Here is a 71,850-nt window from a genome sequence, read left to right on the forward strand (position 1 = left end):
CTAGAAATAGGTTTATTTATGTGTAATAGTTTCAGAGTAATTTATAAGTGCGTTGGTTTCAAAATGGTTTATAAGCGTAGTGGTTTCAAAATAGGTATAGATCTTTAAATATTTATACACAGACCCAGTCATAAATACTAATTTTCCAAACAGTTGCAACTTAGGCTAAAAATATCCCCAAAAGAGAAGAATACAGAATTCTCTGAGTTCCCAGAAGTTCACTTGCCACATGTGCTGGTTTCATCTACAAAGAAAACACCCAGACTTCTCTCAGCACTTTGCTGACAGAATAACTCACACCCACACAGACACGGACTCCCACCCAGACTGACTGAACCTATGTTCCCTCAGCTCTCTAACTAAAACTGCCGTTCACTCAGCCCCTGGGGGTATGGCTACCATCCAATCATGGCACGTTTTGCTCACCCATCCAGCCCCCATCCTTACATCAGAGGCCTGCATTTTAAACCATAGCAACACATATTCAAAATCCCACATTACTTAGCAGAAATAAAATACACAAACTATATAGCAAAACATTCCAAGGCTCCTTTCCAGGTTCAGGAAAATGCCGCTTCTTTCTGCTAAATGTGTAGCTCTGGTGTGTGCTTGTGTATGTGCTTACGCCCATTTCTTTGTATGGCCCAAGCGTGGAAAATTTCAGTGGCCTACTTTGTTCAGTGCAGATTCAAAGGCTTCCCCTCCCTATACTACCACTAACCTTTCCCCTGTTCCTATGGCCCACATACTGTTGAGAAATAGCTGTAGGCTTTCACCTTCAGAGAGGCATTGGGCTTTGAGGAGTGAGAGAGAGAGAGATACTCCTGCCTGCAGCTGGATGGAATTTCCTTAGAAGGGAATTCCAGTGGTGCAGCTGGAATTTAGGGGCCTTTTATGCACATCCCACGTCCAATCTTTAACAAATCATCTTCGTTGTGCTTGTTTTGAGTGTTTCATTGACAGACTCCTAGTGGCTGATCGTTTTTAGTAAGATCATTTTCTTCAGTTCACTTGCAAAAAAAAGTTCCTTTGATATCGAGCAAGGGGCTCTGATCTAATGAGGGCCATATATATGCACGCAGAAACAGGCTTTTCCTGCTGGAGGAATGCGGTGGTAAGACTCCTAAGAGAAAAAAATGGACTGTACCCACTTAAGTATGTGCTTGGAAAGGCTTCCCTATGTTTTTTTCTGTGATTGCTGTCGGCCATGTGTTATGCCCATATGTTATGGCCCATATGCGGACTCCCGATTGTCTATCTAAGTAGCCTATATATAAGGTGCCTGGACTATTTTAATGACTGTTTTAAGATTGCTACTGATTTTATAGTTGTTATAATTTATTGTATTGTATAGATGTTGTGAGCTGCCCTGAGCCCATCTGTGGGGAGGGCAGGGTATAAATCAAATCAAATCAATACGACTTCCTCCAAATGCAAAATGAGCACAGCACAGATAAGACTCGCCTAGGACTTTTCCAGTTGACTGTTCTAATAGTTTGTTTTTAACATGGACTAAGATTTGAAAATGGCATCCCGAGCTGTATTGCAAAGGGGTATCCATGTTAGTCTGTTGTAGCAAAAAAACCCTCCAAATGTCCAGCAGTATCAAAGATGAACGTTTATTTCAGTAGAGCTTTTGTGAGTCACAGCTCACTTCTTCAGGTAGGGGAAAGGGAGCCTCTTCTGGGAATTTGTATTATGGGAAAATACTCCGAAGTGGTACAGTCCATTCTACCATCTTTGGTGTTACCATCTCATTCTTTTGCATGTGTCAGTCAGGCCCTGCTCTTCAGAGTGGATCTTGTGCATTTAAAAGGGAGATGTATGTGGTTGTCCTTATCAAAACTGCCTGCATTGTTTGACCTACTGTATAGGGAAAGCCTGCTTCTGCTTGCATAGATCTTGTGAATTGGATTTGGTGTTCAGGATCTCTGCTTTGGGCCGACATTTCACTTCAAACTTATCAAACAGAGGCACTTTATTCCTGAATTGTTCACAATACAATGTTTTGAAGTGTCCTGTACCCAGACCCACAATAATGGTATATTAAACTTGTGCCAGCATTGTGGCATAAGAAGACAGTGAAATGATAGTGACTGTGTGATAAAGGAGTCCTTCCTCACTGATGTTCCAGCCAAGGGCAGCACATGGCTGCTTGTTTCAAGATGTTCTGCAAAGAAGCGTGGTGAACCTTGGTCAGCTCTCTTGCCTCTGTACATGTCTTAACAGTAGGGCAATTCTATGCTAAATATGACGAATGCAGCCACTGGTGCACTCTGATTGTGATCTTTAACTAAAGAAGGGCTCTGGCTGGATGTGGGAAGGTATTTTTTTTTTAAAGTTTTGTTACAGGTTTGTCATAAGAATTGTCATTAAAGATTGTGCTGCCTACTGTGAAGACAACTTTGTGTTTCAATTAATCCTGCAAAACATATTTGGTTCTTGCATATGGTTGGCACCAGACTGAGAGTGTATTGGGTTGACTTCTGTGTGCCTAGGAGGCATGCAGTGCAAGCATTGGCATGACACAGAGCTATTGAGCAGTCACAGGTTCATGTTATTTTTACAGTTTGGGTGCTAGAGCCAAAGGTTGGGAGTTAGAGCCAAGGATCCTGTGGAACGGAATTTTCCTACCTTCACCTGCCTCACTGCAGCCCACAGAATTTCCCCCAAATACTGCTCCTTGGGTATAGGGGACCCTCACAAACAGCAATAAATTGGGGATCTGTAGTGAGAAGGATGAACGGGCAAAATTCATTCCTCATGTTTGGTGATGGAAAAAGACCTTCGGATCCAAAGCAGGGCCTTGGACCTCTCCCCTACAGTAAAATGAATTAGAAATGCATCTTAGAACTTCCATGTTTATTTTTTTTCCAATTCAGTCTGCATAAAGTCCCTCCCCAATGACATCGGAGGGCAATGCAGACCCTGCATTCCTTTCTCCTTTAGATATGCAAGCAGATTTTGGGATTTCCCCTTTTCATATCATAGTAGTCCAGGGTGCCTCTATGTGCTGTTCAAATAGTTTATTCTTAAGAATCATTCACTAGTTTGGGAGTATAGCTTTGCCAATAGATTGGTGGAAGATCAAAGAATATAGGTTTTTTGTACTGTCACGGGAATATAAGGAGCTTTTTTCCTCCTGGAGCGTGTTCTCTAATTATTAATATGCCCAACTACCCCACTGTGCATGCTGCATTACAGCAACACAGCCACCGAAAGGCCTCCAACCACTGAGAACTGCTGAATTAGAGGAAAACTATTTCCAGGTTAGCGAGTTTCTGCTGGAAAATCTATTGCAGTTTTACTTCACCTCTTCTCCTAAGTAGTACCAGCTGGCATACAGCACTCTTCCTTCTTCCATTTTGTTCTCTCAAGTACCTTGTGACGTAGACTAGGCTGTGGCTCTCAAGGTCAGCATCTACCAAGTTTCACAGCTGAGTGGGAATGTCAACCTGGTCTCCCCCGCTGAGCCCAATGGCCTAAACCCCTATCTGCGTCGGCTCATCTTACTATTATAAAACCCTAAGTCCTGTAATGTATTAAGAACAACCCACATAATGCAGAAGTGGGTGTGAGCTTTTGACTTCCATTGCTACAATGATGTAGTTGATAGCAAGTAAGTGCTCCTGTCCCATAGATGACAGGGTACGTGATGCTTCTGCTGTACAAACTTTGGAAATTGAGCCCCCAGAACTGCTTCAAGGAGTGATGGCACGGGAACCTCTGCAAATCCTCCTGAACACTTGAGGGAGAAGACGACAAAGGTCTATTTCTATCAACCATTCCTCATGAAAATGAATAGCACCTGTGTGGTTTATGGGTCAGAGTAGGGTGTAGCGGAGGAGAGGTTCAAATCCCTGCTCTGCCAGGGAGCTCTCTGGTTGACCTTGGACCAGTCGTTCCATCCCTCAGCCTAACCTCCCTCGCAGGGTTACTGTGAAGATAAAATGGAGGAGGGGAAAATGACGTAAATCGTTTTGGGTCCCCCATTGGGGAGAAGAGCGGAAGATGCGATTCTGTGATATTCAGATATCTGCCAACTAGAGAAAGCCTCATTAGGTTTACCCATCCTCCTCTCACCCATACATTATTCATGTTTCCATTGCAGTCTCCAAACTTGTGTAGTCTCCGGGCACTTTGGGAATTTTGAGAAAGTGTAGTGATTTACCACCTGAAGTGATTGCCAGGAGTAGGCAGGAGTAATCACAAAATGAGTAGGGCATTCCTTGCCCAAAGACTGTCGTATAAATGGAGGCAGTTGTAATCTAATGGGTTTTCCCTGGACCCAAATGCAATGCCTCCTGCCGTCATCCAAAGTACTTCCTCCTCCACTGAGCAGGATTGGCCTTTTCGAGAAGAAGCAAGTAGGCACCAGGAAACACATCAACAGGCACCACAGTGGGGGAATCGCACTTCTAAATATCTTCATAGAAAGGCGTATTCAGGTACAACAAACGTTTCCAAACAGGTCAACCGACAACAAGAACGGCGCTGTTTAAATTCTTTTAATAGGGCTTACCATTTTATACAAGTTAGCCCACTTCCACACCTTCATGAAGTACAAAAAAATTTCCCTATCTTAAAATACTAACAATAAAAGATTTAAATACTCGCTACAAATTCTTTGCGATCGGTCATTAAAAGTCCATAGTCAAAAAAAGGAGCACATGGCTAATAAAATAAATATTTTTAAATATAACCTCTTGGAAGTCCGCTTTTTTCTTAAAAGGTCCCTTTTAATGAATTTAACAAAAATAAGGACTAAAAGGGCTTCCCAAAAGCAAAACAAACCCTCATACTGTCCGTCTTTTATTGCTTTTCCTTTCAGCGAATAAAAGAGTAGATGTTTAGAGCATTGTGCTGCTTGGGGTTGGCTGGGGGTTTTTCCTAAGTGATTTCAACTTTAAGGGGGTGTGTGTGACAAAAAGCAAAAACTCAAGGGCCAGATCATCTAGAGAGGCAATTTAACACTGAACGATTAAGAGATCTCAAGCTTGTTGTATTAAACGAAACACAACTCACCATGGACTTGAGAAAGTGACTTGGCCTGGACCCTGTAAACATAATGCCATTGGAGATGGCATTACTCCATCAATAGTTTCTGTCTCAGTTAGGACATGATTAGCCACTGAAGTCAGCAGGAGCAGGGGAAAGCAAGGCCCCGTTGTGACTTTTACAAGGGCCCTGTTTAGTTAAGCACGAGTTTATCAAAACCATTTATTCAACAGAGAACAAAGAAAAAGCCCCCTAAACAGGAGGGGTGGTGGTGGAGTTTGCAGCATTATGGAAAAGCAAAAGCAGCTTAGGTCTTCGGTACTGTAGCAAAGGCAGAAGGAAACAACAGTATGCTTAAAAGGGGCTATGTTAACATTCTCGTTGTGTTTTAACATCTTCCCTTCTGTTACAGCATTGTCTCAGTCCCAGCCAAACACTGAGTTTACATCAGAGTCTATATTCAGGCATCAAGGATAGCCAGTTGAAAGCCCCAACAAACTCTTAGGAGCAATACTTACATGGTGTGTGTATATCATAAGGAAGGGATTGCTCTTAATTATACTAGCAAACTGAAGTCCGGTTGGAATAAATGGGAAAGTCAGACCTCAGCATGCTTTTGATTTGGCACTTCCAACTTTTTCTGAATTTAAAAATAAAAAGGCACAGTATAGTTATATTTATAGCAAATACAAAATAATCCTTCGCTCCCATAATGCTTCCAATGAGGGGAAAAAAAACGTTCATGAGAGATTGTGGAATTTGCATGGTTAACCTTAACTTGCATGGTTGCCTTGATTGTATTACATGGCCTCATTTCCTTGAAAAACTTTTGGAGATTTTAACGGGAGACGTCAATCGCTGTATCTTCTGGATAGCCGTTATCTGGACTGTCAGTCATGGCTGTGATGTGAATTCCCCAAGAGATTATGTAGCCTTTGGTAGAAATGTTAGCAAAGATAAAACAAGAGAATCTAGAAAATTTCAGGAAGCTGCCAGAAATCTGAATTGAGAATATCTGTGTTAATTTTATAAAACAGTATTAATTCAGTTTAGCTTGGAACTGCAAACACTTATTTCAAGATGCATTGGTCTCTCAACTGAGTTTGATAGTTTTTGCCAAACTCTACAGCTAGACCGTCAACAAAATCATGCAGAATGGTCCATCTCGTGGCCGTGTGCCTGACCTCTAGACGTGGAGGAACTGAGGAGAGAAGAGTTTCAAAACTATATTTATAGAACAAAGAACAGTTCAGAAGCAAACTGGGTTGGATCCAGATTAGATTGGTAGTTTCCATCGGTCCCCCACCTCCACAACAGCATTTTGTGGCGATCAGTGGGATGTAGTGGAGAGGGAAAGCAGAAAAATTCTATTCCACTGATTGAAAATTTAGTACGGATCCAGCCCATTGCCTGTGAATGTCCTCTTTTGTTCACCAGCACAGGTGACAACTTAGGACAGTGGCAGGAAAGACACGATTGCTAAGAGCTCACAATTCTGCCAGAAGAATGGTGGTGACAAGGAAAAGACTGCAGAGGGCAGGAGCAATGTGCGTAGTGAGCCAAGTACTTTAGAGGAACGCTCAGATATACAGTCAAATGCTTGTAAAATTACCCTACCCGTTCTGAACAGAATTAAACAACATGACTCAGAAATCCTCGTAAAATTACTGAAATAATCAACCCTGGCAGCAAAGCATCCAAACGAACTTCACTGGGGCAATGCAGCTTTGTCTCCTGGGCACCGCCCCCCCTTCTTCCGCAAGTTTTCCAAAAGTAACCAGCTGTCTTTCGAAGAACAACTTTAGAAATTCATACCACCGATTTAATGAAGTGGGTTGTTTCTTGCTTAATACAAAAGTGATACTCAAATCACATGGAATTTTGGGTCCCCAGAGAAAGACTGTGCTATAATATTTCACATTTTATTTGCATACAAATGCAAAACCAATGTTAATCAACAATTATTCTCCTTTCAAAGGGGATCGCTGGAACAAACCCTCTTTCTATCCATAGCCAAGAAACCACTGTGCCAAGGATAAGGAATATGAATTAGAACAATGGATAACCCTTTTATTTTTCTCCCAGCTTTGTGTGGAATCTGAGACCTACTTTAAAATATATCGACAAGACAGACAGAATAATTGTCTTCTGAAGAATTAGTAGATACAACTCTTCAGCTAAGAGACAATTCCAGAATCTTGGTTTGGTTCCAGAGTGTTTAGAACATCCATTGTAAGCCTTAATTTGCAGACCATGGGTGGTAGCAGAGTCTACAAGATGAGATGTATCCTTGGCTGGGATTTTCTGCTGAGAAGATGCTATTCCATATTCACTAAAGTGTGAAGAGGTGGCTGAAGAGAGTCTGTCTGGGTGTGCAGGACTGTGAGATCATGCAAAGTAGTACCCAGTGGGGCTTCCTGGGGCCCTGCCGATTTGCAGTCTGTTACTGTGGAAGATCCGTTTTCGTGCAGAGCAGTTACGTTCCCTTGGATGGCAGTCAGGCTCTGATAGTGGCCATTTTCAGGGAAAGACAGCAGCTTCTCTGGTATTTTAGAACGAGCCGCATCGTATTCTTCATCAGGAAGCTCCGTCTTATGATCCTCGTCGTTCTTGGAGGCTCCAACAACAACAAGGAAAGACTTCCAAGGTGTGTTTTTATCGTGAATCTGAACAACAACAAAACAGACCTAAAGAATCCACCACTGGCACTCATCATTTTCAATAACACCTTCAAACTGCCTTGAAACTTCGTATTCTTAACTGTTGTCTACAGAACTGGATCCAATTAGCTGAATGCTGCCCACTCAGGTATAAGGTAGAGATTCCTGGTCAGGTAGGCGACTAACTCATCAGTGTTCTGTGCATCCCCCAACAACAACAACAACAACAACAGCGTGCTTATATACCACCCTTCTGGACAGATTAGTGCCACGCTCAGAGCGGTGGACAAAGTCAATGTTGTTATTATCCCCACAATACAGTTGGGGTGCTGGGTATGCGAGGAGTAGCTTATCCAAGGCCACCTGCAGAGTTCATGGCAGTGGAAGGACTCGAACTAGCAGAGCGCTGATTCAGGTGGGATGGGAAGGGAACGTATCCTAGAGTGGTAGTAAAGGAGCTGAGAGGATAACTGATGAAATCAGGAACTTCCCAAGATCGAACCTATCTGCTACAGAAGTTTTACGCTAAACCTCGGCTCCTTCCTCAGTGAAGGTAATAATATTGAGCTGCCTTAGTAGGTCGTTCTAAGGATAGTAACAAGCAACATGAAACGCACTGAAGCTTTTGTGCTATATCAGTGCTAAATATTAGGGCCAGAAGACCATGTAAGGCACGTCTGCTTTGTTACAAGCTTGATAGCAGCCCTTTCCAAGTTTTTTATTCAGCCATGCAGAAAAACTAGCTCCAACAAATGAAGCTCTCAAGTAGAGTTTCCCACAACTGTAGCCTGCCTCTCCCGTAATGTGTGACCAAATAGCCCCCATGGAATTGGCTGCAAAAACGGCCACAGCAAAAAAGCTGCTAGTGGTGGGAGGATCCCTCCCAAATTACAGGGAAAAAGGAACACCTACGAACTCAAAAATATAAGAAAGCCAAGAGGATAACTCTGAATAACTACCTGATTTGTGTTCAACAACAACATTTGATTTATATACCGCCCTTCAGGACAACTTAACGCCCACTGAGGGTGGTTTACAAAGTATGTTGTTGTTATCCCCGCAACAAAACACCCTGTGAGGTGGGTGGGGCTGAGAAAACTCCGGGAAGCTGTGACTGACCCAAGGTCCCCCAGATGGCTTAAAGCGGAGGAGTGGAGAATCAAACCTGGTTCTCCAGATTAAAGTCCCACCACTCTTAACCACCACACCAAACTGGCTGCCTTTGGGCTTTCTGGTAAGCAAGAAAAAAGGTATATAGCTAAAGCAGTTTATTGTGTCCTCATGGAAAGATACTCACGGAAAACTGACTGCATATGAGAAGGCACTTAACCAAGGTAACTTAAAAATCATCCAAAAAAAGACAAGGAATAAATTGTCTTGGTGTGAGAAACTAGTTTGTGCAGCCTACCACACTGCTTCCAAAATGGCCCATCACCTAAGGAGATGTAAAATGCTACATCATTTATGAAATCCCTGAAGCAGTGACAGGTTTCCCCATTTGCACTTCTTAAGTAATGAAAACCGGAAAGATGATTCCTGCCCTTTCCATAGGAAGAGGTCAGCTAGCCCTATACAATGCCTTTCTTCTGAAAGCGGCCATGCTACGTGAGGGTTATGCTCTGTTGCCCACCCCTTCTGCTTAAGAGTATGTGGGTGTCACTGCATTGTTAGGCTGTATAAAATGGGGTGGTTGTTTTCGGGACAAGTCTACCTCCTTCCTTACCGAAGTATGTCGCCGGAGAGTGGATTTGTCCGTAAATGTCCGACCGCAAGCGTTGCACATGAACGGCTTCTCCCCCGTGTGAATCCGATGATGGCGTTGCAGGGCATTGAGCTGTGTGAACTGTTTGCCACACTGATCACAGCAGTAAGGACGCTCACCTGCAACCCAGAAAGCATCGTTACTTTTGGCTGCAGAAGCTCCTGATGACAACTTTAGTGGCAATCAAGTCTTATACTGAATTAAACCATCGGTCTATCACGGCCAGTGTGGTCTACTCAGACAAGCAGTGGCTCTCCAGGGTTTCACGTGCAGGTCTTTCAAATTACCTACAACTTGATGCTTAACTAGAGATACTGGAGATTGAAGCTGGGATCTCGTGCATGCCAAGCAGGTACTCTACCACAGAGCCACAGCCTTCCTCAAGATCTTCGCCCCCTGCAATTGCACTGAACTCATCTTACGATCAAGTGATACAACAGTACTATTTATCACTGGATGCGTTTTTAACATGCTTTTCTGCCGAACTGCGCATGCGTCGATCTGGTTAAGACACTCCCAAAACTGCCTCTCGGAGAAATTTGTTATTAAGCTGCCAAGAAGAGAGAGAAACTTTGAAAAACAGTCTGAAACATCTGTGGAAAAGTGCCAGAGAACCAGAGAGGTTGTATTCTCTGTGAGCCTTTGGAGGTGAGAGATATAACAGGGTTAACATACCTGTAACTTATGTTCATCGAGTTCTTCTGTGCTGACACACATGGGGACTGCGCAGGCGCAGGCCAGCCGCCGGAGAATTTTCTAGAGCTTCCATGGCTCCGAAGGGGCCGTTTGTCGCGCGCCTCAGCGACCGTTTTCCCGCCCAAACGGTCACGTGATCCTCCAGCGACCAACGGCCCCTTCCCTCAGTTCTCCCTTGCCGCCGCTTGACCAACACACTTCAGCCATAACACCTTAAAAACACCAATTTCCGTTACAGCCATCACAATATCGTGCATTGGAGTTCACAGCGGGGTAGGAGGGAGGGTTGTGTGTCAGCACAGAAGAACTCGATGAACATAAGTTACAGGTATGTTAACCCTGTTTTCATCTTCGTTCTTCTGTGCCTCCACACATGGGACTGTACCAAGCTTCACACAATAAGGAAGGCGGGGGTGAAGTCCAACACAATTTTATTAAGCAAACAAGATCAACAATAAATAGATATGCATATATACATCTATGTAAAAATACTGTGTAAGGACACATAAATACTCAATATTTACATATATACACACCCCCAGGTACATATATACACACTTTCACTCAAGGGTACCCAACAGGTACGCCAAGAAAGTCATTCCAAAACTCCCTCAGGAAAAAAGGGAGTGTAAGACAGCCTTGGCCACAGATACATCCTGCTCCGCATTGACATCAACGGCATAATGCCTGACAAAGGTGTCTGCAGAGGACCATGTGGCTGCTTTACAAATGTTAACCAGGGGCACCCCCCTGAGGAGTGCCGAAGAGGATGCTTGGGACCGCGTGGAGTGGGCTCTGACATGAAGCGGGCAAGCCACCCCTGCCAGGGAATAGGCCTTGCTAATGGCCGTCACAATCCACCTAGACAGGGTCTGTGAGGAAGCCCTGCTACCTTTGTCCTTGGCCCCAAAACATACAAACAGGTGAGGACTGGAACGGAATCCCTTCGTCCTATCCAGGTAATAGGCTAGGGCCCTCTTCAAGTCTAGGGAATGGAGGGCCTTTTCCCCCTTAGAGGAAGGTTGAGGAAAGAATGCAGGCAGTGAGATATCCTGCGAGAGGTGGAAGGCGGACACCACCTTGGGCAGGAACCCGAGGCAGGGACGCAGGACCACCTTGTTGGGATGAAACACAAGAAAGGGAGGGTCAGACCGCAGTGCAGACAGCTCACTGACCCTTCTGGCCGATGTGACGGCCACCAAGAATGCTACCTTGTAGGATAGCATATCCAAGGGGCATGTAGCCATAGGTTCAAAAGGAGGCAACATGAGACGTGAGAGCACCAAGGACAGCGACCACTGAGGCACTGGCGCCGACACAGGTGGGTAAAGATTGTACATGCCCTTAAGGAACTGGCGGGATTGTGGGTGAGAAAACACCGTAGCACCCTCAACTCGGGCGTGAGCAGCTGATATCACTGCCAAGTGTACCTTGAGGGAGGACACCTTCAAGCCCAGGCCATGCAAGTGGCACAAATACTCGAACACAACCCCCAAGGGACTGCTTTCGGGCACCACTCCTCTGGCAAGTGCCCAGAGCTCAAACCTGCGCCACTTGGCCGCATAAGCGCGCCTAGTGGATGGCCGACGAGCATTCAGGAGGACCCTCTGTACCTCGTCAGTAAAGCCTATCGGGGAGGAACGATCCGCCAAGCCGTCAGGTGCAGCTTCCTGGGATCGTGGTGGACTAGGCTCCCGTTTAGGAGAAGGTCTTGCCGAGGGGGCAGACTCACATACGTCCGTTGGGACATCCGCAGGAGCTTCGGGAACCAAACCTGCCGTGGCCAGAAGGGGGCCACTAGGATGCAGTCCGTCCCGTCCTCCTCTATCTTGCACAGGACCCTGGGAATCAAGGGGAACGGAGGAAACATGTAGTGCAAGCCCTGCGTCCACGTAAACTGGAAGGCATCCCCAATAGAGAGGGGGTCGCTCCCTGCCCTGGAACAGAACGTGTGGGCCTTGGTGGTCGCCGCAGTGGCGAACACGTCTATCACTGGATGACCCCACATCTGGAAGATCGGCCCAATGCACTCTCCGTTCAGTTCCCACTCGTGGTCTAGTAAAGGGACCCTGCTGAGGGCATCTGCCCGGGCATTGTCTGACCCAGCCACGTGTATAGCACGGAGCGACACGCCGTTCTTGATAGCCCACTGCCAAGTGAGTGTGGCTTCCCGGCACAGGGCCATGGACACTGTGCCCCCCTGCTGATTCACGTAGTACATGGCAGTCGTGTTGTCCGTCTGCACCAAGACCTGACGATTTCTCAGCAGTGCTGTAAGAGACACAAGTGCGAAACGAATGGCCCTTAGTTCAAGCACATTGATATGGAGGGTCTTTTCCCTGTCAGACCAGACATCTTGCACAGACACATCACCACAGTAAGCCCCCCATCCCAACAGAGAGGCATCAGTGGTAACCGTGATGTCATGGTGTTGATACCCAAAAGGGGTCCCTCTAAACAAGTTGTCATCAGACAGCCACCAGTCCAAGGAGGAGAGGATGACCCTCGGGATAGAGAATTTGAGGGACGGAGGGTGCAGCAGAGCATCGTACCTCCGCACAAACCAGTTCTGGAGAGGGCGCATACGCAGCCTAGCGAAAGGCACCACAGAGGTGGCCGCTGCCATATGCCCTAGTAAGCACTGGATAGTGCGCACAGACTGGAATCGGTTCCTTTTAAACATGGACACTAGACCCCTTAGGGACCGAGCCCTCTCCAAGGGGAGCAGGGCCTTACCCTCCACAGAGTCTAAAAGTGCACCAATGTAAGACACCTTGCAGTTGGGCACCAGCTTGGATTTCTCCAAGTTCACCAGGAGCCCCAGGCGTTGGCAAGTGCTAAGTACCAAGGCAATGTCCCGCACCAGCCTAGACTCCGATTCAGCCATGATGAGCCAGTCATCGAGGTACGGAAAGATGGTACAGCCTTCTTCCCGCAGGAAGGAAACCACAGGGGCCACACATTTAGTGAACACTCGTGGGGCAGTGGACAGGCCAAAGGGGAGCACCTTGTACCGGAAAACCCTTTGCCGGTAAACAAAGCTCAGGTATCTCCTGTGCTCCTTCCGTATGCCCACGTGAAAGTATGCGTCTTTTAAGTCAAGAACCGCAAACCAATCTCCCTGTTTCAGCAAGGCGATCACAGCCGCCAACGTAACCATTTTGAATTTGGTCACCTTGAGGAAGGCATTAAGGCCCCTCAGATCTAAAATGGGACGTAAGCCCCCATCCTTCTTAGGGACCAGGAAGAACCTAGAGAAGAAACCCTTTACAGAGTCCTCATAGGGCAATTCTTCCACAGCACCCTTGGCCAGGAGCGACACGATCTCCGCATCCAGCTCGGCCATAGTGTTATTGACAGCTGTCAGGGGTGAACTGCATCTAGGCAGCTCAACAAACTCCAGCCCGTATCCCAGTTCAACAATAGTTAAGACCCATGAGTCAGATGTTATTGACTCCCACTCAGAGAGGAGTGGACTCAGTCTGTCCGAAAAGTTCGGGGATACGGCTGGCGTGACCCATCAGTACTGCCTCCCGGCGCCCTGCTGATCTTTCTGCTGGGCCGGTTGTTGTGCCGGACGAGGCTTGAAAGGCCGACGCCTCCTCTGCTGTTGTGCGGGAGGGTAAGGCCGCTGCTGGTAGGCACGATACTGTTGGTAGCCCGGCCGCTGTTGTTGGTATCTGCCCTGGTAATGGTAAGGGCCGGACCGGGGAGCGTACCGTGACCTGGAGGAGGGCTTGTCCGCTGGAGCCAGACCCAAAGACCGCGCCGTCTGCCTGTCCTCCTTTTTCTTCTTCAGGGTCTCGTCGGTGGACTTGGAGAACAGCGAGTCCCCTTCAAAGGGCATGCTCTCCACCCTGGAACGCACCTCTTGGGACAGGGCCGTCGACCGCAACCAAGAGTGGCGCCTGAGGACCACCGCCGAAGCCATCCCTCTAGCAGCAGTGTCAGCCGCGTGGCTCCCAGCATTCATTTGCTGTTTAGACAGCCGGACAGCCTCTGTTTGCAGCAGGGACACCACAGCCTTCTGCTCAGGTGGGAGGTCTCGGGTATAGGACGCCAACTTCTCCCAGAGGTACAGTTGGTACCCTGCCATGATGGTCTGGTAGTTGGCAATCCTCAGACCCAGCGAAGCTACAATGTACTGGCGCCTGCCCATGGCATCAAGCTTCTTGCCCTCTTTATCGGCAGGCACCGAGGAGTGACCCGATCGTCGGGGGTTGAACTCCTCTGTGACCAAGGAGGAAGGTGGAGGGTGCTTCACCAACGCCGGCCAGGTGCCCTGCTTGATCTTGTAAAGCTGCTCGATGCGCTTGGATGTTGGAGGCTGATCACAGGGCACCTGCCACACCTTCTCCACAATCTCCTCAATACCCTCGAGCATGGGGAAGCCAACGTACGCCGGATTATCCCCATAGATACGCTTGAGGAGCTTGTCCTTGGTCTGGGGGACTGCTGAAGAGATATCCATCTCGAGAGCCTTGGCCATCCTTGCCATCTGGTCGGCGTAGATGCGGAGGTCCTCGAATGGCGAGTCCGCAGATGGCACTAGCTCCTCAGCTGGCGACGGTTCGGACCAGGACTCCGACTGGTAGCCGCCAAAGCTCTCCACTTCCTCCTCATCGGAACCGAGCTCGGATTCCTGAGCCCGGAGTGGAGGGGGAGCCCACGCCGACCTCGATGTCGAAGGCCTCGGTTCCGACACGGAGAAGCCCGCAGGTGCCCCCTCCCATTGGCAACGGTATGGCGAGGGGAGGTAGGAAGCCTGTCGATGCCGGGACGCAGTGGACCGGACTGATCGGACACTGTCCCCGGAACCATGCCGCTCACGACCGACCGGAGGTGGAGACGGACGGACAGGCGACGGACGGCTCCGACGAGGAGACGGGCTCGGTTCCAGCCTCGGCGACCGAAGGGCAAGCGATGGTCGGCTCCGACGGTGCGGGCTCGGCTCCGGCCCCGACGAGAATTCTGCGGGCACCGTCTCGAAGGCCATCGGATCCGGCACCGGCACGGAGATGTCTTCTGGCTCAGGGGAGCCCAGATGAGGGGAAGGCGTGTGAGGAAGCACGATGACCTCCTCCTGAGGAGCGGGACGCGGCGACCGATGATGCTTGGTCTTCTTCTTCTTCTTCGCCGGTTCCGAAGAAGACCTCGGAACCGACGCGCTCCTCGCCTTCGAAGGGGACCTCGGCTTCGACCTCTTAGGCTTCATCGGAACCGATCCGGACGTCGGTTCCGACCGGGGACTCGGTACCAGGATCCTCGGTTCCGACGTAGGTCTCGGATCCGACCTGGTAGATGACGCGCTACGGGGCGGCCGCACCGGTCCCTGCGCTGGAGAGGCCGCTCTCGACGCCGAGGTACTCGGGGGACGCGGTTTCGACCCCGACCTCGCGGAGGCCACTGAGCCAGCTCTTGAATGCCGTTCGGCAGAGGGGCTAGGGCCGGCCTTGGGGGAGGGCAACGGAGCGCCTCCGGACATGACCTTCTGCCACAGGGAGGAGTTCAGTCGGGCCTTGCGCTCCTGCCGGGCCTTGCTGGTGAAGCCCTGGCATATCTTACAGGCCGACACATTATGGGTCTCCCCCAAACAAAACAGGCACAGTTCATGGCCATCGGTCTTGGCCATTTTCGTGTGGCATTGGAGGCAATGCTTGAAGAGAGCCTTTGAGGCCATCTTCAGGGGCACGCGAAAAGGAAGGTCAAAAACAGTCCGAGTCAAATTACCGAGTCCACAACAAAGTCCAAAACGAGATCCGAAGAATAGTCGAGGTCACGAAGTCCGAAGTCAAAAGCCAAGCAATCAGTCAGAATAAAGCACGAAGCACAAAAGCACAGAGCAACGAAGCTCACGTTCTCTCCAAGCGGCGGCAAGAAGAGAACTGAGGGAAGGGGCCGTTGGTCGCTGGAGGATCACGTGACTGTTTGGGCGGGAAAACGGTCGCTGAGGCGCGCGACAAACGGCCCCTTCGGAGCCATGGAAGCTCTAGAAAATTCTCCGGCGGCTGGCCTGCGCCTGCGCAGTCCCCATGTGTGGAGGCACAGAAGAACGAAGATGAACTTTTGCTTCTATACTCCCTAGACGTGGGCTGGGAGAGAAGGAAAGAAGTGTAAAATGGCGACTAAAAAAGAGCTGAAAGATTTAACGCAGCTTATCACCACCTCAGAACAGAATGTTAGGGGTGATATTAAGGCACTCAAGAAAGACTTGAAACAGATGGCCTTAGAAATTAAGAGCATAAAAAATACTGCTGACAAGGCAGCCAAGAAAGCTGAAGCTAATGAGGCCAAAATTAAGGAACTGACTAGCAGATTAGCTTCTGTAAATGACCGTCAAAGGAGGAGAAACATTTGTTTGTCTGGCATTCCTGAAGATATCTTAAAGACTGATTTGGAAGCAAGGCTAACTGAATGGTTTGAACAACATGAAATAAAAATTGGCCCGGAGGAAATAGAAAGAGCACACAGATCTCTCCGTCCCAAACCTGGTCTGGGAGCAAAGCCAAGAGACATTGTTATGGCATTTGCAAGAGAGAAAACAAGAGACATTGTTTATAAAAGGCTAAAAAGCCAGAAGGACCTACAGTTTAATGGCTCTAAAGTGATAATAAGACAGGACCTTTCTCCAGAGACGCTGCAGCAAAGAGCATTGCTAAAACCTTATACTCAAAGACTCTTTGACAGTGGAATATTGTTTACATGGGGATACCCAGCGGTAATTTTGGTATTTAGAGAAGGTAAACTCTTACGTGCAAAAAACCCAGAAGATGCAAGGAGAATGATGGAGAGACTGGGAATTAGTACGGCGTCATTAGAATCAGAAAACACGGAGGATCAAGAATCTGAGCAACAAGAAGCTTTTGACATTACTACAACTAGCACCGAAGAAGAAGAAGGGGGGTCAAGCCAGTCATTACAAAGCAAGCCAAAGCGCTTGAGAAAAGACACTAGTCGCTCTTAGGTTACATCTGGTACTTCATAATAAGGCTCTGTTTGAAGATATAGCACTGATGTTAATTTATTTTTGATTTTTTCCTTGTGAATGGATAAAATATGAAATAAGTAAGGTGGCTTCTATTGAAACATGCTTAAACTAAATAATAAGGGAGGAGGGGATGGGAACGCGACCCTCAATTAAGCAACGAAGAGGTCAGGAGGCGTATGTCACTTGTATACCCCTTAGGGGAGGCTCTTCGGGAAGGGGGAAGGGGAATGGGGGTGACCATCAAAGTAAGAAAGGACAGAAATGAGCACACATATATCAAATTTACAAAAGAGAATGGTTGAGATAATTAAATTACTTTCTTTGAATATAAATGGATTGGCTTCAGATCTAAAGAGGTACAGATTAAAAAATTTGATCAAAAAACAGGGAATAAATATAGTATGCCTACAGGAAACCCATAAAGGCAAAACAGATAAGAAACCTTTGCTGAATTCCCCATTATGGGAAACAAAGGTGGAGGCAAGAGGAACTAAAAAGGCAAGAGGGGTAGCTATCCTTGTACACTCAGGTTTAAAGATACAAGTATTAGATCAAATATTTGATTCAGAAGGGAGATACGTTTTTTGGAAATTCAAGCTGAACAACAGGAAGTTTACAATAGCTTCTATATACGCACCAAATACAGGTCAAGTAAGTTTTTTAAACAAGGTATTTCAGAAATTACAGAATTTCTACGAAGGGGAATTGGTTGTAGCAGGAGATGTTAATTATGACTTTAAGAAAAGTAAAACTTTGAAACTTAAGAAATGGAAATTGAAGGACGCATTTACTTATGGAGGGAAAACACCACAACCTACATATTTTTCTAATAGATCTAAGACTTTTTCATATATAGACTATATTTTGATAAAGGAAACAAATGAGACGGAGGTGGTGAAAACAATAACTGAACCTATATGGATTTCGGATCATGCCCCTTTGATAGCGCAACTCAAATTAAGCGAAGACCAGAAAGAAAATATTTGGAAATATAAGGCTAATATGCCGTTAACAGAGAAGGATCGGATGGACTTAAGAAGAGATATAGAGCTCTATTTTAGAGAAAATAGGAACTCAGTTACGGAAGAAGTGCTCTGGGATGCTGCTAAAGCAGTCATAAGGGGAGTTTATATTGCTAAAGAAATTAGAATTAGAAGGGAAAACAATAAGGAAAGAAGCAGGAAAGTAAGCGAAATTATACAAAAACAAAAAGAATTGCAGGAAAATTACAGTAGACAGACTCAAGAACTCCTAAAAAAACTTTAAAAAGAACTAGAGAATTTAGACTCTTTATCTATGTGGAAGAAAGAAATATTAGTGAAAAATGAATATCACAGAATCAATATAAATACAATGAAAAGAATGGCCAATTACTTAAAGACAAGGAAGGAAAAGCAAAAAATTGGATGCATCAAGGGGGATGGGGATAAACAGCTTTTTAAAAATACTCAGATAAGAGAGGAATTTGCTAAATTTTATCAACAGTTATTTAAATCTGGAGAAAATCAAAAATTTGATGAACAGTTAGAAAACAATTTAACGACAGAACAGAGGGAGAGCCTGAATAAAGATATCACACGACAGGAAATAGCAGAAGTATTAAAGGGTCTAAAAAATAGAAAATCCCCTGGTTTGGACGGATTCACTGCAGAATATTATAAAGAAATGGCGGAGTTACTGATACCAGAAATGCAAAGATTATTTAACTATATATTAAAAGAAGGTAAAATGCCAGATTCATGGAAGAAAGCTGAGATCCTTCCAATTCTAAAACCCCAGAGAGACCCTTTAGATACAAATTCTTATAGGCCAATTAGTTTATTGAATCAAGATTACAAAATATTCGCAAAAGTTCTAGCTAATAGATTGGAAAAACACTTACCAAAACTAGTTAAGGAAGATCAATATGGTTTTGTCAAGAATAGATTTATAGCCCATCCATTGAGAACTATATTAAATGTTTTGTTTGGTAAAGAAAAGAAAACCCTAGCTCTGCTAAAATTAGATGTTTATAAGGTGTTTGACACCTTAAATCATAATTATTTAATGCAGGTATTGGAGAAATTTGGTTTTACTGGACCGTTCCTAAATACTATAAGGGAAATTTATAGGGGTGGTAAAGCAGTTATTAGAATAAACGATAGACATACTAGAGAAATTTCAATCCAGAGAGGAGTAAAGCAAGGTTGCCCATTATCCCCGATGCTATTTGCATTAGCAATGGAACCCCTAGCAGATAGGATTCAAAATAGTGGTAGAATTCAGGGATTTCAAATAGGTAAGGAAGAACTTAAGTTAAATCTTTTTGCGGATGATATTCTGCTGACAATAAGTAATCCGCTACAGGCAATAAGAGAACTGCTAGTTATTTTAGAAGATTTCAAGTCAAGCTCGGGGCTTGGTGTCAATATTAAGAAATCTGAAATAATGTTTCTTAACGTAGATAGGGAAACTAAAAGAGAGATATTAGTTCTAACGGGGATGAATTCAGGAGTAAGTAAAATTAAATATTTAGGAGTATATCTTACTAGAAACATAGAGAAGCTACAAAAAATCAATTATAATAAGGTTTGGACAAAGATAACAAAGAAATTGAAGGATTGGAAGAATAAACATTTGAGTATTTTAGGGAAAATTAGAGCAGTTAAAATGATTATATTACCAAAGATGTTATATCTACTTCAGGTACTCCCAATAGAACTTGACCAGAAAGATATAAGGAAATGGGATGAAAATATTAAAAATTGGGTGTTCGGCCGGAAAAAAGCAAGAATCTCAAAAAAATTGGTATATATGCCCCAAGATGATTTAGGATGGGGACTCCCACATTTGCAAGCTTATTATGATGCATTTCAGTTGAAAGCATTGATGGAGCTAGAATGGAGGAAAGGGGATAAGTGGGTAAGATTTGAATCTGCAATCAATAAGGGAGCAGGTAGTTATGGAATTTATACTAGAGATCTGCAAAAGGAGATAAGACAAGCAAAGGGCCCAAGAAAAATAGCCTTGATTGCTTGGAAGAGGTGGAAAACGGCTATGATGCCACAGAACTCAAAATGGACTCCACTTAAGTATATCTGGGAGAAGGAGATGAACCCGAAATTTTGGGAAGATCTTAAGGCGGAAGGTATAACTAGAGTAAAGGACATGTATAATGGTCAAGGGGATTTGTTACCACTTCAGGAATTGAATCAAAAATTGGGGGAAAGATATTGGTTAAATTTAATGGGGTTACACCATTTAATTAAACAAGATAAATATAAAGAAGCTATTAAAAGGGAAGACAATAATATAGAACATGCATTATATGTGGATGAAATAAAGAAAGGGCTGGCAGGGAAAATTTACCTTGAATTGGTGAGGGATAAGGAGTTTATGTTTAGAACTCTAAAAAATAAATGGAATAAAGAAAAACAAATAACTTCTGAGGAGGTTAATAAGTTAATGGTGAATTTGAAGGCAATTAAGCTAGAAAAGTATAGAGAACTTGAAAGAAAGATTATCATGAAGTGGTATAGAACTCCTGCCCAATTGGCATACATGCTTAAAGGGATGAAACCTAACTGCTGGCATTGCAATGCAAAAGAAGGGTGGTACTCCCACTTATGGTGGGAGTGTCCAAAGGTCATAGATTTTTGGGACAAGGTACGGGGAAAAATAGCATTGGTATGTAAGGTCAACCTCAATATAGATGTAGATCTATTATTCATGGGTGTATTGGGAAACACTAGAATTGAGAAACAAAACCAGGATATTTTCAAAGCAATGATACTAGCTGCACATGCAGTGATTGCATACGGTTGGAAGGAGAAGTTAAAATGGACCTTAGAAAGATGGAATGACTACTTGTATGAATATATTCAATCGGATATGTTGGAATGTTTAAAAAAAGATAAGGCATGGGATGGAAAAATGGAGGAGATAAAAGAGAAATGGTCTGTATATTTTCAATGGGTATATAATGGAGAAGCCAATACAACTATATTTGGAAAATTGGAAAAAATGTGCTCATGGCTAAAAATTTAATTTGTAGTTATAGGATGGCCACCTTGCGGGGGGAGGGTTACTAAAGGGGTAAAAGATGTATCATAGGAGAACTGTGACTGTATTGAAATGTAATAATGTGTGAAGCATTAATAAAAAAAAAACATGCTTTTCTGCCACTGCGTTCAAGACTTACAATTCAAAACATCACCTACAAAAAGATACATGCAATAGGAAAAGGGGACAGAAAGAGGAGAAGAAAGCCAGCAACTCCAGGTACCAGCTCACTGATAATGTATGTAACTGTTCCAGAATGACCAGATGAAACGGCTGTTGCAAGAGAGGGAAGAAGCCAAATTCTCTGGGAGGGAAGAAGCCAAATTGGAGCTGATCCCAGGCAGGCTGATGGAAAGGGTCTTGCTTTCTAGCTTGACAATCAGAATCTTAGCCAGTCAGAGGGCTGCCTTCGATTGCAATGGAACCGTGTCTACTGAGCACAAGACTGAAGGGCCAACAACGACCTAAAATGCTGTTACGCTTATGTATACATCCGTATCTCTGTGACCTCTCACACCCTTTTCTTCAAAGCCATCTACACCAATAGATTTCACACTGTTATTTTGCAGAGCTAGACACAGCAACCTTGCTATTTATCATATCAAGGTGGCACTAAAGAGATTAAACAGTTTATTAACAATAAATAAAAATAAGATTAAGGCGCCTTAAAAAAAGGTAGGTCCTGTACAAGACAAGTAAAACTGGCTTGGCCCAATGAGATTACCATCTATCTGAAACATAATATGACGACACTGAAAAACTGGAGGAGGAGAAAGCCAAGACTTTTCAGCTGTATTCAGATGTCATGTGAAGCCGCCGTTATGCCTGAATACACAATTGTGCCTTGTTGTTATGCTTGAGTATCTTTCTTCTCCTTCTTTGTAAAAGAATCCTGCATTATAACTAATTCCAGCTACCCATAATGTACGAATGCAGGCGCTCAAGTTAACCTGAGTTCCATTTCTCCCCACTCCCCACTTGGATTCCAAGTCTGGATTAAATGTTGCTTTAGGATTACAACACACACATGTGTGTGTAGTCTGGCTAAGCTGCACTCCTGCATTTGTGTATTATAGTAAGATGGACTTGGTTTTAAACCAGGATTCCTTTGTCAAGCTCTATGCCAGAAGGGAGGGAGTAAGGCACCCAAGGTATGCACAAACCTGGTGGCAAACTGTCTTCATGTACATTCTGGCTGAACGGTGGCTTGAAATGATGCTTGAATGCAAGCGGATGCGCTGAAATAAATATCTTAGGGGTCTTAAGAGACTGACGGTCAACTGAATGACAAAGAGTTCCATAGATAAGGAGTGAAAAGAGGGGGAGAAAGACCAAGGCACAGAATAGAAGCTGATTTACAGCCTTCGGGGAGCAGGCCGTAAGAAGAATGCAAAGAGGAAAACACAGAGAAATATAAAAAGGAGCTAAAGGATACATGAATTTGCATAAAGGTTACAAAAAAAGCACTTTATTTTATGATTTTACACTGTGCAGACTGCAAGAGGATACAGTGCAAACAAAACAAAACAAAAGCAAGCAGAATCAGAAAGACTCCTCAGCCAAGGGACCTAGCCAGAATACTGAAGAGCACTATACATTAAGTACAGATAAGGCACCAATTACCTCGGAATAAGCCATGCTAAATGAAGTGAGACACCAGTCTCTCTCAAAAAGTGTTCAACTAATCCCTCCCTGACAATGGAGGATCAGGTCACTGTGACTGCCAGGTCTTCTTTTCGTTATCTTCAACAGACCAGGCAGCTTGCCCCTTACCTTTCGTCCAGCAACTTGACTACAGTGGTCCAAGCAATGGTCACTTCTAGGCTGGACTACTGTAACGCACTCTTCATTGGGCTTCCCCTGAACCTGATCTGGCGGTTACAGCTGGTACAGAATGCAGCGGCGCGGGTCACCACCGGAACGCCGATGCGTGTGCATATAATGCCGGTATTGCGTCAGCTGCACTGGTTGCCGGTGGAGTACCGAATCAGGTTCAAGGTTTTGGTACTAACCTATAAAGCCCTATACGGACTGGGACCGGCGTATCTGCGGGACCGCCTCACCATATGAACCCCAGAGGTCTCTTCGCTCTAGCGATAAGCATCTATTAAAGATTCCTGGCCCTGTGGAGGCCTGCCTGGCATCGACCATGGCCAGGGCTTTTTCAGTCCTCGCCCCAGCCTGGTGGAACGCTCTGTCTAATGAGACCAGAGCCCGGCGAGATTAGCTTTTCGCTGGGCCTGTAAGTCAGAGCTGTTCCGCCAGGCATATGGTTGATGCAGGGAGGTGACCCCTAGCCGGGGGAGTACCGATATGCCCTCCCTACTAGTGACACCTCCATCTCTCATATTTCCCTGCCAAAATACTTTGGAGATGGCTAAAAACGTGGTCGTCTAGATTGCGTGCCACTGTGTTTACAAATGTACATATATATATATATTTATATGTATTTAAGATGTTTTATGGTTTTAAATTGTATATACTATGAAATATGATTTTAAACTTGGTTGTAATCTGCCCTGAGCCTGCTGATGTGGGGAGGGTGGAATATAAATTGAATATAAATAAATAAATAAAAACTTTAGAATGTTTTTACTCACCCCAAACAAAAAAGCAAGCTCACAACAGCATTAAGAGGCTTAATGAGTAAGGAAAATCGGAGAGATGTGAAAAGTTGACCGTATCTCCTATGAAAATGAGGCACATTAACTGAGCCCCCCAGATTTCCTTGAGATTATCTTCGCAACAGCCATTGCCTCTGCCAACCACAGGAGTCTTCAATTTTTTTTAAAACTAGAATTAGAATATCAGTTGCAGTGACTGAGAACCCCTATTACAGAGAGCTTGAAAACCATCATTTCCTTCACTCCTCAAGCACTTGCCTTCCTCTTACCTGTATGAACTTTAATGTGCTGATACAGTGAATTCCTCTGTGCAAATGTTCGGAAACAAACTTCACATTTAAAAGGCTTGGACCCCGTATGGATCCGATTGTGGTGCTTCAAATACTCCTTTGAGGCAAAACTCTTCCCGCACGTTTCACACATGAAAGGCCGTTCCCCTACAAGCATGTAGCAATGGGAGAAGAGAAAAGCAAGAGTATGGATTTAGTCCCTCATCAAGTACATTTCTGGTTTTTATCGTTTCACTATGAGCTACTGCTAAATGTCCAATGATGGAGTTTGCAGCTACTGCTGCCTTGGCATTTCCACCAAGGGCCATTCAGAAGGCTACCCCAGCAGACAAGCAATGCTAATTCACAGGCTGATAACCAAACCAACCACGGCAAAACGGAGTTTCAAAAAACTTTAACGCAGCACAGAATGAGAGCCAAGCTACAAGTGACTTTTTTCACGCGTAGAACACTTGATCGTTTTTGCAAGTTTTCCTGGGAACTGAAGTCCCAGTGTCCTTACCCTCTCTGTTAGAATGTGTCCTTCCCTTGCTCCTGAGTTCCTGGAGAAAAACTGAAATGAGGGCATCTTAGAGCAGCAGCAGATTCTTCTGCTGTCGCAGCGGCTGGAGCTTCACCGACACGGTGGCTTTCTCCAGAGCAGCTCCCCAGAAGCAGGACGCCCAGGGAGAAAGTAGCAGCTGCCTGCCCCCAAACGATAGTTGAGAGCAGGCTTGTGACTGGAGGAACGATTTGCAAAAGCTGCTGCTGCAGCAGGCTTTCTCTGGCTCTTCGGGCAGCGATTCTAACAGAGAGGGGAAGGACACTGGGACTTCAGTTCCCAGGAAAACTTGAGAAAATGATCAAGTGTTCTCCACGTGAAAAAAGTCACTTGTAGCTTGGCTCTGAGACAACAGGCCATATAGCTGGCAACAACTCAGCAATTCAGCACTCCAAAAACACTGGCTACCACGGAGGCAACTGCTAATTTGCTAATCTTTCATAACAATATTTATAAGAATGCTATAAAGAAGCAACTTAACAGAAGAGACGGAAGGGCCTTCGTTGTTGCACATGGGAAACCACAGCAACAGTCACAGTTCAAGTTTCTCTTCTCTGTGCGTATTTCTAGACTGGAAAGGGAGGAACTTGCCTTGTACTTAGATGGCAGCAGCTAATTTGCAATAATACAATGTCTACATACTCTGCATCTCTCTGGAATTAGCCATCTGGATGGGTGGGTTTCAATAACCCTGGTGTTCCTAGAGATGAGACACTGTAAGTGTTATACCTCTAAAACTGTTACTTTATTTATTTCATTTATACCTCACCTTTCTCTGCTAAGGATTGGACTCTATGTTATGACACGAAGCTACCGTTGACTGAATACGACCATCTGTCCATCAAGGTCAGTACTGTCTACGCAGACTGGCAACAGCTCCCCAGGGTCTCAGTTTGAGGGTCTTTCTCCTTGCTTACTGCCTGATCCTTTTAACTGGAGATAATGAGGATCGAACCTGGGACTTTCTGCGTGCCAAGCAGATGTTCTATCACTGAGCCACGGCTCTTCCACAAATTATGACTTGCAACATTTTAACACAAAAATGGGGCATCCCCAAAAACTCACTGTAGAGGATCGAAACTAGAGAAACTCAAACCCTGAATTCAGCAAGCCGAAATATTTTTTTTTAAAATGAGCTGATGCTCTCACCTACCTGTATGGCATCTTTTATGATATATAAGCATGTGATTCTGTGTGAACCTTGCTCCGCAATCACTACAAACAAAAGGCTTTTCACCAGTGTGGATTCTGAAATGAGAAGACAGTACTATCAAAACAATCTAACATCTGCTCTTCCTCTTCCCAGAGCAATAAAAAGCAGCTGGCCTGGTCAAGCGCCACATTGACTGAGATGGTTGTCGTCCCTTAATCAGCCCCAAACAATATGCACAGCACCTACTTGACCCCAGGGCTCCCCATTCAGCTGGGGAGGATGGGGCCTGGGCATGTATATGACTGAATTCAGATCAAGAGGACATGCAAGTGATGACAGCTTCCAGGCACTAGGATGAAAAAACAAAATACTCCCAGCTTTTAACCTCCTAAACTGTTAAGGAGTAGGTGGTCTAATACAAGTCCTCACCTCAACTGTTTTCACTCACAGACCTCTGGTTTTAATTATCTCTGGTCAAAGCCGCAATAGAGGGCTAGGCTTGAAAACGGAACTGACAAAGTGGGTAAATAAAAATGAGCTGTTTTGTAACGGGATCCACACAAAAGAATGCCTTCCTTTTCAGAAACCGGGTTGTTGTCGTTTTTTCTCGGTAAAACACTTAGCCGCTTTAGATTAACAAAAGCAGAAATGTGATTTCAGTGAAATGTGGATTTTTTTCCAGGGGAAGAAAAAAATCCAATAGGGTTTTATAGGTAAGCAGCATTTTCCCTCTCCAAAATGAAAAAGGGGAGAGCGGGAAATAATGTTTCACATTTGTAAGCCATGAAACGGTTCCTTTTTCCTTTCTTCTTTCCTCGTATTAAAAATATCAAAGCCAAAAAATTAGTCACAAACGGGGTCCTCACCTGCAAATTCCATTTCTTCTGCTGGGATCAAACAAGCTCTTCAACAGCAGATGCCTCTGGCTCAGCAAGCACTTCAAACACTACATAGCTGGATTAGGGACCATCCTTTGTCTAGGAGTCCAGCTAGATTCTTCCAGGATACACCACTGGCATAATGTCTGTCGCCACCTGACGGTAAGCGCCAAGGAGCCGCTTCTCCCCACCCCTGCTCCATCACGTGTGTGTTATGTGCCGACAATTAAGGACCTCCAAAGCAGTCCTATCATTGATAGCCTTGCTCTGGTTCACTCAGACTGAAGGTCGTAGTTTCCTTTATTGAGTCAAAATAATTAAATGCCCTCGCATCACAACTGACACATCATGGCCCCTCAAGGGGTTTTCAAGCCAAGAGCGGAGCAGAGGTGGTGTGCTACTGCCTTTCATTGCACAGCAACCTTATCTCCCTTGGTGGCCCCCCATCCAACTCATAAACACGGCCAACCCTGCTTCGCTTCAAAGCTCTGCTGAGCTTGGGCTAGTCTGGGCAATTCAGGATGCTGTAACCATCAAGAGCCCTCAAATCTTCATTTCCTTTCCTTTTTTAAAAAAGCTACAGATTCGTCCATCGAGCTCCTTGGCAGGTTTCAATAAAGATCTGATCCCAGCCGAAGAAAGGAAAGGACATTTGCCCTGCTGGTCTTGTACACTGTCTGCAGTGGGTAGTGCTGCTGGAAGCCGCTGAGTGGGAACGCAGATTCCCCTAAAATAACATTTGCATACGAACAGGCAACATATGAAAAAACCAAAACAGATCCCCCTTAATCAAACATTCTCAGTAAGCCCGGATCTGGATCTGAAAGCACTGCCCAATGAGCAGGGGGGAAGGGGTACAAACCCTACTGTAGAATGAGGGCATCAGGGCTGGTCTGAGCCGGCTGCCAGCCAAATATGGCTTGCCTAAGGCCAGGAGAGTTGCACCTTCAATATATATATATTATTTACTTTGTTATTTATAGACTTTATTATTATAGCCCACCTGCTCCCCCTGTGGGGACCCCAAGGTGCCTTACATCATTCTCCTCTCATCCTTACAATAACCCTGTGAAGTAGGTTAGGCTGAGAGGATGCGACTGGCCCAAGGTCACCTGGCAAGTTTCCACAGCAGACTGGGGATTCAAACCGAGGTTCCCATCAGACACTAGCCACTACAGCTCCAAGGCGGGCCCTATCATTGGACACAACAGCTGCTAAATCAAAACTTGTATTTCAGCTATGATCTGGACTATAGCAACACTCCCCCCCACACCCCTAGTGAGAATAATAATAAATAATAATAATAACATTCAATTTATATACTGCCCTTCAGGACGACTTAACACCCACTCTGAGCTGTTTACAAAGTATGTCATTATCCTCATAATAATCACCCTGTGAGGCGGGTGGAGCTGAAAAAGCTCCGAGAAGCTGTGAACTAAGAGAATCTAAGAGAAATGTATGAAAATTTCATAAGCAATGCCCAGCCCTTCTCGGCTGATTTGAAGGTCACCAAGCTGCCTTGGGAGATTTTACCTTTCCTGTGATTATTATTTTTTTTTTGCCCAGAGATTTTAACTAACAAGGCCCCAGTCAAGTCCGTCCGTACCTCATGTGTGTTTTAAGTGCCGAAGGCTGAGAAAACTTAGCCTCACACTCTGTGCACCCATAAGGCTTGTCGCCCGTGTGTGTCCTTTCATGAAGCCTCAGGGCCGTTTTGGAGCTCAACCCCTTTCCACACTGGAGGCAGTGATGACGCTCCCCACCACCCTCATGAACCTGCAGAATGTGCCGCTTGACGTCCTTCTTCCTCTTGAACTTCTTACCACAGAGCTCGCAAGGGAAGTGGCGCTCGCTGCTGTGGACGTGGCGCTGGTGGCTTTTGAGGTTGCACCGGTTGGCAAAAGTCTGGCCGCAGGTTTCGCAGCGGTAAACGATCTCGGCTGCGATGCCGTGGCTGTGCCTTATGTGCTTCAGGAAACTCTTCTCATACAGGAACTCCCGCTCACAGGTGCTGCACGTAAAGTTGCCACCGCGGTTCTTTTTATCCTCCTCAGATCTGTTCGAGTTTGCCTCCAATTCATCAGGGCTGTTGCACCCTTTGTTTTCGGGCTTCACGCTGCCTGCCACTCTCTCGCCCTCCTCCTCCTCCTCCTCTTCCCCCACTTCCTCCTGCATGGTGTGGTCTTTGGACAGCTGGCTTGCCTCGGCAGCAGCCTCAGCATACTTTTGCTGTTCTCGTAGGCGCCTGGTGTATTTTTTCTTGGGTATTTCCACAAACACTTTTCTGCCGGCCAGCCTTCCACTGGCCCTCCTGATTTTGGCACAGGGAGTCTTTGGGGCTTCTTTTTTCTGATCTAATTTCTCCTTTAGCTTTGCAGTGGGTGCCTCGAGGCCTTCTCTATCCCTAGGCCGTCCAAGGGGTGAGTTCACAATATAGTCCGTGCTGTCACTCGGCGCTTCGAGAATCACTTTGGGCTCAAGTAAACTGCTCGGTTGGGCTCCGCTGTCCTCTTCAGTATCTTGTGACTCGGAAAAGTTCTGCAGTTCCAACAACACTGATTCGAGCATCTGCTTCTTCAGCTGAAAGCAGGTTTCGGACAAATCCAAGCACTTGAGCTTCTCGGCCATTTCCAGCATACGCTGCACCCGATCTTCTTCGACTTCCACCCTAGCAGTATAGACAAACTCAAGAAAAGACGCAAAGTCAGCTACCTGGACCTCATTCAAGAAAACGTTCGTCCTTGGTCCTTCCACGCCCTTTTCGTTCAGAAACACCTCTTTGAAAAACTTGCTTGTTGCTGCCAGCACAGCCTTGTGAGCGACAAACTCGGCCCTGACACCTTGATACTCCACACTCACAGTCACATCGCAAAGGTGGCCCAGGAGACGCAGCTGGTGCATTTCGTTCAGAAGGTTGATGGGTGAGGATTTCGATTCTAAAAGAACAGCATTACTTTCCATCTTCCTCCTTTCTAGAAACAACTTTAAACAACAGCGCACGTTAGTTCTGCAGCTCATAAAAGATCAACATTCAAACAATTATTGTTCCTTTTGAATAATGAAACAATCCTGTTCTGGAGAGTGTACGGCACTCAGAACTCCACCCCTGAATGGGAGCTAGACTTTGCAGTCCCGGGGTTCGCAGTAACGGCAGGAGTCAACAAATTTAGCCTTGGCTTAGCAGAGCCACCAGTGATGTTCAGAGAACTTGGAGGAGGGATGAAGAGAGGAATTTGGATCCAACAATCCATCGGTGGAAGGCAGGATAGTAACAGATCTTTCCTGCGTTCCCCAGGGTTGGGGGATCCACATGGACTGACAGCCTCACAAATCAGAAGGTTGCGGCACGGAGTGCAAAATTGTCCTTTCCTCCTCTTCCATCAGCACAGCTCTGCTGACAGAAGAGAGAACAATTTCACCCCCTCCCTGCTGCATTCTCCCAGCTGACATAGCTAATAGTCCATGCGGGTCTTGTGATTTTGGGAATAAGCTTCTTCAGGGTAGCAAGGAACATGGAGGGAACATAGGAAAGATCTGCAAATCTTCATGCCCTGCAGATTGCTGGATCCAAACCTGTTATGTCTTTCTTACGCTGCTTTTGGAAGCACCGAGAGGGATGCATGCAGCTACAGCCTTCTCCAAAACTTATCATGAAATGCTAGTCAAATCCCTTCTCTGGAGAATGCTTGGATGGTCTTACCTTGCATGCTTTCCATAGCAAGATACCTCTCTCCTGTTCTATGCAACTCACAGAGGATTCAGAGCGAGAGAGAGAGAGAGAGAGAGAGAAAGAAAGAAATCTTTGTGCTTGGGCATCCGTAGCAGTGCTAATCGCCAGTTGCCATTTGTGGTGGGATTTATTAACCCTGCATAGAAGCATTTTGTAAGCTTAGCATGATAAAGATAAACTTGCCCTCATTTTTTTTTTAAATGGAGTAGCACTGAAGAATAAACCAAGCCCACTTCCACAGCACAAACAAAAGTGGTCTCAAGAATATGATTACCATACCCAAAGCACCTATTTCTAGGGGAAGACCCACGTAGCTGCCAAGCCGTGAGGTCTGCAGGTATCTCCATTCTACCTCTCTGCTGGTGGCATACTGCAGCCGGAATCAGGCAGGTTTATTACGGTGACGGTGGATGTAGATGCAGCAGCTTGGGGCACTGGCCTTCGTGGACCTCCAAAACGCAGGCTTTGACCCTTTCAGACTGGCCCACTTTAACCTCAACCTGATACACAAAGGCCCACTTTCAATTTTTTAGTACGTCTGTCTGTCTCATTGCTTCATTCCCACCTCTGTTGTCGTCTCTCTCCCCTCCATCCTCATCTTTCTAACCTTCTAATTAACCTTCTATTTTGGAAGCAAGCATCTGTGTCACTGGTACAACCCGCTTTAGCCTGGCCAATACCCTAGCCTAGATCCAAACCCATCCACTGACGATCACCACTAACTCTAATTGTGACTCTGATCTATTCTTCTGCTAAAAATAAATAAAAATTGTCGATGGAGCAAAGCAGCTTCTCAGTGACAGAAGCAGGAATCAAAGCCACTCCCAGCCCATGTTTAAATAAACAGGACAGGGACTTTTGGTCTCTTCACACTTTACGGTTGTTGATATGGGTGGTCATACCTCAAGCAGCCAGCTTCTTTTCTCAGGTCCTATGACTCCTTTATTTCCCTTCCTCGTTTTCAGATCTTTTACAAACGAGTTGCTTATAAAGGTTCTCAGCACATTCAGTGATGCACAGTGGCTCACAAAACAGCAGTTTATGAAGCATTTCGAGTGACTGTTGTAAAACTGAGTTCAAAAACACCTTTGAAACGGAATGCTGCGACTACTGGGAGTTCTGGCTTTTGCTGAAATTCCACTATGCAGCCCACGGAAAGTGGAATCCCCTCTTCACTGAGGTGCATGGGGCAGCTTTGCATTCACATCCCTTTGTATCCACTGAGCTGACTGTCCACCACTACGATTTAAGAAAGCTCTTTTGGGCAGGAGAGTCTGATACACACCCTATAAGTACTGAAATGGAATATGGGAGAATGCTCACAAGATCCAGATATTCAGCTTTCTCAACCTGAAGTTTTTGAGCAGGCCTATCCCACCCCTTAAGGATGTCAATAGTTCAGCTGTACCTCTTTAACTTCCTACTCTATCTGCTAATCGGCCACTAGATTCTGTGTTCATTCTATTTTGCCTATCCAGAAACAGACGGCAGAGACGGTCACCCACTCTGAGCGAACCGTCAACATTTTTTAAGGACTCTTGTAAAGCGCCTTCTTTTTATAACATGGCTTTCCCCTCTTTAGATTAGGAATAAAGAAGTGTCGACCTAAAGGATGTACATGATATAATGCATGTGAAGGAGTGGGCTCTAGGTCATTAAAGCTTATGCTGGAATACACTTTAAAATGCCACTGGACGCTTGTTTTATTTTGCTGCTACAGAACCGCATTATCTACACAGCTGGATCCATGTTAAAGGTTCAGAGCAAGTGTATATACTCTGAATCAGTTTAAGGAACAACTAGACAGTGCTGGTACTATTTCATTAGAGTGTCTTGCTGGATTCAACCAATGGCCAGTGGTTAGTGGGCCAGTGCAAGATGGTTAGTGGGCCACAGACTGCTTTTATACACCCATGCTCAGCACTAAGGGTGAAACAAAGGTATTGACACTCTGAAAGGGAGAAAGACACACCAACTGGACTAAATGATGCACTGTTTAGGACATGCAGAAATGACTATACACTTTTTTAAAGTAGAAGAAACAGTAGGGAGGAGGAAGAGGAAATTGATAACTGTTTACAGTTGTGGGCACAACTTTTGGAAGATGCTTTTTAAAATATGTACATTAAATGAATTAAAACTGGCCGAGATCCATATGACTTCAAAATCTTGAGCTTCAGAAAAGCAGGATATAATTATTTTAGGTAATATTTTCAATTCCAAATTGAACAGAGAGCATCTTTTCTGCTGATCAGTTATTTCTTGCCATCATCTTCCTGCACCCTCATGTACCAAATCTGATACTGCAAGGCCAGGGACTGCCTTCTTAACCAGCTGTTCTGTTAAGTGCTGACAGCCAAAAAAAAAAAAGCATAAAAGAGCTTGTGGGCACAAAGTGATGCCATGTTGCATTGCCAGCCAACCTCCAGGTGAGCCCTGGAGATCTACCGGGATTACACTTGATCTCCAGACTACAGATATCAGATCCCCAGGAGAAAATGGCTGCTCTGGAGGGAAGACTCTATAGCATTATACCCTGCTGAGATCTCTCAGCAAAACCCGCCCTCCCTGAGCCCCACTCCCAAATCTCCAGGAATTCCAAAACCTGGAGTTGGCATCGGCCTTCCAAAACCTGAACCTGGAAGGGATCAGCATCACCTGCCCCAATGGCATGCATCCCACCCACCCCTTGCCCGGGGAACCCGATCCTTCCCAAATAAAGGGAGGGGGCGATAGGAGTAATAGCAGTGGGCCTAGGATTACCAGCTCCAGGTCGTGAAATTCCTGGACATTTAAAGGGGTGGAGCCTGGAGAGGGCAGGGGTTGAGGAAAGGAGGGCTCTCAGCAGGGTATAGTGCTATAGAGTCAACTCTCTAAAGTGGGCATTTGCTTCAGGACAACTGATCTCTGTGGCCTGGAGATCAGTTATAATTCCGGGAGATCTCCAGCCACCACTTGGAGGCTGGCAACCCTAGTTCCACCTCCATCCCAGAGGGCAGGGAATCAACCCCCCCTCACAAATACCCGCTTTCTCCCCTCACCGCCCGGCCCTTACTAGCCTCTTGCACCCCTTCTCCATTTTTACCCACCGGGCAACCCCACGTCCGGCCAGCCTCGCAGCCTCAGGGCGGAAGACCCTCCTGACACTGTCACATCCGGCAACGGCCGCGCCGGCCCTCTCGCCTACAGACGTTTACGTCGGAGTATGACGTCATGACGCGTATGTGTGCGTCAAGAGGCGGGGACATTTAAAGAAAGAGACGCTCTTCACTGGCCCATCCGCCTGGCAGTCTCCTGACGCAGCGTATGGAAGCGCGTTTGGTTTGTTTTTATCTAGGGAAGGGAGTGCCATCGAATACCGGAAGTGAGGGTTGTGAGGCGACTATGTTTCCTAGCTGAACTCTTCAGAAAACGAGTCTGATGACATCTAAAGAAGGCGCCGATCTCACTTGCGCACACGCAGATCTTTGCCCGCTTTCTCGGGCGCCGCCCGTTGCCTGGCAACGCCCTCTGTAGGCCCGCGTTTGAAGCCCGCCCAGTCTAGGCGTCCTGATTTGAACTCGGGCACGCTTACTTCGGGCCGCAAGTAGGAAGGTGTCGCGGCTGAATGATTTCTCTCCCCATGCCCGATAACACCACCTTCAGCTCACGCTCCTTGTTTGTAGAAAGCTAGCATCTTAAGGCAAAGGGCTCCAACGAAACCTTCGCTGTGGTTTGCCTCTGCAGCTGTAAGTCCTCTTCAGCAGCACTCCTCGAGTTAAAATAACACTTCATTCTCATGCTTGAGTTTAAAAAAAAATTGGGCTACAGGACATTCTTAAAACTTTAATTTTTAAGGGACTGTAAACATAGAAGTGCTGGGAGAGTTTCTGCTTCACATGGAATTAGAAATCCTAATGGAACAAAGTCGAAGTATATCCATTTTCTAAAACTAACATTTTTTTAAAAAAAACAATATTGAGTATCCTTGAAGGTTGTGCAAAAGAATAGCCAATTTAAAATCATTATTGCTTCAGAGCTATAGCAACAAGCACTTTTATTTAGAAAGCAGAGATCTGAAAAAGTCCCCTCACACAGTACATTGAGAATGGATAGAAATAATGAATATGAGTAGCCACAATCTGGTTCCATAAACAAGAGGCTCTGACTTCTTTTCAACCCCTGAAAGAGATTTATGAAAATATAAATTCAGCATGCATGTTCATTATGTTGTTCTAATTTTGTTTTCGAAGCAGGGCAGATACACGCATGCGCTGTTTTAAAACATTTTTTTATTTTTAACTTGCTTCCTTTTGAAGGCAATGGTTTTCACTTTGAAAGTGGGGCCTTCCTTATTTCAGTTGAAAAGATGCCGCCAGTTTTTAATTTCTTATCGATAACTGAATTTTATTGATTTTAATTGGGTTTTTTTGAAAACTGATTCAGAAATATGTTATAAAGCTGCACAGAAATATAGCAAAAATAAATCACACGCATACAGCCATGGCATCTGCCTGTTTATACCTCTACTACAACATTCAAGTGAGCAGAACTCTCCAAATATTATCAGATCAGTCAGAGATCTTATCTTTTGTTTGTTTGATCTAAACTCCAGCCTCATGGTAAACAGCAACACACCATAGGCTGTTAATCTGTCAAACAGCCAGGCGCTATTGCTAAGGATCTTGCAGATCATGTAATTCTGAGCAACATCACATAACAGTCCTTTGCTGACATCGCTGCAAGGAAACCGGCCATCTTCCATTGCATGGACTTTTGGGAAGGATCCCGGCTACAATCAGTTCCCAGCAAAGCACTAGCTGGGAGCTTTATGGGGCTGCTTTGCAAAATGACCCAAGGGGCTTACATCTGCATGAATTTCACACGAGCAGTCCTGATATAACACTGAATCACTATGCCATTTTCCAGTCTAATGCATACTAGAGTTTCACCATAGAAATACCATGGGATACACCAATGCCCCTTAGCTTCCGCAGAGCGTTGACACTTTTGTTGGTTTTCAATGTATTTATGTGTGTCTTTTTAACACAATTTTTTTTTAAGGAGGTAAAGAAATAAAAGCTGCAGATGGAGGAGGTGGATCAGACGGTGCTGGATACCAGCTTGATGGGCAGCTGCTTCCTGCCTTCCTTCATTTTATTTATATTTGATTTATATTCCGCCCTCCCCACAACAGAAGGCTCAGGGCGGATTACAACTGACATACCGTCTAAAACACACACAGCGGCACAATGATCCAACCGACCACCCTTTAACCATCTCCAGAGCAAAGGGCTCCAACGTAAGGCAAAGGGCTCATAAAAGACTGATATAGTCCTATTGCTAGAACAAAGTTGGGGGCAGGAGGCTCTCCAGTGACTGTTTCCTTGCCTGCCTCTCAAGGCCTCTGCCAGATATTGACTGTGTAAACTCTTTTTAAAATGTTTTTGACACAGCCTACCTACTCAGCAGGGAAAAGGTGCGTACCTTTCATTAGTTCTCCTTGTATGTTAAAGCCACAGCAGAGGGAACCTATGCTTGTGGTCCTGAAAGCACAACACTTTTGGAGAAGGAGGACACATGAATGAGAACAGAACCTATTTATGAGCAATGCTGCTGCTGAAGAATTAAGAGGTAGGCTTATAACATAGTCAGGATTGGAACGATTTTTGAGCCCAAGAGTAAAATTTGGCAAACCAAATTTGAAGGCAGGATATTTTGCTTGTGGGGTAGGGTGAGGAGAAAGCCAGTGTTATTGAAGGAGCGTGCCAGTTTGAGCTGTGATATTTCCTGCCTAACTTGTGAAATCTGCTTGCAAAAGCAAGGGAAGGATTTGAACTGTATGGAAGTCTGACAGTGAGCAGAGCTGATGAACTATTCTGTTAGAAGGAGTCAACTGTTTTGCAAGTGGGAAGGCAAGAAGTTGCGTAGATTTGGACACCAAAGAGTTGCTGTTCTCTGAAATCTCAGCTTGGAGAATGGTTTTTAGGTGGGGAGCGGCAGAGGTATCGATTGATTGTCTATCCAGTTTGGGTGCTGTTTCTACAAATGTATGAGTTCTCTAGGTTTCATTCTCTCCTTTTTTTTGCAATTTCACATTATCAACTAAATAACAGAGGTGTACAGTAATCCAAAATTAAAAACATGTTATTCAGTAACACAAAAACTAAGACAGCAGAAATATCTGGGGTTCCCAAAGGTACAGAGAACCACTATTTAAAAAGATAATAATGCTCTGTTTTTAACAAATTTATAAAATTTATTAGAAACTATATACACTTGACATTTGCACCCTCGGAACATTTTTTCCAAAAATTTACACAAAGTATATACAAATATTTCTGAGCTGCCAAGAAATGGTTACAATGATGTGTGTAAATCAGTCATATCACAGTAAGTGGTCCTGAGTAGAGATGGGCATGAACCGAAATACGAACCAAAATTAAGCATGAACCAGGCCAGTTCGTGGTTCGCGAAGCATGGTTCATCAGATCCCATTTCTGATGAACCGCCACAAACTTTTAGCCTGGTTCATTTTTTGGTTCGTCACTGCAGACAGCCTGGTGCTAATCAATCAGTTTCCTAGGCAACAGAGGATGGACTTCCTGCAGACCTTCTGCTGACCTGGAAGTGACGATTTTCTGACCTAGAGGTGCCATTTTCACGAACCAAATGAACCGGTTTGCGAACCAGGGGCAGGTTCGTGAAAGTTCATGGTTCGTGAAATTTGACGAACCACGAACCACATGGTTCAGTTTTTTTCCGATTCGTGCCCATCTCTAGTCCTGAGCCAGAGAGTTTCTCTGTACATACAGAAGCCTCTGTATCTGCAGAAGAGGGCTTGGGCTCCCTTGTTTCATACAGCAGCTCCCAAGGTCACATCACAAGCTGCTTTGACAGCTCTTCTGTGTTCAAACAGCTGCTTGCCATGGATGCCAAAGGTGGCTACTCCCCGAGAAACAGCCAACAAGAGCGCTGCATGCAGATCTTTCCCTCTTGCCGTTCTAAGGAGCAGGGCAATTACCTTTACAGTCGATACAGACATTTATACCTGCGTGCTAATATAAAACATTCATACACTGCTTTTATTCTGAAAAATGTATAACCCTTATGATCTAAAAGCAGGAGGCATAAATAACTGACTAGACAATCCTATGCTGAGTTACACCCTACTAAGTCCATTCAAGCCAGTGGGCTTAGAAAAGTGTGACTGTTTAGATTGCACTGAAAGAGAATTGAGTCTGCAGTTTTATAGCCATGTAGCAGTTAAAAAGGAGCATAAATCTCAGGTACTAAATGACACTTAGTTGAGCAAACAGTTCAAGTGAATTTGCTTCACTTGGAAGGATGCAGGAAATCTGTACAAGGAACCTGGCTTTGTTATACATATACCCAAGCAGCCTTGTTACCCCCTAGCCCAAGCAGCCTTGTTTGCTCGTATCCTGCAAGGACCTTTCCTTGCGCATTTCTCTCCAGCTCTATGAAATGAGTTTCAAGGAGGCAATACTGTCTAGTTACCCTGTGTTTATCAGACCCCAAAGAATTCTACCCTTTCTTCATGTATGCTTCACACCAGATACCTAGGTCAAGACAGAGGCATCTGTTTCAAGGAAGAGGTACTATTCCTTAGTTTGGGACCCCTTGTTAAGACCCCAAGGCTGTGATCCAAAGAATATGTTCCATCGAGTAAGTTCTATTGAATAAAATAGGACTTACATCTGAGTAGACTTGCTTAGGATTGCTTCCCAAGGAAATTACCCTATTTCATACTGGGCTTATCCACTGATTTTAACAGGAATACAAATAGACGTGCCCATCCCGCCAAAGCTACTGCTGATTTTGCCCTATGGTAAATCCAGCTTTCTGCAGGCTCATTTAGCACCTCCCCTCCTATATTTAGCTATGCCCCTTGTTCAGAGAAACAGGCATTAATATATAACAAATAAATAATACCAAATAAATAAAACCTCCCTTCCCCCATACAACTGAGTGCTTCCTTCCAGTGCATAATAATGGCAGCGTTTGCAAACGGGAGTCAAAGGAGAAGGAACCCCTCCACAATGTACCTAAAAACAAATATACAAACTTGCAAACCCCTTGGTGGTGGTGGTGGTGGTGGGGGAACTATATGCTCCTTTTCCTCAAGGAGTTGGCAAGTATATTGCATAGCTCCCTGAAACAAAAGAATAGCTACCTGTGATGAGAATGATTACGATAGCAGCATTTTGATATTTTTTCCATTTGTTTGGGGAACACTCAGAAGGTTTTTTTTGTTTCCTTTCTTTCTTTGGTCCCCCCACTTCCCCTCGGTTCCTGGAGGGCTGACATACAGGCTTGAGCATAACACTCTCCTGAATTTGAATGAAACACTGATCACCTCTCTCGACAGCAGCCTCCAAAAGACAGTTCAGACACATTTTTAATACATAAGTGGTACGCTGCTGCCAAATTCAATCGCATCGGTGCTCCACACCTCACCATCCTTGTTCGAACATCAGCTCTTCTGATGAGCTGGCCTCCCAAAAGATCCCCTATTGAAACTGGCCCCACAGGATCTGTCTCCAAGCTCGAAAACAGGGCTTTGTATCAATGAGCAATTCCACAACAAGCGTTGAGTCCAGCCCGTGCCTCACTTTGGGGGACGCTGAACTGCCTGCATGACTGATCCGTAGAGTATGTGGGCCGATGCAGAAAGTTCGCACAGGAGGAATGCACGAGGAATGCTTACGCCCTTGCTTTCTGAGAGTTATAAATACATCAGAGAACGGTCAGTCTCTCTTACGTCACTGTTACATGACACGTGTTCTGCCTTTTTGACACCCCCACTTTCTGGCTTATAATCTTTACTTTGTGTACCTGACCAAACTGGTGCAGAGTCCTCTCCCATACAGATGTTAGACAAAGTCTCTATTTTGGACCAGTTATGATCTTTTTTGATAGTTAGATCTATTAAGAAACTCCTCCAGTGAGCATTCCGATCATGGACCTACGGTAGACAGGGAAAAGAAAGAAATTGCTTTGATTATACAGCTTCTGAACTAAGAAGAGGCAGACCACAAAAAAAAAAAAATCTCAATTTGAATATACCGCACAATTAAGATGGCCTGGAGCTTTAAAACGATCAGTGCCAGTTTATTGTCTGAAGAAACAACAGCTAATTCAGGGAGTGTGATCCTGCATTCGGAGCTGGGCTACAGCGAGATAAGCATCTTCATGTTTCCCATCAAGTTTTGCCCCACGCAAGGGCTTGGGGGCAGTCACGGTCTCCTCTGGAATGCTGCGCTGCTGGTCCTCTCCTTTCCAGGTATACTCACTGGGGTCAGGACAGCAAGCAAGCACTGGCGGAGTTTTAATGGCCCGTACAGCAATCTTGTTTGCTTTCCCTTTCATATCATAGCAGCTGCAGGATCAGCACCCTGCAGGGGGAGATGGCTGGGGTCACAGGGAGGACAGATGGACAGCAACACAACTCACTCCTTTGTAATGTCCTCTAAGCTTTTAGAATTGACGAGGGAGCAGAGTTCCTGCTTCGTCCCCTCTTGTTCTATTTCTGTTCCCCCTCCAATCTCGCTCAGCATTGACTCTCCCTCCCCCTTTTTTTACATGGCATCTTGGGTTTCTAGGCAATATGTTGGCTGGTTCCCCCCCCCCCCGCCCCCAGCTTAAGTAGACATCACTGGCTACTTTTTGGAGGTTTTTAACTCTCAAATTATTTCCCCTCCCAACTTTGCATATTTTTGTGCAAACCTGGGACAGAAAGATACACTATAGTCCTGAGCGGCTCTCCTGGTGGATTTTATGATCCACGCAATGAGGCTTCCTATTGCTATCAGTAAGGCTTTTTTTCTGGGAAAAGAGGTGGTAGAACTCAGTGGGTCGCCCTCGGAGAAAATGGTCACATGGCTGGTGGCCCCGCCTCCTGATCTCTAGACAGAGGGGAGTTTAGATTGCCCTCCAGCCATGGCGCGGAGGGCAATCTAAACTCCCCTCTGTCTGGAGATCAGGGGGCGGGGCCACCAGCCATGTGACCATTTTCAAGAGGTTCCAGAACTCCGTTCCACCGTGTTCCAGCTGAAAAAAAGCCCTGGCTATCAGATAGTCAAGGAGCAGCTCTGGAGGGTCAGTCTATCTAGTCCAGCATCCTGGAATGCCAGATGCTCCAGGGATCCCACGAAGAGGACATCAATGCTCTTACTCTGCTGTTGTCCTTCAGCAACTAGAACTCCAAGTATCTGTTTTATATTGTCATGGCTAACAGCCATTGATAAAACCTCTCCTCCTCCACGAGACTGTCAAATCCCCTTTTAAAGCTACCCAAACCCCTGTGGCCATCACTGCAAAATATGATTATGAATTCTCTGTTGGGTGGAGAATCTTTGTTCTGTGCTGAATGCACTACACAGCTTCATTGGGCATCTCTGAATTCTATTGTTACGACAGACGGAGAAAAACTTCTTTCACCCTAATCTTTTCAAGCACATTTAACACTCAGGATTTAAAAAAAAAAATCAGGAAACAAAATGGCTGCTGCAAAGTTCGCTTGCCTTTTTGGCCCTATTAGGATGCTTAGTGCAAACCTCATGCACATACCAGCACATGCCTCCTCAAAGTGGACATGTCAGTGAAAGTTCTCTCGCAAGCCCTGCATTTGTACGGCTTTTCTCCAGTGTGAATTCGCTGGTGACGTCTCAGAGCTCCTTGCTGAGTGAAGGTCTTCCCACACTGCTCACAGAAATAAGGAGGGGTCTCTAAGAGTAGAAAAAAACCAACCCCCCCAATGAATGACAGGGTGCATTCTCCGATTTCTAAAAGAGTACCATTTCCACTACGCATCTAGGGATTCTTAATCACAGTGATGTTAAACAGATCCTCTAATTGTTGGTGGGATTGTGTCTATATCAAGCAGTTTTGGAGTGATGTACTTAAATATATAGAGAAAATGACCACGTATCAGTTACCTCTCCAGCCAGAGGTGATACTACTAAATGATTGGCATGATATCCCCATCCCAAAAGAAAGAAAAGCTTTAATAGCTTAATTGTTGGCAGTGGGTAAATCTGTTCTTGCGGCAGCCTAGAAGAGTGAAAACTGCCCAACCATTTCCAACTGGTTGCTGAAGGTCTAGGATCTCTTTATTTTAGCCAAGTTGACTGACTACACCAAACAACGTGAAAACCCAGATTACAAATCACATTTTATTGAATTTTGGTTTCCAGTTCCGGAATTTCTGTCGACAGATAACTATACTAAACAAACTGTTAAACCTAAAGATTGTTTTAATGTTCTACTTAGTTTGTAAGAGTGTCTTTATTCAAACTGTATAAATCTTTATGACAAAGGAGTCATAATTTTGTATTTGCAACCATTTATATTGCCTAGACAAATGTTAATTAGTTTCTCTGTTTCCTTATACATGACGTTGATTGTTCTTGTATCTCCTTATAATTACAATAAATACATTAAAAAAAACCCAGATCCTCTACATCTTTATTAACTACAACAGCTTTAACAACAACATTCGATTTACATACCACCCCTCAGGGCAACTTAACACCCACTCAGTGTAGTTTACAAAGTACGTTATTATTATCCCCACAACAATAATCACCCTGTGAGGTGGGTGGGGCTGAGAGAGCTCTGAAAGAGCTGTGACTGACCCAAGATCACCCAGCTGGCTTCAAGTGGTTTGCATGCTTCCACATTTATTTGTATCCTTTTGTTGCTATAATAATAATAATAATAATAATAATAATAATAATAATAATAATAATAATAATAATAATAATAATAATAATAATATGCTGTCAAGTCACAACTTGTTTACTTGAGTGGTTTTCAGGGCCAAGAGATGAGCAGAAGTGGTTTGCTTTTGTCTGCCTCTGCATAGCAGTGCTGGACTTCCTTGGTGGCCTCCCATCCAAGTACTAATCGGGGCTAACCCTGCTTAGCTTCCAAGCTCTGATGAGCTCAGGCTAAGTCTGGCTATTCAAGCTGCTGCTATAGTCTTTGCTTTTTACAACATATTAAGATCACTGCAAGCCTATGTGGCTTTTCGAAGAAGTCCGCAGCAGCTTGTCCTAATCATTCCCAAGAAATTTAATCAGATGAGGGCTCTGAGAAAGCCCTGATAACATCACTTTTTCATCTCAACTTCCTCTGTGCTTGCCTGCCCCTTCAGTCCTTTCCTCCATCCCCAAAGAACATTTCTTACCTGCATGAACATTACTGTGTTGGGCTAATGAGGCTCGCAGTCCAAAAGTTTTCCCACAGACGTCACACTTATATGGTTTGGCTCCCATGTGGCAGCGCTTGTGACATTTTAGGTATTCGTTGGTGGCAAAATGTTTTCCACACACATCACATTTAAAGAGACGCTCTCCTGCAAAGGAAATGAACAAACCATTTCTGTTACTGACCACTCACCGGAGATTTGTCAGACTATGGATGACAGGATACGCTAGACAGGTTTCTGTACCATTGCAACAAGAAGTCCAAGCTCTTGGTTAAATGGTTTTATTCAGAAATCCAATCATTTCCATATATATGTCCACAGAGTTACTCAGAGGCAAGAAAGCATCTAAGCAGTACATACTTCCTTGATAGGAATAGAGACTTGAAGAAAGTACATCCCTAAATACTCAATCGTTTCCCCCCTCCCACCTAGACCACAGGTTTGCACGGGAAAGGGTCTGGGAATTTCTTCCAGGGTTTACACACCAGCCTAGACAGAAAAAAGGCATAAGATTAAACCATAACATTTCAGACAGTACAAGGTCGCTTCTGGGAGCTTCAAAGGAAGGAGATAAGACAGCTGTGTTCTCAGGCTGCTTGAGAAACGAAAGTGATGGTTAGAGCATTTGCAAAATGATATGAAGGTACAGCATTAGCAATGGTTCACCACATAGAACAATGACATGGATGTAGGGGTACAGACACGACAAGATTTTTCAAAAGAATCTAGGGAACTTTTTCTCTATTTGTGACCCCCAGATTCTCTACCACGCATTTTAATCACGTTCTCCCTTTGAGGCGTACAATCCTTTATTCGCTTTATTTAATAACTACACACCTTTTTCTCTGTTAGCACGGTGTAAGAGTTTTGTACAAAAATTAGTGTGATGTGGGGGAGGTGACCCCAACTTTCATCTCCACAGATTCAAGATCCCATTTACACAGGGGGCGTAAATGCATACATGTGTACACATCAGCTCCCTATGCTTGGTTCACACAAACCCATTTTTGTAGATGCACATCATGTGTTCAAATCCTACGCACAATTCAATACACCTGCACCCACTAAAACTGAAAAAAGCCAAAGAAGTTGAGAGAAAATAAGTAAATCTATTTTTTTAAAGTACAAAAACTTTACTAAATAACTGTATTACAAAGTATATAAGATATATAAAATAAAATATTCCTTGTGACAGAATAAAACGATGGACCAAACACATTTTGACATTTGCATCATCTTTAACAGAAATCTGTGCTGTTGATTCTTTTTATCATAGTTAGTAACCTGCCTGTTGCTTGACTGAATTGTTTTATCATATTTTAAAATCCACCTTGAGTCTTAGTGAGGAAGGCAGACTATAAATAATAACAGATAAAGTTTCTGGCAGTGGCCCATTATCCTACTATATAAAAGGCAAACCGTGTTGCCGATGACTCAGTTCTTATCCTCGCACAGGGGCAGTATGCAAGGATAAGAAGTGAGTCAGAGGCAAAATGGTTTGCCTCCCCACTGCCTCCTTGGGGCTTCCAGAGGCCTGGAAAGGTCTAGCACGGCTGCAGGAAGTTCCAGCACCGCGGCACCAGGCAGTCCTGCTGCCTCGGGGCTTCCGAGGAGTCTGCCCCTGCTGCCACTGTGGCGCCCGAGGAGCCTGCTACCACTGCAGGAAGGCTCAGCATGGCAGCGAGGCCCTCCCAATGTCCCAAAGCGGCCGGGGGTGGGCAGGCTCCCCACCACAGCTGTGGGGCCTTGGGAGGGCTGTGCACAAGCCGAGCAGCAGCTGGGGGGCCGAAATAGGAAGAAGCCCCTGATCTCTTCCCTGATCCCCCCGACTGATGCCACGGTGGGAAGCATGGGGTGGGGGGAAACGCTGCTAGGGCCTGCCATATTTTCCCCAAACAACAGACCTTATTGCTAGTCTCAATCATATCATGTATTTCTAAAGAATATTTTTACATTAAAATACACACATGGGATCTTGTAGATCCCATGTGGTCCCAGGTTTCTGGGAGTGGTGCGGTAGGGATCTTGTAGACCCCTTGTGATCTTGAAAAGCAATATCCCAAAATTTCAAAAGTACTGCTAACTATAAATGTCTGTTAAACCAGGTGCATCCAATATTCCTTTTACAGATCCATTTTCAGTAACTGTAGCATAGTTAAGAAAGTCGCTACTTCAAATGTGGCTTAGAGTTAGGACTTTCTGCCACCCAGCAAAGCAGACATGCATACCTGCCGTGGTGCTTTGCAACAACAAAAAAAGGAGTTGAGATAACAGCGCATCAGTATGTTTTGCCCTCTGCCATGTTCGAGGAGCAGAGTTAAACTCCTACCCGTATGTGTCCTCTTGTGACCGTTCAGCTTGCCTTTGTCTGCAAAACATGCTCCACATTCCTCACAAATATATGGCTTCTCGCCTGTATGCGACCTGAATTCAGAGGAATAGATATATATTGAAAAAACAATTGAATGCTAATTCGTATCAAAATTAATATAGTCATGGGGAACAGGTGTATGCTTTTCTTGCAAAGTTTTTGTGATGCTCAAGTACATAAGCAATACACAATAAAGACCGAGTGTCCTTTTTAATACCAGACCCAAACACATTCCAATTCCATCACCACCCAAATACGGCTGAGAATGAATGGCTGCACACCAACAAAACAAAACAAACAAAACAGTATGAACCGTTTCTCACACGTGGATTGCCCACAATCACTAGATCTCCATTTTATCTTTCAGTTACTATTAATTGCCTGCATCAACCACAAAAAAGTACCTCTAGTAAGAGACACATGCAGAGTGTGCAAAAGAGGAGGAAAAAAGCAATACATAGGCTGACCTGGTGTGAATCTTCAGCTGTGATGGCTGAGCAAATCTCGAGCAGCAGATGCCGCACTGGTACGGCTTCTCCCCAGTGTGAGTTCTCATGTGAAATACCAGCGCTGTCCTCGAACTCAAGATCTTCCCGCAGACGGAGCACAAGGGACGCTTCACTCGCCCTTCGTGCTTCCGCAGGTAGTGCGTCCTCACGTCCCTCTTCCTTTTAAAGGCAGCATTGCAGAGTGTGCAGGCAAACTGCCTGTCTTCTGTGTGGACGCATGCCCTGTGCTCCTTCCAGCTGTTGTAGCTTGCAAAAGACTTGCTGCAAATGTCACACTGATATGCTTTCCCAGGCAAAGCATGATGGACATCTTTGCAATGGTCCACGTATTTTTTACGCGATACAAATTTCTCGGCACATTCATTACATGTGATAATGTATGCCAATTTACTTTCTACCTTGTTTTTGTTTCCTTTCCTCACTTTGCACTTGTCCATTTCGTTTTCTTCTTCTTCTTCATGGTGGTTGTTCAAGCCATCATCGTCATCATCATCTAAAGAGACAGCCTCATGATCTCTGTTGTCACGATCCCCTCCCTCTTCTCCGTTAACAATCATTGCAACATTTCCCTTATTAATGCTAGATTCATCACATTGCTGCCGCCTGTCTTCCTTATCGCCAGACTCTGCTTCTACAGCAGAAGAACTCCTAGATCCTCTCTCAAGCACCCCTGTTTTTTCACCCATGGATTCTCTTTGCGGATCAATATTTGGTACCTCGACACATGCTTTGTTAGTCATATCAAATCCACGGTCAGCCATATCAGCTCTGTCTGCTGGTGACACTGCCACCCAGCAACCTGGCACGGGTTTCCGGTCTTGCCCAGATTCGTGTATTTTTCTGTCAGGGGTGGGAGTAACAATACATATACAACAGTTAGGTTCAATCCCCCAGTATGCCCAAATCGCATATACAATCTGCGTATTCAACATAAGCAAATTCTGATGCAGTTTCATGGAAAAAGCATCTCACTTGCAAAATTCCTATGAGAACGGACAGATTTCAGTATCTCTGAGAGTTTCAGAACTTGGAGTTAAGAAGCAGCAAGTGTAAAATTACTGAAATGTACATGGCTACAAGCAATTCAGGGAATGCAAAAATTCAGATGTGGTTTGCAAGAGTTGAATGGGGAGGAGAGCCGCAGAGGAGTGCTTACTGGGATGGGCAAAGTAGTATTTGGATAAACTACAGGTGGACTGATGCAGTATCAGGCCTCCGCCCACAAAAGTGGATTACATCTTTGATAATCGCAACCCTGACAGAAGCCAACAGTAGGCTCACAGCAACTGAGGGGTGGAAACGGAACCAAAAAAGGCAACCACACTGAACAAGGCTAATCCAGATCATGTGCGATGGCTGAGTCTGCAGGTGTGAGGGCAAGTATTTCGTGCGAGGAACAGAAATAATAGCCACCTTCAACAGCTCTGCAATACTGCTGGACTGGTGCAGTTGGGGCGGGCGGAGGGGGGAGTCGGTTACTTACTGCTTGATCTTGATATGAAAAATGTTATTTGTAAGACAGCACTTTGTGCTGTCATAGCTGAGAAAATCTGGTAAGCATACACAATTATCCTTGAAAAGGCAGTCATCTAATTAGATTCACTATAAGACCCATGATAAGTATATGTTAAAGGTAAGGTAAAGGTAGGTAAAGGTAGTCCCCTGTGCAAGCAGTCATTACTGACCCATGGAGGGATGTCGCATCATGTTTTCTTGGCAGACTTTTTGTTACGGGGTGGCTTGCCATTGCCTTCCCCAGTCATCTACACTTTACCCCCAGGAAACTGGGTACCCATTTTATTGACCTCAGAAGGATGGAAGGCTGAGTCAACCTTGAGCCAGCTATCTGAACTCGGCTTCTGCCAGGATCGAACTCAGATCATGAGCAGAGCTTGGGCTGCAGTATTGCAGCTTACCACTCTGCGCCACAGGGCTCTTAATATGTTAAAGGCTGTTTTAATTCTGACCCACAATTGTCATGGTTGTAACTAGATAGTAATCCCAGGTATGCATATGTTAGGCACGCCTACAAAACTTTCTGTGTATAGCAGCAAGACACATTGCATTGTGATGATCTGTGGTTTTCACCAAACACAGTGGAAACAATGGCAATCGAATCTTTTTCTTTTGTCAGCTTTATCGCTAAGTGATTTATTAACTGGTACAACTATCTGTTTTGCATTCACTTTATCTCTTTTAAGTATTTAGAAGTTACATTTCTGTCAAATCACAGCCAATTTATGGCCACCTTTCACGGGGTTTTCAAGGCAAAAGATGAGCAGAGGTAGTTTGCCATTCCTGACCTGGACACTGCAGCCTAGACGGATCTCGTTAGATCTCAGAAGCTAAGCAGGGGTGGCCTTGGTTAGTACTTGGGTGGGAGATAGCCAAGGAAGTCCAGGGTTGCTATGCAGAGGCAAGCAATGATGTCACCTCCATCTCTTCTCTTGAAAACCCCGTAACGGGTTGCCATACGTCAGCCACGACTTGCCAGCACCCTATGAACACAGTTACATTGTATAACTTATTATTTAATAAATGAATTTCTTGTTGATTACTGGTTAGAATTTATTCAAGAACCAAATACCAGTTTCCTGGTATCATACATTCCATGACTGCTACATAACATTTTAATCTAATCTGATCACTGAATCAAGTCAGCTAACTAAATACTGGCTCGAGCATGAATACCAATTGTTCATCCAGGTTGACAAAACAGCATTTAGCCGAGCAAAGCAGGGCTTGAAAAGAAACCCAGACAACGAGAAGTCAGAGTCTATGATCAAAATTACGAAAGTAATCCTTGGATCTTTTTACGACCTTCTGATTGTAGTTAACTTATTAATTCTGAGATTCAGAAAGGCTGTTGCATGCTGGGAGAGGGGGGGGGAGTCTCAGTAGGAAAATGTAAAGTAGTTGGCCCAACATGAGAAAATAACTGTATTCTGGGACCAAGACACAAGAGTTCTCTAAACTGAAAAAGCCTACATTCAAGAAACTGTCCCAGGAATTTTAATTATTTCTATAACTAGCAGTTCAGCAAGATCCAAGTCTGAAATGTTCTACTAGCTCTTATGATCTGAATAAGACTGAAAAAACTCTGAGAATAGAGAGCTGGGAATTCTGAAAACCTGTCTCCCAAGACTCTGATATACACAAAGGAAAACTGTACCTCACATGAGTATTAAAGGTAGACCTCTGAGCAAAGCTTGCCGGGCAGCATCCGCATTTATAAGGCTTCTCTCCCGTGTGCGTTCGAATGTGAACCGTCAGGCCACATTTGGAGCTGATGACCTTGTCGCAGTAGGGGCACCTTGGAGGGCTCTGCTTCTTTTCATGCGCTCTCCGGACGTGATCACCGATATCTTTCTGGCGCTGAAATTTTTTGTCGCACAACAAGCAGGGGAAGCGCCGCTTGTGATTGTGAACGGCGAGCCTGTGCTCTTTTAGGTCTTGGCAACTGGCAAAGAGCTGGCCACACACATGGCATCTATACTTAACAGCCAGGTTTTGGTCATGCTCCACTTCCCTGTGTGACTGGTACTGCTTGGCAAAGCGGAAGGAGCGGTCACACATGTCACACGCATAGGTTTGCGGCAAGACTTTGGATATGCTGCGTGGTGATTTTCTAAGCTTGCCTCCACTAAGAATCAAACCGTTTTCATCCCCCACCCTGCTGGGAAGAATCTTGCTCATTGCGCAAGTTGAGTCCTCCTGATTTAAACGTTTGTTTTCTTCCTGGGCAACACTGTCTGTGTTATGACCCTTGCGCTTCTCTCCCTTGTAATGTCTGCCTGATGATACCTTCTCATCTTTAGCCTCACTAACAGCTACCCCATCTTGGTCTAATTGTCCGAATTTACTACCAGTGAAGTCATAGCTAGTTGATGCTTTTCTGTCCCAAAGGTTTCTCTTCATAGGTGTTGCCAAAATTTGGGACGAATCGCTCTGTTCCTGGCCTCCTTTTTGCTCAGCCTGGTTCCACAGAGATCTTTCAGACCTTTTCAAAGGAACCCTCAAATCCAACTCTTTTGGGTCCTCCGCCTTCATTTCTTCCAATGCATCAAGCAGGTCCTTGCATTCCAATCTTTCAGCCACTGCCTTCAACCGCCGCAGTTTGTCCACTTCGATTTCTACTTCTGTTGTGTAAACAAACTTCAGGAAGAAGACAAATTCTTCAGCGCTGATGTCCTGGAGCATCACGCTGCAATTCTTGGCATTCGGTGTCTCGTCTTTGAGGAACAAGCTTTTAAAGTAATTGCTGGAAGCTGCCAGGACAGCTTTGTGAACGGAAAAGTCCTCTTGGCTTCCAGGACAGTTTGTGTGAACGGTCACATCACAGAAGTGACCAAACTGATAGAGAGAATGGAGTGCTCGCAGAAGATTAGAAGCCGCAACACTGGATTTCATTGTGATTTTGTTCTTCTCCATTCTATTAGACAGAAGAGAGTATCTCAGAATACTTTTAACAGAGTATCTTAGATCACTCAATCAATTTCATTGTCCCAAACAATCACACCAGTAGCTAACTTCTTGTACCTGGTCATATTTGCTGAACTCAAAAGATTCTGTGATCTGTTGCTGTAGATGGAGTTAAACTAGGTCCTGAGAGAATTGTTCCATATTCTAGCCTAATGGGTAGCCTTGGACAATCCTCTATATTTCAGCCTCTGCTTTGGGGGCGATAGGTTTTCTTTTTAACACGGCATTCCTGCACAGAAGTACTTCAGTTTAAACTCACTGATTTCAGTCACTTTAAGCTAGAATAACACATTATCAATTGCAGTGTAAAATTGAGAGGGCACCTGACTAAAAACCATGACAAACACAGAAATGTGAAGAAGATGTGTGTATATTTAATATACCTAAAATGCATTGAGAGGGATAGGAAATAATTGAAAAGAAACTGAAAACCATAATGTTATTGAATTATGAAGGCAAGCAGTCTCAGTTTTATGAGGTAGGGAAAGAGAGAGAGTGAGAATACGGCAGATCTGGTTCCAGTGTATTCATGCCACAAAATCAAGGCATGATATCTACTTGCTCCATATTTCATCTTTCTCCCCAACTCTCCATTTTATCCTCACAACTATCCTGTGAGGTAGGTTGGGCTGAGAGGGTGTGACTAGCTCAAGGTCACCCAGTGAGCTTCCATGGCAGAGCAGGGATTCGAACCTGAGATTTCCCAGAGCCTAGTCTGACACTAAACACTACATCATACTGTGCTAGTGTAATGAAATAGCTAGGACTGTGGAGACCTTGCTGTGAAACACATTGGGTGGCCTTGGACCAGTCTCTGTCATCCAGCTCAACCTACCTCATCGGGTTGCTGTTAGGATAAAATGGCAGACTGGAGATCCATCTATGTTTTCCTGAGCTTTTTGGAGAAAGAGCAGGACGTTAAAAAATGCACTAACTTAATGAATACATTCTGCTGCATGTGTAGATTTATATTTATTTATTAAATATATTTATACCAGCCCTTTCATATTGGTTCAATGCTGCTTCATGGAAAAGGTCCGCATATGTAAGAACAACACACCAAGGAACAAAGGAGGCTATAGCTCTCCTTCCTGACATACTAGCTTTCTGCATGCAGGAAAAGGATTTTATTTTGCAGGTGAGCACCGCCAACCGCTAACATAGCTGGAAGTGATACAGGCTAGGGAAAGCTTGATCTCTTGGGCATCCTGCTGAATATGCAGCCTGCCCTTTGGAAAAGGGTCAGACACACTTTTATCAGAACATCATAGAAATCTATAAAATTATGCCTGGTTGGTCAAAAGCAGTCAGAGATGTTTCTCCCTCTTACACATAATCGGGGGATGCTCGATGCACTTGACTTGTAGCATATGCAAGAGAGACAAAAGAAAATCCTTCGCCCATCACAGAGTGAACTTGCGGGAATACGCCGCTACGGCCCCTGGTTTAAAAAGGGAGGGAGGATTTGAGACAAAATATCAGCCTCAGTGATTAAATGGAACCTCCATGTTCAAATGCCGTATACCCCTAACGTCCAGTAGCTGGGGAGAGGCTAAACCACAGAGAAAGGCTATTGGTTTCCTAAAGGCACCAGGTTAGCCGCTGCTGGAAAGAGGATGCTGGCGACCCCTCCTTTGGCCTGCTCCCGCTTACCTGCTGAGTTTTGAAGGCCAGGCGGTTTCCCTGGCAACGAAGAACCTGCGAGGTTCGGTCACCAGCAGACGTCACGCAGCAGCCTCGGCAAGCACACCTGCTGTCCGTTGCCCCGCCTCCTTATTTACGTCGCGGAGTCGCCCCGCCCGTCATCTCAGAGAGATGTTGGAATGACTGCCGGCGGCCACCGTAGCAACGCCAAAAGCCCAGAACTGCCCGTACGTAGTGGTACTGGTCAGCCATCTTTCTCTTGGGAAACGAAGCCCTCGGCAAAGGCTGTGGGAGCCATCTTTAAGGGTGGCAAAGCGAAGTCGTTTGTTTCCTCTTTAGGGCCATCTCTGCGTTAGGTTCTAAAGGGCCGTCGCCACCTGCTGGGCGAGGCTGGGAAGATGCCGGTTTCTAGATCAAACAGTTGCCTAGACTGACACTTTATAAAATAGCATTTTATTCCAGCCCACTTGGGTTCTCTAGCCCACCAGACCTATGCTGGAATAAAATGTTGTTAGTTTTCGAAGTGTCACAAGGTTCCTGTCCGCCGCCCCTTCCCTCGCAATCACACTAGAGTTGCCAACCTCCAGATGGGGCCCAGATCTCCCAGAATTACAAATGCTCTCCAGACTACGGAGATCACTTCCCCTGGAGAAAACTGACTACTCTGGAAGGTGCAATTTATTGTATTATATCTTGCTGATGTCCTTCCCCAACCCCGCCCTCCCAAGGCTCCAGCCTCCAAATCTCCCGGAATTTTCTAACCTGGAGTTGGCAACCCTTTGCAGCCGAGCCTCGGATTCTATACTTGTGCAGGGGAAGCCATGTTAACATGGTGGCCAGTGAACTTGTGGCACCCTTAGGGGCCAAGACATTTATTGTGTCTTAAGCTTTTATGAGTTGGAGCCCATGTGGTCAGAGATGTGCTAGACATGTGTCAGGAACTGGTCTGATCCTGGTTCTCTGCTCATACTGGAGCCTAAAACTATTTCTTTTGTTGTTTGTTTAAAAACATCTTGGCTTTACACAATACAGTGCTTAAAAAGAAAATATACAGCCAAACAGGGGCATGTCAATTGGAATCCATAGATTAATCTCTTGGGTTTTTTTGCCTGCTGCTCCTTTACAGCCTGTTTTCAATACATGCTTGCTGATTTTATGATTTCTTTTATGTTGATAATAAAAAAACAGCGAACATATATTGAAACAGACCGTAAAAGAGCAATAGTTAAAAACATGTTGCTAAAACACTGTCAATCGTGGCAGAAATCCCATGGAACAGCTAACATGAAGAACTGTTTAAATCTCAGTGACAGAAATGCCACCCTTGGGTTGGGCTCTTCTTAGAGATTGGGGGCAGACTGTGGGGAGGTACCCAGCAGGCAGTCCACCCTCCTAAGCTGCCATTTTCTCCAAGGGGACTGATCTTTGTAATCTGAAGATCAGTCGTAATTTTGGGAGAACTCAAGGTGGCACTTGGGAGTTGGCCAGCCTAAGAGTTAGACACGTGCTTAAGTAGCTTCTGAAATCAGTAGGACCGAAAATTGCTTAACTGGGGCTGAACTCTGGCCAAGATTTTGTCACCCACTTAAAACTGTAATACATTGATGGCCAGTTTGTCTGGAGTCTGGGTACCTATTTTGCTCAGGGCTGGCGCTGAAATATCCTTGGAATCTGGGAGTGGTGTACTAGTGAAAGTGGCCTTGGGAGACCTCCGCCTAATATAGTTCATAAAATCAAAGTGTTATTGTGAAGTTTAAATATATCATTCCAGGGCAATATATGCCTTCACGTGTCAACAATGCCTGTTTGCTCTCTATTTAGGACAAACAAGTTGGTCCCTTCGTAAAAAAATGAACGGACGCAAATCTGACATGATATTCATGATCTGACATTATAGTCAGAAACTAGTGGGAGAACATTTCAGAGCCAAGCTACAAGTGACGCCTGACACTAGTCGGACACTTGTCAGCTTCCCTCAAGTTTTGATGGGAAATGGAGGCAGCTGGCCGGAACATTGGACAAGTGACAGTTGAAAAGTCCATTGGACAGCAGTCGGAGAGCCAAGCTGCAAGATCAGAACGCCTACATTTCCCATCAAAACTTGAGGGAAGCTGACAAGCATCCAACTAGTGTCAAGCGTCACTTATAGTTTGGCTCTTAGTCTCCCAGGATGCTGTTTTGGGCCTGAAAGTCACATTTGTCGAACAACAACAAAAACTTCAAAGGAAGACTCCAGCCTGAAATTGCTGGATTGGAACTTGTTAAAAGGAATCTTACTCCCCTCACAAGACCAAAACTTGGGATTTCCTTACAGATATTAACTATTTTATCGACACCTGTGATTTATGGAACACTGGCAACGTCTCCATTTGCAAAATGTTTGCAGGCCATTTGGCTTCTGGGTTTTTTTTGGCGCCTTTTTTGTGACCGCGGAGAGTGCGTTCCCAGAAAAGGTGCTGAAAAAACAGACGCCGAACAGCCCGCAACCCAGTATAGCTTAGCATAACTAGTGAAGGGTGTCTGTGTGTTTCTTGATTATATTTGAATTTTACATGAATAAAATATACAAAGACTGCCTTGAATTGGACAACAACAACAACAATAGATCAAGATGGGTAGCCCTTTTTGGTCTGTCTGTAGTAGTGGAAACGAGCAAGAGTCCAGTAGCACCTATAAGACTAACAAAATTAGTGGTAGGGTATGAGCTTTTGTGAGCCACAGCTCACCTCTTCAGATACCAATAATAATACTGCTTCAAATACCAACAATAATAATGGACACTTCAATTTTAAATGACAAGGTTTTGACAAGAGCCCTGGTCTGTTAGCATTACTATTTTCTGCCAAGGCTTTTAAAAAAAAATATGCAGCCAGATTTAAAAGATGCACCTCCAGGGGAAAAATGCAGTTCTAAAAGAACACTTGTACAGTTTTTTCAAGTCATGGGCATGTTCTGTTATGCTAGATGACGTAGAAGGTGATATGTGTAAACTTTAGTAAGTACTCCAGGACCCTCTAGAACTCCAGCCCTCCTCAATGTACCCATTTCTCCCCTCTCTTCCAAGGACATTCCCTGCATTGTTCACTATGCATGCAAACTACATACATGCGCTTTCCAGCAATCCCCTAGGATCTTGACAATTTTTTTTCTTTAAATTTTAACTAAATTTTCCATAAGAATCCAAATGCTGTTAGGCAGGGATGGCCAGTTTTTTAAGCTATGGGAGTACAGTTCATTAGGATTCATCCCCCACATTTTTGTAGACCAGCTTCTCTTCAGCTATGATGCTGTTGCACATATACCGTGCAAAATTTTGTCACTTAATTCTACAGCTACCCAGAGCCTAGCCTTTAATGGGAAACAATGGAGGCAGTTGATTACTTCAGGGCAGTGTGTTTCACAGGGAGAAAAGAATAGGGTTTCCTTATACATTGGAATGAGGTTTACATATGTTTTCAAGTAAATACTTCGCAGGAGCATTGGTACAGCTATTGTTGGATAGGAGAAAATTAACTCACTTCTCTTGTCTGGGGGTCATTTCATAGGAAAAAAACTGGAGGAACGCATTAGCATAACTCATTAGCATATGCCACACCCCTTGCCATCACTGGAAGTGTGTCATTAGCATAACTGATTTGCATATGCCGCACCCCCTGACATCACCTGTCCTGGCTGTTTTGGACCCAAACCTGGCCATTCAGGGCTGAAATTGGGCCCAAAATGGCAAAAAGGGCCTGAAAATGGCCGAAAAGGGGTCCAAAATGGTCAGGATTGGGCCGCTGCTGAGTAGGAGAGTGATCCATCACCTGTCAGAGGCCCGATCCGGGCCGTTTCGGCCCCAATCCAGGCTGAAACGGGCCCAAAATGGTCGAGGGTCAGGTGGGTGGGGCCACCTGACATGTGACCTCTTTGGGGAACTGCCGGAACTGGGTTCCTGCGCGTTCCCCCTCGAAATGAGCCCTGCTCTTGTCACAGACCCAGTGTGGTGTAGTGGTTAGAATGTCAAACTAGGATCTGGGAGACCCAGGTTTGAATTCCTACTCTGTCATGGGAGCTTGCTGGATGACCTTAGGATAATCTGCAAATAAAACTCAATTTCAGGAATCTCGTGTTGTAATTTCCCTTTGAAATCTTTCTGCTTGAGAACTGCTACTCTCTTAACTTAGCAAGGGAATGTCCTATAGGATTAAAATTTCTCTCACTGGTTTTTGAATGTTGTGATTTTTTTTCCTACCAGATTTATGTCCATTCATTCTTTTGCAAAGGGACAGACCTCTTTGTACAACACCGAGAGACAAAGGGCATTGTTGACACTTGATGACATATATAACATTGGAAGATGAACAAATGAATGAGCCTGGTATAGTTGGCATAGCTGGCGCTGTTGAGCTTATTTGCAAATTTGGTACAATGGATTCTCAAGGGCTGAATCTGGATATAGGATTGTTGTCACACAACAGATGCTAATTTTCTACGCTTTACACCCCTGCTCTACCAAACTAATTACAACATGTATTATAGCTAGCTTCCTGACACTCTAATTTATAATACCCTCCCGCCTTCCTTTTCCCACTTCTCATATCTGACAAAGGGAGCTTTGACTGTCAAAAGCTCTTACCTTGGAAATCTAGTTGGGTCTTTAAGGTGGACCTGAATCTTCTTCTTCAGACCAACACAGCTGCCCACCTAAAACCGTCCTGACAATATGAGGTTAGTTTGAGGTTTACAAGGAAAACTTTTGCTTTGTAGCAGGAGACAAACAGAAATGTGAAATCCATTTCAGTTCATCGACAAGGCAGAAACTGAGCATCACATATGCTCATTTCTTGGCAGATCAAGAACAAAGGAATTGCTCAAAAATTAAAAGGCTGAAAGACACAGACCGAAAAGATGTGCTATGTGCCATAAATTACATTTTGGGGGAGGGGGGAATCCCACTATGCTGTTAAATAATTTGCTATGAATATTTTTAGTTAAAATATAAGGGTTTCTTCTGCTTTAATGAAAATTCAGGGACCATTCCCAAGTGAACAGCCAAAGCAACAGAATGTAGTATTTCTCACTGGCAATAGCCTATAAAACATTCATGCTTATGTAACAGTATTACGGTCCTTATTCTTTGCAAAGTGAAGTTGCTATTTATTTAGTTTGATTTATGAAATGTGCCTAACCCACACTCATAGAGATACAGGGGAAAAAATAGTTTTACACAAAAATACATTTAACCAAAATTACAAATGGAATCTGTCTAAGGCAATACAATCTTCTCCATTTATGGGGAGCATGCAACACAGTCAATTGTGCACAAGTTGTGAAGATGTCAATCTGATCCCAGTTGCCTATAGCAAGCAGGAAAAAAAACCCAATCCAACTCTAGTTGTGTATCCTTTTCTACGTGCCCTTAAATGGACGGCCCATTTATGGAACACTGGCAACGTCCATTTGCAAAATGTTTGCAAGCCATTTGGCTTCCGTTTTTTCGGCACCTTTTTCGTGACCACGGGAAGTGCATTCCCAGAAAAGGTGCTGAAAAAATAGACGCCAAAGAGCCTGCAACCATTTTGCAAATGGAGACATCTAGATAGCTGGAGAAAACTGCCAGTATTCGGTGAGTGGGCTGTCCCTTTAAGGGCATGTGGAAACTGCCTATGATTTGTTGCGGATGGGGAGATGGATGACCCCATCCATAGCAGACAATGTACCCAGCCCGATCAGTGGGGCCAAATGAGTATCACATTGCAGATGAAGATGGGTACTCAGGGGGAAAGCCACACCTACATTGGTTGTATGTGTAAAGGCGAGTTTTGCTTTGCCAGGTAGCAATGGTCATCTCTGTCCTCCAAGAAACAAAGTTGTGGTGTCACCCAATAGGAAATGGATCCCAACTAATAGTGCCACCCTAGTGGAGGCACCGTTGACTTTAATGGTCTTAGAAGGGTGCCACTCTGCTTAGAACTGCGCTGCAAAATTGCAGATCTATGCACACTTAGCCAGGAGTACGCTCCATGGAACAAAGCAAGACTTCCTTCTCAGTAAACATGCAGAGGCTAGCACTGTAAGGATGTTTTCATATCTTTAACTTAGACTACTTCTATGTGGGCATCCCCCCCCCGGTATGGCCAACAGGAAGCTCCCCCCCCCTAGTGAAGGGGGACATCCAGACACGGTCATGCCCAGTGTGGGCATGACCCAACTGGCTCTCGAGAAAATATAAACTTCCTTTCCTCTCAAATATAGGGAAAGCTGCAAGAGAGAGATGTGGGTGGAGCATCCATCTAGACACCACCACTGGAGAAGGGGGGCAGAGTTACATTTTGGATTACCCTCACCTTTTAAAAGAGATCCCCCCCCCCCTTCTGCTGCCATTTACCTGCACTTTCCACCACAGCCTGGTAGGGAACTGGAAAGCAAAGGGGAAAGGAAAGGAGGAAGCGGAGATGGTTCTGGGCTGTGGATAGGGCTGCCAACCTCCAGATCTCCCAGAATTACAACTGATTCCTAGAGTACCGAGATCAGTTCCCCTGGAGAAAATGGCTGCGTTGGAGGGTGGAGTCTATGATATTATACCGCACTGAGGTCCCTCCCTTCTTCAAACTCCGCCCTCTTCAGGCTCCACCCCCAAATCTCTAGGAATTTCCCAACTCAGAGTTGGTAACTTGTAGCTGTGGGTGATGCTGGCAACGTCTGGGCTTTTACACAGGCACAACAGGGAGAAGGGGAGAAGCAAGGGGGTGGGGATGGTGTCAGAAGTGGGGAAGGGGCGTGACACCCTTGCTGGAGGGAGAGCCACTTAGATGGCTGGTGGCTCCTTAGGCTGGAGGAAGGATTCAGACTTTGCTGAGCAGAGTGGTTGGATATTTGCCAGTAGTAACAATAACAATACCACCATGAGCATTCTCAGAGTACAGTTCCTTAGCACATCCAGCAAGCTACAGAAGACGGTTCCATCCTAAGTCAGAGAAGAACTTAGCACGTCTACTTAGAATCTTACTGAAGTCTATTCTATGGGGCCTACTCCTGGGAGAGTGTTCTTTGGATGGTCCTGTAACATTTCCAGGGAGATGGCACCTTTCACAGTTAGGCACTGACCGAAAGCTCAGTGGAAGACCCCTTGCTCCTATGGGCCAGCCAAAGAGAGCTGCTGTCTTTATGTAGGCTTCCCAGAGGAATCTGCCGGCTGCTCTTGGAAACAAGACTAGAATGACAGATTCTGTTTTGTTCTTAGGAAAATCGGGAAAGGGGGATGACCGGGCAGGCCCTCCTTTCTCTGAGTCATTCAGGTCTCTCTGCTTCCAAACTGCCCCCCCACACACACACACATTCTGACCTGGATAGCCCAGGTGAGCTTGATCTCGTCAGGTCTCGGAAGCTAAACGGGGTCAGCCTTGGTTAGTAGTTGGATGAGAGGCCTCCAACAAAAACCAGGGCAGCAGAGGCAGGCAATGGCAAACCACCTCTGTTAGTGGCGACCCCACCAGGGGTCACCATAAGGGGTCGCCATAAGTCAGCTATGACTTGACGGCAATCTCCACCACTGTCTCTCTCACTCACACATACAACTTGCTCTCTTGAAGTAGAATAATGCCACAGTCAAAGGCCCATTAAAATATACCTAGGCCATAAGCTCAATAGTTGGAATGGCTGAATACAGCTATACACTTTTGGACAAAAAGAGAGAAAGAGAGAGAGAGATTTATATGTTCTTCTTATTCACAAGGAACCCTCCTGGAGTTCATTCAAAGATTAAAGTTTGCCCTTAAATAATTGTAATGCATCATGACATTCCACAGCCTATACTTTGCTTTAGTAACTTCCTTTGTTGTGAGCAACGTATTCTGGGGCACACCTAGGTGGGGTTTCTTCAGAAGAATGTGTGTGACAGAACGCACCCTCGAGCAAGAGCCAAGGGGCCCTTGAGAGAACTTGGCAAGGAGAAAAGCAGTGTTGCTAGTCCATACCCTCAAATCCACACCAGACGATTAGATGCAAAAAGGTCTGCATCAGGCCAAAGTCAGTTTCTGCTCTTCAGTCGTCATGCCATCCATTGCGACAGTGACCGCTTTAGAAGTCCTAGCTCCAGTGGATCTCTTTTTATGGTGGGATCCCTTTCTAGACTTCCTGCACTTTTTAGGACCCGCTTGTGAAGTTTTCTTGCAACATAAAATGTGAGAATCTCCCATCAGTCGACACTGAACAAGTTTGTACCATATCTACTCAAAAGGACGACTACTCTGAATATAAGGTGACCCCCTTAAAAATTGCATGTAAACACGTACAGAATTATTGGATGTAACATTGGCCGTCGTCACACGGGCTTTTATTTAGCGCTAAAATGGTGCTATTTCCTGGCAAACACCCACCTTATTCCAACACTGAAGCGATTTTCTCTCTTCTGCTTTGTGCTTGATAGTCGCGCTATTTTGTGCCTCAGTGTGAATGCCTCACATCGATGTATTTCGCCTCGCAACGTCCTATGCCCTCCCTACAATCCCTGAATCCATTTCTTCCTGCGACTCCCTTTTTTTTTAAATTATGTCCTTATAACGCCATAACGACATAACACAATGCAAACTTTCTGCTGAAGTAAAAATAACTCAATCGCCATGACAGAGTCTTCAGCGATGAGGATCACGTCAGACAGGGAGTTTTCTGCGGGCAAAGGGCTATTTATATAATTTCAAAGTTGGAAAAACAAAATGTTTTGCTCTAACGGAATGTTTATATGCTGTTATTCCGTTATAGCGGAATTAAACGCCAGAATAATAAAAAGGGGGGGGGAGCTGCTTCTGCGCGGTTAGAGAGAACAGAACAGAGTGCTTCGGTGTGGACAGTTGGTGGCGCAAAGAGCCGTTAGGTGACCCAAAGAAACGTTACTGTGCCGATAACAGGTAGGACGCTATATGCTGTAAATTTAACGGAAGAGATGCCCGTGTGACGACGGCCATTAATTTGTATATCAGTGTAAGATTCCTTTTTTATGACATACCTGTGAAGAATACCGAGTCTTGCCTTTGAGTAAATACCGTATTTTCACTTTCCATTTTTATTGTATATAAATGTCTAGGATGATGCAGTGGCAGACTGTATTTCAGAGACATTTTTCATTTTCATTCAAATGTGTAGCTACGTCTCCCCAGACCCCCCCCCCCGCCCCAATTCACCCTGTCCTATTTCCTCCCTCCTGGCCTCGCAACCCACTTGCAAGAGAATCACAACCTACTTTGGAGTATGACCTACCACTGCTCTAGCCAATAATTGGTGTGTACACATATTTGGATTCAGGAAGCATTGAGATGTACTTGAAAGCAGGACTCATTGATTAGATAAACTTTTGACAAAAGTTAAAGTGAAGTGTTTCCTTGTGTCAGTGAGAGGCTGCCTGCCATATCTGAAAACCTTGTGGGGAAGGGGGGAAAGACCATTTTAAAACCTGTTTTTCCTATTTAAAAAAGCTCAAATAAACCTGATTTCTCTTAAGCTGCACCATCAGGGCTTTTTTCTGGGAAAACAGGTGGTGGAACTCAGTGGGTTGCCCTCGGAGAAAATGGTCACATGGCTGGTGGCCCCACCCCCTGATCTCCAGACAGAGGGGAGTTGGCGTGGAGGGCAATCTAAACTGCCCTCTGTCTGGAGATCAGAGGGCGGGGCCACCAGCCATGTGACCATTTTCAAGAGGTTCCGGAACTCCATTCCACTGTGCTCCAGCTGAAAAAAAGCCCTGTGCACCATCATCAAAAGGTAATACTGTGCTTTAAAAAGAGAATTATATGGTGATTACTTTAACTTTATCATAACTATTCATCTGAAATTCAGGAGAAGGTCCTTCTTGTTGTCCAAAAAACAGAGAGAAATGGCTTTTTTGAAATGAGAGGCATGCCTCACTGCAGAAAACAGGAGTTTGTGGCTTTTTCTTTACAGGGAGGTGTGAATTTTCTTTGCCCTGTCTTACAGGGAAAGAAAGTAAATATGAGTTTGTGAAAAAAACCCAGATAACACTTTTTTTTTTTTTGGTAACGTAATCAGGCCTGTGCTGTTACAGCAGAATAGAAATGCCTATGTATTGGCAACAGAAATCAATATGGTCTGTACTTTTAATGACAGACTTATGGGAAAAGTAGTCTCATAATCCCTTCCCTTTCGTTTGGGGAAGAGTGGGAACTGTGTTTTACAATATCTCTTCCGCTCTTTGTATCACCTTTCCGCAACCGGGGATGGAGGAATCCATCCGTTTTTATTGCAAGTTGTGAATGGATTCGGCTAAAAGAATAAAAGTATTTACTCCGTTTGAACCATGTCTGCACTGATGATACGGACTGTGAGCAGGACTCCTTTGACAGCTAGAATCTTTAATGTCTGCACTTTCCAGAACCAGCTGAGTAGCTGCAGCACGGTAAAAAGGCCCTTGTTTGCACTCATATTCTGCAAACATGAGTCTGTGGCACACAAATGAGCTGTATTTGTGTGTATTTTCCAATTATAGCACTAGATGTCGCCATAACCTTTCCAAATGATGGCACAGTAGACGCCTATGGACCAGACGGGATCTTTGCTGTACATATTGTCAACAGGAATGTTCCTCCTTATCCTAATAGGTAAGGAAGACCTCTTCATCTTGTGGGTTCACCAATGGACTATGTCAAAGTATATAAGATTGAGATCCTGCCTGAGAAGAAAGTTGCCAAACAACTTTCAGGTTCAAAGATCCAGAGGAGTTAGCCATGTTAGTCTGTAGTAGCAAAATCAAAAAGAGTCCAGTAGCACCTTTCAGACTAACCAATTTTATTGTAGCATAAGCTTTCGAGAATCAAGTTCTCTTCGTCAGATGCATGATACAAACTGGTCAAATACAGAAGAGGAGGAGGGAGAGGGGAGAGAAGGGGACATATATCAGAAGGGGACAAGATGCAATTAGCGGGGAGGCAACCAAAACATTCCTTTGCTAGTAAATGTAAACATCTCCTTTTGGTGTGGAGTCAGTTTGCCGTGTTAGTTTGCAGCAGTAAAAGCATCCAATTCCTATCATTCTCTTGGAGAAGAGTGACAAGCGGAGTGCCTCAGGGATCGGTCCTGGGACCTGTTTTGTTCAACATTTTTATAAATGTTTTGGGTGAAGGAATAGAGGGAATGCTTATTAAATTTGCAGATGATACTAAATTGGTACGGGTAGCAAATACAATTGAAGACAGAGTCAGGATACAGGATGATCTTGACAGGCTGGAAAACTGAGCTAAAACAAATGTGAAAGTCAGCAGAGATAAATATAAAGTTCTGCATTTAGGTAGGAAAAATCAAATGTGTAATTATAGGATGGGGAGACTTGTCTTGGCAGTAGTATATGCAAAAAGCATGGAGGGGTCATAGTAGACCATACGCTGAACATGAGCCAGCAGTGTGATGTGGTAGCTAAAAAGGCAAATGCGATTTTGGTTGTATCAACAGAAGTATAGTGTCCAGATCACACGAAGTGATGGTATCACTTTACTCTGCTCTGCTTAGACCTCACCTATGGTATGGTGTTCAGTTTTGGGTACCACATTTTAAGAGGGATATAGACTAGATGGAACATGTCTAGAAGAGGGCAATAAAGACGGTGAGGGGTCTGGAGGACAAGTCCTATGAGGAAAGGTTGAAGGAGCTCAGTATGTTTAGCTTGGAAAGGAGACGACTGAGAGCAGAACCACAAGTGACAAAAGGCACAGATTGGACATTTGTCAGCTTCCCTCAAGTTTTGATGGGAAATGTAGGCCTCCTGGTCTCGCAGCTTGGCTCTCTGACTGCTGTCCAATGGACTTTTCAACTGTCACTTGTCCAACATTCCGCCAAGCTGCCTACATTTCCCATCAAAACTTGAGGGAAGCTGGCAAGTGTCCAATCTGTGCCTTTTGTCACTTGTGGTTCTGCTCTGAGAGATGATATGATAACCATCTTCAAGTACTTGAAGGGTTGTCTTATAGAGGATGGCATGGAGTTGTTTTTTGTTGCCCTGGATGGTCGGACCAGAACCAGTGGGTTGAAATTAAAGCAAAAGAGTTTTCGGCTAAACATTAGGAAGAACTTCCTGACAGTTAGAGCTGTCCCTCAGTGGAACAGGCTTCCTTGGGAGGTGGGTGGGCTCTCCTTCTTTGGAGGTTTTTAAGAAGAGCTAGATAACCATCTGACAGTAAAGCTGTTACAAGAGGGAGGGCAGGAAGGGTTACATCAGTGCTTAGTTCTCTTATTACACGTTCAGGGTAATGCCGATTGCCACTTTGGGATCAGGAAGCAATTTTCTGCATGCCAGATTGGCTAGGGATCCTGGTTTTTTTCCAGCTTCTGGGCATGGAGCAGGAATCGCTGGGGGTGTGGGGGGAGGAGGAAGTTGTGAATTTCCTGTATTGTGGAGGAGGTTGGACTAGATGACCCTGGCAATCCCTTCCACCTCTATGATTCTACAATTCTTCTGGTTACTTAGAGCTGTTAAGTTACCAGTTGGAGTCCATTCTTCTGTGGGACCACATAAGGGATGTTAGAGAGGGGCACGTGTGAGCACGGCAATTCAAACCTTTCAGTATGACTGAAACTTTTAAAGAGGCCTACGCCATCTCCAGGAACCCTACTGATAACTTCAAGTCAGGAAGAAAAGCTGTTTGATACCCTCTCTTTGGGCTGGCTAACCAAAATAATGCTGAACAGCACACAAGATTTCAAGTTATCCAGTATCTCCCCACCATTGCACTTGGTTAATTTATTTCATTATTTTTATTTTGTATGTTGATTTTAGTATTGTTGTTTTCTTGTTTTTATTGATTTTAACTTGTTCACTTCCCAGAGCCCCTGAGGATGGGCGGTATATAAATTGAAATATAAATAAATAAAAATATAAATACTTTCCATTTGTTAAATGTTTAAAAACAAAGTTTTTTGCGGGGGGAGAAGGGGGGATGTCACTGTCAGGCCTCTCGTAAGCATCCTGTAGTAGAAAGCTCAGCTAGTTTGCTTTAATGAAATGGCCCCCGAGTGGAGCTGGTGTTGGGTTACACCTGTGGTCTTCTGAGAAGAAAGTGCAAGACTCATGAAGAGGGAACAAGATCTGGGCCCAGTAGTACCTTCAAGACCAAATAGATTTCCTGGACATGATCTTTTGAGAGCTCCCTTTGTCAGAGAAAACAGACACTGGGGTACGATGAGCTCTGGTTTGTGTTTACTTGTCTGGTGTATATATGCCCTGCTTTTCAGCCACATTGGTTCCTAAAGCAGCTTATAGTTGAAACCAGGGCTTTTTTTCTGGGAAAAGAGGGGGTGGAACTCAGTGGGTTGCCAGCACAGGGGGCAACTCTTGGCGGGAGGTGGTGCCCCTGGTACCACATGCGCATGCGCAAAGTGCGCGCATGTTCCCAGGACCACGCAATTACATCACTTTGGGTCAGCTGGAACAAGGGGGGAGGTTTTTTTTTTTAAATTTTTATTCTTTTTATTAACTACATTAACTAACAATACAAGGGGAAGAAGGGAACATGGGGAGGAAGGAAAAAAAAACACAACAACTACAACATGTAACAGCTATGCTACACAAAATGTTTTCCCTTCATACTGCCATTATTCAAAAGTTAAAGCTTTATGTTATATTGATGGAGTGGTTGACCTTACTAAATGCAAATTACAATTTAAATTCAAATTAAATTTTCCTTCCCCTCCTGGGTCCCGGACGCAGTTCTCTCTGAGTAACTGCAGCCGCAGTGCTCGTTTCCTCCCCCCCCCCTCAGACTTCTCCTTTTCGTCTTGCTTGGTGCACTGAAATTCCGGATTTTTATCCTCAAAATCCCTTAGTTGATCTTCTGATAATATCTTGAAAGCTTGATCTTTGTGACTGAACCAGATTCCTTCCGGAAATAACCATTTGTACTTTATTCCACGTTCTCTCAGAAGAGCTGCGAACTTTTTATACTTAAAACGTCTTTTCCGAACTAGAAATGGGACGTCTTTCAATATCTTAACTTTATTACCCAAAAAGTCCAAATCTGCATTGTATGAATTATATAGGATAGTGTCCCGGATCCTCTTAGATGAAAAATCAATGATGATCTCACGAGGCAGCTGACGCTTCATTGCATATTTTGAAGTAGCCCGACGGACTTCCAAAATGGCGCTTTTTACTTCTTCTTTAGTTGCCCTCGTGGGTGTCGCCAGTAGTTCCGAGACCAGACCCCGTAAATCCTCATTTTCCTCCTCTTTCACATTCTGGAGGCGCAAAATTGTCTGTGTTCGTTCCACTTGTAGCCTGATCAGCTGGTTCTCCGCCAGCTTTAGCTCTTTATTCGTAGCCTTCACGAGTGACGCACTTTCCCGAGCAGACTTCTCTGCCCCCCCCCCGCTGCTTCCTTAATGGTTTTCACTTCGCTCTCAATTAAGCCCACCCTTTGATCTGTTTCGTTCAGCTTGTCAACAAAGGGTTTTATGGCTTCACCAACCGCCCTCCGCACTACTTCCTCCAATGACTCTCCCTTCAGGGCAGCCGAAACTGACTTGCCCAGAGCGGGACTTTGTTTTTTCGTTGCCATTTTAGGGGGGGGGGAAACCGCCAACCAGATTCTGAAACTCAGCGAAGGGGAAGAACGAGCCTTCTTAGCTTCAGATCCCACCACTCCTTCGCGTGCGCTTGTAGTAACAGAAGGGATTCGCTTACTTGCAGGCTTTCGCCTAATTCTGCTCTTTGCCGTTTTCCATGGCCCGGCAGCACTCGAGGCGCCGCGCACGTCTGCTGGCCTCCGTAGGGACAAACGGGCAATTAACCCCCCGCATTGATTCCGGGGGGCTCTTCCCGCAGCGTCCTGGACCCAGCCTCCCTCACTGGGAGTTTTGGGGGCTAATCTTCGCAGATCAGCCGCCCGGACAGGGTGCTCGGGCGCTTCCTCTCAGACCTGCGAAGAGGAGCGTCCGACATGGCTGAGAAAACGAAACCGAATCCACAAGGGGGGAGTTTTTTAAAGTTTAAATTGCCCTCGGCGAAAATGGTCCCATGGCCAGTGGCCCTGCCCCCTGATCTCCAGACACAGGGGAGTTTAGATCACCCTCGATCTAAACTCCCCTCTGTCTGGAGATCAGGGGGCGGGGCCACCAGCGATGTGACCATTTTCAAGAGATTCCGGAACTCTGTTCCGCCGTGTTCCACTTGGAAAAAAGCCCTGGTTGAAACCAGTTCTGTTAAACAATGTAGTCAGTTGTTGAGATGCACATTACACACTGGAAGAAGCATCACTGAAACGGCAGCCTGTGGTAGGAGTGGAGGGGAATCACTGAAAAACCAAGATGGATGGATGGTCGATAGAAATGAATGGTGGGTGAGTGTTCCAGATGTTAGTCTTCTACACTGGCCCCTACTTCCAGCTGTCGGTGCTTTCCGATAGTGATTTCTGTGGGCTCCCTGCCCAAGGATGATGGCAAAATAGAAAAGAGTCCTGTAGCACCTTTAAGACTAACCAACTTTACTGTAGCATAAGCTTTCAAGAATCACAGTTCTCTTCATCAGATCCATGGAGGGTAAGAAGAAACTGGTCAGATATATAGGTGGAGAGGGGAGTAGATGCAATCGGCAGCTTCTGATAATGGGATCAGTTTGCCTCTGATAATGAGATAACCATTCATAGCCTCTATTCAATCCAAGCCTGACTGAGTCAAATTTACAAGGATGATGAAAGTTTGTTCACTTAAGACTTCGGTTCATGGGGTGGCTTAGTATCCTTGAAGATCACAGGTTTGACCCCTGACATCCATAGTGCTCATAATCTCTCATATATAATACAGATTTAACACTGTTCTTCTGGTTCCCATGAATCAGCTTCTTCCTCTTTTGCTGGAAGCCTGTGATCTCAGCCCAGTCTTTAAAACAATGATTCTCTGCTCACCAGTCACAATAAGTTGGTGACTCATTGAAGAAGCATTCTTTGCTTTAGCACTGGTCAGATTGCTTTGTGTCAAAGGTATTATGGTATAGTGGTTAATGGGCTGGATTAGGACTCGGGAGACCTTGGTTCAAATCCCTATTCTGTCATAGAAGCTATTCTGCTAGCGCAGTGGGCCTTACTATTTATTTTATTTTTATTTTATTAAATTTATATTCCATTCTCCCTGCATGCAGGCACAGAGTGGATCACAAAATACAATAACAACATGGTAACATGGATTAAAACATCAATAAAATCTATTTAGAACAGTCGGACACATATTGCAGAATCCACCGTTATGCACTTCCATTGGCTGAACGGGACTGTGCTTGATTTTTATTTGATTCTTCTTCTCAATGAAGATCCCCACTTAGCCCCCCCCCTCCATTCTGGAAGGCCCTTTGATACCTAGGAACAGAATGGAGGGATCAGTGGGCTGCAGCAGGTAGGGGGAGACAGGAAAGTCCGTCTCCTTGAGCTTTGTTCTGGGCTACTTCTGCACCAAGGATTTCCCACATTTCAGAGATCTCATTGGTGTTTTTTTTCCCTCCATGTTTCCACTGACTGTTCAGCTCCTACAAAAAAAAATCTGCTTTATTTTAAACCTGTTTAAAAAGAAAGTTGTTTCCTGGGCAAGACACTATCAGCACCAGCGGTTTCCTGTGTCTGAAGGGGACACCGAGCAATTGCAGGACTTTCGTGAAGAGCTAGTCAATTACTCATCAATTACTCATTTCATGTGTTGATAACCGCAAGCGGTCGGACCCTGGCAACAATTGGTATAGCAGAAGAGAATAGCTTGCCTCTTAGACAGAGAAAGGGATCACTGGGAAGGCTTAGACAGATAAGGAAATTTTTACTTTTGATCAATTGATAGGTAATGATTAGTTCTTGTCATTTTTCCAACTGAGGTCCAAATATGATTTGCCAACTTCTGCTGAATGGCAATATTTTCAATTTCAACATTTGATGGTGTCCAAATATGGTCCAGCAGCTTTGAGTGTTTCAGAATTTCTTCACTTTTGGAGTTTCTTATTGAATCTGCAAACACAAGGAGTTTTTAAAAAGGTTGTTAAAGGTATTGTGTTATTCCTATTCAGCGTTATTCATGCTGGTTAAAAAAAAAGTAGAGAATCAACCACAGCTTATCTTGCCTTTTACCGACAGGGAAGGGGATTGTTGGAGGGTTCAAAATAAGTGGAGTTTTTTAAAAAGTTTTTTTTTAAAAAAATACTGTTATTTCTGTGCAGTGCTGCCTTCCCTATGCTCATCAAACTAAAGAAAAATTAAAACAGGGTGAGTGGAGAATCCGGAAGGTCACATGAGAACACAGCAGGGTGAGAGCTTCAATGCTCATCAGGTATGAAAAGGAAACCACCACTAAAAATGGAGAGAAAATTGATTACCTTGGATGATCTGGAGTCTCTGAGCAGAACCACAAGTGACAAAAGGCACAGGTTAGACACTTGTCAGCTTCCCTCAAGTTTTGATGGGAAATGTAGGCATCCTGGTCTCGCAGCTTGGCTCTCCGACTGCTGTCCAATGGACTTTTCAACTGTCACTTGTCCAACATTCCGCCAAGCTGCCTACATTTCCCATCAAAACTTGAGGGAAGCTGACTAGTGTCCAATCTGTGCCTTTTGTCACTTGTGGTTCTGCTCTCTGTTGCAAGGCTGATTTCTCACAGGATCACATCGGCAACCAGATGAGCACTAAAAATCACCCAGGTGTGGAAGTAGCCCTGCTCACCTGCTGGTTTCCTTCCTACTTTTCTCCCCAACGAGGGCCCTCAGCAGCTTGCAACATTGTTCTCATTGTACCCCATCCTATTCTCACAACAACCACAACTCTACAGAGACAGGGACTGGCCCAGGGGCACCCCAGTGCACTTCCGTGGCATGACCCCTCCACATGTTGAATGAATGTACAAAGCAAGAGCAAGCTGGCGCAAGTGCCTCCGCGTGATTGCTGGCTCAGGAGTCCATTACTTACACTGAGAGGAAGTGCCCCCATGAACACTCCCTCCCTGTGAACAACATTATTCGAGAGGGAGCATGCGTGCAGGCACATGCTCCGTGCATTCACAATGTGCAGATGCTTCGGTGACGACACACTGTGGGTGATGGGGCCAGTGTGATCGTGCCGTGTCTCTGAATGTTCAGTCGACGTGCAGAGGGGTCATGTGCAGAGGGCTTGGGTGGGGATACAAACTTGAGCCCCCCTCCTCACCTTTAGTCCTACACTCTAACCACAACACAGTATCCAGTCCTATATCTCCAGTCTTAACCTACCTAACAGGATAGTGAGGATTAAGTGGGTGGGAGGGAAACTGTGTATGTTGTCCTTGGGCAAGGGTGAGATCAAATAAATAATGGCTCCCTGTCTAGGCTGAGCTGTTCTGGGATGCAGGGATTTTTTTCTTTGCTTTTTACCATGACTTTGTTGGTTTGCAAAGATGTTCAAAATTCAATTTTAACTTAGGCTGATTCCGCACATGTTGGATAATGCACTTTCAATGCACTTTAGCAATCGTTTGGAAGTGGATTTTTTGTTTCACACACGAAAAATTCAGTTCCAAACGATTCAGTTCCAAAAATTCATTTCCAAAGAGAAGTGGAAGTGCATTATCCAACGTGTGCAGAATCAGTCTTAGTAGCTTTCTCTCCCTCCATATTTTGCTTGCAAACTCGTGCCTTTTGGAGGTAGCCTATGGCCCAAACAAAAACTGAACAAGTTTTGCAAGGTGACAGAACTTCAAGGATCCGGATAGTCATTCCTTGCCATGCCTTTTGGGTGGCATTGATGTCCTCCTCCCTGCAGGTGACATTGGTGTTTGTCACAAAGGGGAGAGAAGAACATAGCCTGTTTCTGCCTCATTAATTAAGCCCCGCCCCCATTTTTCTAGTCTTTCACTTTGACCAGAAGAGCTTTTTGTTCATAGGATGTCTGAGACACATTTAAGCAGGGGGACATTAACAGCATCATAATCCTGGTGGGAATGACCAGGGCTAATTTTATCCTTTGGAATTATGTGACTTCTATTCTATGGCTGCTTCCACCCTGAGGATGTACTCTGCCCCAGCTGTCAAAACTGGACAGGGGTATTTTGGAGCATCCGCATGATGCTGTACAACCGTGCTCCTTCTGTCTCATCCTGTGGTTTCTCCTGGTTTATGCCAACCTCTCCAGAAATCAAAGGAGATTTTTCTTACAGTTTGGACAAGACGTGAAGATCTCCAAACATCCCCACCTATATGTGGCACCCATTTCCTTCCCTGCCCACCATTTCCCACCACTGCTAGGGGTTTTAAGTGTAGTGTTGTTTTAAAAAAGTATAGTAGGCCTGTTGCAATAGCCAGTTTGGTGTAGTGGTTAAGAGCGCAGGACTCTAATCTGGAGAACCGGGTTTGATTCCCCACTCCTCCGCTTGAAGCCAGCTGGGTGACCTTGGGTCAGTCACAGCTTCTAGGAGCTCTCTCAGCTCCACCCACCTCACAGGGTGTTTTGTTGTGGGGATAATAATTACATACTTTGTAAACCGCTCTGGGTGGGCATTAAGTTGTCCTGAAGATCAGTATATAAATCAAGTGTTGTTGTTATTATGTTATTATAGCATCATAAAATTATACTTTTTTTTTTAAAGAAGCCAGCAAAAAGCCTTCTGGCAGCAGTGAAAGGTATATGTGGCAGGCACAAGGGAACAGAGAGAAAAAATGGAGATTTGGCTTATGTGGATTTTGTCCCTCGTGCCTGCAATTAATCCACAATTGGGTAATTGTTCCCATGTGGCAGAAGGCAAGGTGTCAGTCCCAGAATTTCACCTTCTTTTTAGCCTCCTGCCTACAGAATATCTTCCCCCTGCCCCAATCTGGCACTTTATCATAGTCTTATGCCCATTTAATTATAGCAAATGTTGCTCTGAGCATACAGTCCATTTGGGAAGAAAATCCATATTCCTGAAATGAAATGGAAATTTCTGAATATAGCAGAAAACAAATGTAGTAGATGAAAATGATTTTTAAAACTTAACCCTGCAGTGTTCAGAGACACTGCCTTTCCGCCTTGCCATCAGACATTTAATTATCTCATCTTTTCACGAGGAGGTTTCCTTCTCGACATTCTTTGGTTAAGGGTGTTGCTTGGGTGTTTTGTGGTTACCATGACATTTATTGAATGGCGTGTCCAACCTGTCACATAGACTTCCCTGAGGCTACTTGTACTTGGTGGTCTGGCACGTCTTCAGATGTTAAAGATGAACGTACCAACGTTATTGAGGAAAGGTCAAGCAATAACCAAGTATGAATCATATGCTTTTCTGGATAGACGTGAAGAGCTGAGACAATTTTTAA

General features: G+C 44.8%; 2 protein-coding genes across 2 annotated transcripts; both read right to left on the bottom strand.

Moving 5' to 3' along the window:
* Nucleotides 1-4,545: 4,545 nt before the first annotated feature.
* LOC129341877 (GDNF-inducible zinc finger protein 1-like) lies at nucleotides 4,546-33,539 on the bottom strand. The gene is made up of 6 exons (XM_054997240.1): nucleotides 33,454-33,539; nucleotides 28,241-29,616; nucleotides 25,754-25,848; nucleotides 24,039-24,206; nucleotides 9,382-9,539; nucleotides 4,546-7,664 (listed from the first exon to the last, which is right to left on the bottom strand). Exons 2-6 carry the CDS (start codon nucleotides 29,593-29,595, stop codon nucleotides 7,317-7,319), a joined length of 2,124 nt encoding a protein of 707 aa, XP_054853215.1. The 5' UTR covers nucleotides 29,596-29,616; nucleotides 33,454-33,539; the 3' UTR covers nucleotides 4,546-7,316.
* A 5,339-nt stretch (nucleotides 33,540-38,878) lies between these two features.
* LOC129336195 (GDNF-inducible zinc finger protein 1-like) lies at nucleotides 38,879-51,634 on the bottom strand. Its single transcript, XM_054989252.1, has 7 exons — nucleotides 51,591-51,634; nucleotides 48,628-49,887; nucleotides 45,414-46,295; nucleotides 44,905-44,999; nucleotides 42,555-42,722; nucleotides 40,934-41,091; nucleotides 38,879-39,329 (listed from the first exon to the last, which is right to left on the bottom strand). The coding sequence occupies exons 2-7, from the start codon at nucleotides 49,884-49,886 to the stop codon at nucleotides 39,090-39,092; spliced, it is 2,802 nt and encodes a 933-aa protein (XP_054845227.1). The 5' UTR covers nucleotide 49,887; nucleotides 51,591-51,634; the 3' UTR covers nucleotides 38,879-39,089.
* Between the last annotated feature and the right edge of the window lie 20,216 nt (nucleotides 51,635-71,850).

The sequence above is a fragment of the Eublepharis macularius genome, chromosome 1 (assembly GCF_028583425.1).
Source record: "Eublepharis macularius isolate TG4126 chromosome 1, MPM_Emac_v1.0, whole genome shotgun sequence".
NCBI classification, from domain to species: domain Eukaryota; kingdom Metazoa; phylum Chordata; class Lepidosauria; order Squamata; family Eublepharidae; genus Eublepharis; species Eublepharis macularius.

Bases quoted from the DNA above. Each gene is read 5' to 3' on its own strand.
- LOC129336195 (XM_054989252.1), bottom strand. From the start codon at position 49,886: ATGGAGAAGAACAAAATCACAATGAAATCCAGTGTTGCGGCTTCTAAT. The intron at 46,296-48,627 runs GTACAGTTTTCC...CACCCCTGACAG, and splicing joins ACCTTTAATACTCATGTGAG to AAAAATACACGAATCTGGGC. The intron at 41,092-42,554 runs GTAAGAAATGTT...TTCTACTCTTAG, and splicing joins ACACAGTAATGTTCATGCAG to AGACCCCTCCTTATTTCTGT.
- LOC129341877 (XM_054997240.1), bottom strand. From the start codon at position 29,595: ATGGAAAGTAATGCTGTTCTTTTAGAATCGAAATCCTCACCCATCAAC. The intron at 25,849-28,240 runs GTACGGACGGAC...TTCTCATTTCAG, and splicing joins GCACTTAAAACACACATGAG to AATCCACACTGGTGAAAAGC. The intron at 7,665-9,381 runs GTAAGGAAGGAG...GTTGTTGTTCAG, and splicing joins CTCTCCGGCGACATACTTCG to ATTCACGATAAAAACACACC.